At 42.6% G+C, this 72,089-nt stretch overlaps 1 protein-coding gene across 1 annotated transcript; it reads right to left on the bottom strand.

The window, feature by feature from the left end:
* Positions 1–24,950: 24,950 nt before the first annotated feature.
* KCNK18 (potassium two pore domain channel subfamily K member 18) lies at positions 24,951–39,979 on the bottom strand. Its single transcript, XM_056850465.1, has 3 exons — positions 39,925–39,979; positions 38,840–38,983; positions 24,951–25,750 (listed from the first exon to the last, which is right to left on the bottom strand). The coding sequence occupies exons 1-3, from the start codon at positions 39,962–39,964 to the stop codon at positions 24,951–24,953; spliced, it is 984 nt and encodes a 327-aa protein (XP_056706443.1). The 5' UTR covers positions 39,965–39,979.
* Between the last annotated feature and the right edge of the window lie 32,110 nt (positions 39,980–72,089).

Here is a 72,089-nt window from a genome sequence, read left to right as displayed (position 1 = left end):
TCTCCTTTCTTTAAATATGCCCAGTTATTTCACATTTTTGATATAATTGTGTGGACTTTACATTATTTCTTCACCAATTAAGATAGACAGAATGCACCTTGGGAGATCTTGGCCGAAAACGCATGGCCATTTAGTCATCCAATTCTCCTGCAAATGTAGCGAAAGGGTGAAGTTGAAACACACGCCCTTCTCCCACGCGCGTGATCAGCTCACCTCCTTTCGCTTCATTTCTGGACCATCCAAGTCCATGTTTGTTGCGACTTAAATGGAAAGTGTGCAACAGTTACTGGGCTTCGACGGTGCGTTTTCGGAGCCAGAGTTGACTCCCCAGGCCCCAAGAACAGCAGCTGTGGCTCCTTCCCCCCCCACACACACCTCTCTCCCCCATTCCCACGCCCTCCTCTCCCTCCCCCCAGCACCAGCCGGCTTTTCAACCCACCTCACAGCCTGCAGCCTGAAGCCTGACAGTCAGGGGTGAAGTGGTGAAGCTGCGAAGGCTCCTTCCGGTGCCAACACAGCGCACTTCCAGCTGCCGCTGCCTCTCTCCACCCAGCAAACCCCATATGCATTGGCTGGAAGCGCATAGCATAAGCGCTGTTTTACTACCAGCAGATGCATCTGGGGTTTGCTGGGTGGAGGGAGGCAGTGGCAGCTGGACGTGTGCGTTGTTGGTGTCGGAAGGAGCCTTCGCAGCTTCACCACTTCGCCTCTGACTGTCGGGCTCCAGGCTGCAGGCTGTGAGGTGGGCTGAAAAACTGGCTGGTGCTGGAGGGAGGCCGAGGAGGGTGTGGGATTGGGGAGAGGGAGGCGTGGGTCCCAGGGGGCTGCTGCTGCCCCTTTTTTTATTTGTTCCTGTCCCCTTTCCCCATGCGTTCAATTTTTTGAACGCGGGATTTAAAGGCATGAGATAGGACAGGGACAAACAAAAGTGAAATCAGCCACATGTTAATGGCCCTAGTTTCCTTAATAGCCAAGCTGCTATGAAGAATGTTACATATGTGTGGGTGAAGCACAAGGCCGGAGATGGCGTTCCAACACAACTTCTTTATTAACAACTAGAAGTGATGTCAACTGTAACTCTGGAACTCTAGTGGAACTCTCACAACACCCTGGCTTATATGCCGTTCCCAACCATCCGGAGCCACGCCCCCCAAGTCCACGATTGGCCGGTTGCAAGTCCATTGTCCAATGGGAACCCGAGCATAACCCAAGTCCTTGATTGGACGGCTATAGCCCATTGTCCAATCCGAAATACAGGCAAAGGAGCCTGGAGAGACTAGCAAACTCATCAGGAGCCTTGCTTCCACAGCATACATAACAAAGAATTATGTAGCTGCTATACTTTCTCCTGATCTCTCCCCTTCCCTTCATTTTGTCACTAGTTGGGGCCAAAGAAGACTATGTTTATGATTTACTTTTCAGTGTTCAGTGTGTTCCTCCTGTTCAATGGATTTAAAATTTTTTTTAAAAAAAAAACACCTGATTTTATTCTGTCCAGTTTACTTTGTCTATTCTTGATCTTTTGTTTTTTGATGCCTTCTTCCCATATGTAAGAAATTTGGTGAGATGTTTGATAAGAAAATTGGTAATTATTCGGTACTTTCTGATGAGCTACAGTCAATATACTGTGATTGTCAGGGGGGAAAATGAACATTGGTCATGAGTATCCCTTTCCCTCAAAACAGTAGGTGAGAAGCGTGCCCCAAAATGGTTAAGGAACATTCTGAACATGACTTCTAGAAAAGTCTGCAAGAGAAACATTTGTAAGCCTTTCCTGCCCCCCTCCCCAAGTGTACTTGTATGTTTTCCACCCTGGGAAAGAGCAATCTAAATTGGGAAAATGGTATGGGGCTTACCCTTCTCCCAGTGCCATGGCACCAAACAACTTGCCCCCGTGGGCTCCTTGTAACTTTAAAACATGTGGCAAGCCCCTCACAATTCTCCAAAGTATCATCTAGTTCAATATGCAATGTACCCTTTTACTTTGACCTGAATCCTAGTAGTCGAATCTTATATAGGGGGGAATAAGTAATGTTTGTAGGAATACCCAGCCATTCTTACCTCTTCTCATGCAATCTCTAATTCACACAGGAACAGATCAAAATCCGGCTCATTATTGTGACTGAAGTCTGATCTGTGACCCCTTTTCTCATGGATGTTTTCAATCTTTATTGAGCTACTGGAACCTTAAGTGGTTTCTTAATGGATTGAATGCTTCTTATTTCTATCATTCTGTAGGTACTGTGTAGGCACATTTATTCAATCCATTAACACAGGCACATCTAGGCACATCTATTTAACAGGATTGTACAGCATATTTCAGTTCTTATATGTAACACAGTCTTAGAAGCATTTTAACTTCTTCCAGGATGGATTCATTTTTACATTTATGATCCCATTCATGTAGCATCAAGAGTTTGTACAAGCAGTATAGTGTAGCTGAATGTATGATTTATGAATGTACAGATACTGAATATTGCCCAGTTAGCTGTAACACTTTGATGACTATTGTTAAAAACAGATGGAACTGATCATACTTTGAACTCAAAATCTTGTGGTCTTACATTTAAACATTGTGAAGGGAAGATAACAAAAGAGTGGAGACTGCCCATAAATATGTCAGTGTTAAGGCTCTTAAAAAAAAAAAATCTTTGTCACACTTTGCTCCAGTACCAAATTTCTCATGTGTCACATAGTTGCTGTGCCCCCCACTTGTATAATTAGTGATGTTAGTCAAGTTCTGCTGACCACCTTGCCTTGAGGTCCTTAAATTGCCCCTCTTTCTGGCAATGTATGACTCACCTATTACAATTTGATCCCGATGTCAAAACCTTTATTGGCATAAACAACATTCCCAGAGAATTGATCGTACAATTTCACTCAACAGAGTTCACCTGTTTCTGTTTACAATAACATTCACGAATCCTCATCGCTTGCTGAAAAAACTTGGCTACATAGTCAATACAGTTCTGAAAATGTAACGGTGTATGCTTATTTTAGATAAATTGTACTTATGCTGATCAGGAATCCCTCAATGTTAGGTATAGTTTGTTCGTATAATTCATCACTTAAGTGTGGAAGACGTAGGTACAATGGTAGAACAACTGTTGTAGTCTAGTAAAAGCTAGAATACACGAAGCATATATACCAGATTTGGTTTTCCTTGATAACAAAGGATTTTAACTTCTTCTTTTTTAAGAGTAAGAGTAAGCACATATTTGAAAACACTTTTAAAAATCCAGTTTTTATGCACATACCACAAAGTGTATTTTATGGGAAATTAGGTTCACTAGGGTCATTCATTCATTCCTTTTTACAGAAAAGAAACACACAACCCATAAAATGTAATCATATTTTCAGTTCTTGCATCTTTTAAATAACCCATCTGTACCTTCCTGTAGTAATCAAGATAGCTGGCTCATAATGGAAAGCGTCATATTGTGAAACCTTTGCATTCTTATCCTTGTTGCTTACCAGAATGCTCCAGTATGTTTGCACGAAGATCATGATGTGTATTTATCAATGGATGCACATCCAAATGAACGCTCCTATAACACCTTGGCCTTTGCATAAATCAGGTCAACTGGCTATGCTCCAAGATGCAATTTGAGACATCAAGGCAATACAGCTGAAATGCTTTCCATTTGGACAACTGCATGCAGTGCGTCCTGTATTTGCAGTGTTTTTCAGTAGTATCATTTGAGCCTGAAACTCTTTCATCCAAGAACTTAAAAAAAATCTTTAAAACATATTGCTAAGTTTATTGGGCACTACATGTTAACATACTACAAAAACATAATAAAATCATAGAATCATAGAGTTGGAAGGGACCACCAGGGTCATCTAGTCCAACCCCCTGCACAATGCAGGAAATTCACAACTACCTTCCCCCCACACCCCCAGTGACCAGAAGATCATAGAATCATGGAGTTGGAAGGGACCACCAGGGTCATCAAGTCCATCCCCCTGCACAATGCAGGAAATTCACAACTACCTCCCCCCCACACACACCCCATGATGGACAAGATGCCTTCCCTCTCACCATCGGCCTAAGGTCATAAAATCAGCATTGCTGACAGATGGCCATCTAACCTCTTCTTAAAAACCTCCATGGAAGGAGAGCTTACCACCTCCCAAGGAAAATATTATTTGATGTGAAAGACCTCTGCATGAGACCCTGGAGAGCTGCTGCCATTCAGAGTAGGCAACACTGACCTTGATTTGCAGCAGGTCTGACTCAGTATAAGGCAGCTTTGTGTGTTCAGCGCACAGCTTTGTGTGTCTGAAAAAAAATTGTAATTTAAAAATGTAAAATAGTTATATGTATATGATGACAGCACAACTAAGTTGTTCACACAGTTGTTTCCATCAAGCAAGTAATTCTGAACAATCTGTTACCACATATATACCCACATATGGTGAAAAGTGTACTACACAGATACAGCTAACAGGAATTTCCACAATTGTGCCAGTGTTGGTTCTTGCCTCCATGGCATTGATACCAAGTTGGTGGTATCTATCATATGGTCACCAAGTGTTTACTTGGGAATGGTCATGACTGTCTGTACAAAAGAAGAAATTACTGTATGGGGACCACACTTTCGTCTGGTATTTCCTCACTTAGGCTTGAATTCTTCCCACTAGGGCTGTCAAAAAAAAAAAATTCGGTACAGTTCGGATTTGGCCGAATTTGGCCCTTGTGGGTTCGGTACGTGCCAAAGTCCGAACTCCCCCACTTCGGATCCGTTCAATTCGGCGGGAATTCAAAGTTTGGAAAAAAAATTCGGCCGAATACAGCCATTAAAAACACAATCGCGCCTTTCCGCGGTTCTGGGGGGGGGCATTTTTGGGCTTAGAGGTCCCAAACTTTCAGCAGAGCTTCAAAGGACGTATATTGAAAGACTCCCCAAGTTTTGTAAAGATTGGGTCGGGGGGGCTGAGATATGGGCCCTGAAAGGGGTCCCCCCACCCTTAATGTGCATCTCTCAGCAGAGCTTGCCGCCCACGCACAAAGCTCCCAGCCCCGACAACAGTTTGCAAAGCAACTCAACTTGTAAAACAACACCTTTGCAACAGGGAAAAACCAGAAGACACACAACTGAAACCTCCCCCCTCAAACCAGGGAGCGAGAGACTCGAGGGGGAACACACACCCCAGGCAGAACCGACGAAAGCCCCCTTTGGCTTCCCCCTCACCCACAGAAACTGCTCCCTCCCCACACACACACAGACTCTGCTTTCCCCCCGCCCACACACACACATACACAGGAGAACAATTATAGATTAAAGCCCCCAAAGGGGTCTTACTGTGGCTGTCTTCTGTTCCATCAAGAGGGGCTGAAGAGGACTTGTAATCCAAGATGATTCCAATTAGGCACGGAACGTTTTGCTCTGGAAAAGATGCACAGGATCGGCTGATCCATTCATCCCAAAAGGGGAAAGGGGAAAGGGGAAAGCCCATATCTCTGGACCCCCTGACCCAATGTTCACAAAACCTGGGGGGTATCTTAACAACACTGGTCTGAAACTCCACTCAAAGTTTGGGATCTGAACCCCCAAAAATGCGCCCTCTGCAGCCATGGAAAGAGAAAAGGGGGGAGGCGATATTTCTGCCCCCACTGAACCCATCTTTACAAAACTTGGGTAGTATCTTAAGAATAATTGACTGAAGCTATGCTAAAAGTTTGGGGGCTATATCCCCAAAAAAGCGCCCCCTGCAGCCACATAAATGGAAAAAGGGGAGAGGGAAAAGGGGGAGAGCCCATATCTTGAGACCCCCTGACCCAATGTTTACAAAACTTGGGGGTATCTTAAAAACACTGGTCTGAAACTCCGCTCAAAGTTTGGGATCTGTACCCCCAAAAATGCACCCCCTGCAGCCATGGAAAGAAAAAGGGGGGAGCCCATATCTCGGGACCCCCTGACCCAATGTTTACAAAACTTGGGGGGTATCTTAAGAAGCTTCATCTGAAGCTCCAGTGAAAGTTTTGTGTCTGTACCCCAAAAATACGCCCCCTGCAGCCACAGAAAGGAGTGAATGTGCACAAGCACCCCCCCACACACACACGAGGATTTCGCTCTCTCTCTCTCTCTCCCTGGCTGAGCCGCACATCAGCTGATTCCTCCAGTACTCAATCCTGACTGATTGGCCAGAAGAAGACCCAGCTTGGCCACCGATTGGCCGGGGGAGGAGAATGCTGCTTACTGACGGTTATGCTGCTTACTGACGGCCGAATTTGCCGAATTTATTCGCGAACTTCCGAACTCGCTGAATTCGGCCCCCCCGGTTGCCCCCCAGTTTTGAGTTCGGTTCCTCCCGAACTAAAAACCACCGAATCAGGGGAAATTCGGCTGATTTTCAGTTCGGGCCGAACCGAATTGACAGCCCTACTTCCCACTCCCATATACATCAGCAAAGCCCAGAATTTATTTGTTTGTTTGTCATATTGCTATCTATATCCTATTTTTCAGATAATTGTCTCCCAAAGCAGCACTCATTACCCTCAGAAGCCACTGTCCTCAGGCCAAGATGCCCTCCCTCTCATCATCTGCCTAAGGTCACAGAATCAGCATTGCTGACAGATGGCCATCTAACCTCTTCTTAAAAACCTCCAGGGAAGGAGATCTTACCACCTCCATACATTAAAAACAAATAACTGGTAAAAGGCCAGGGAATAGGTTGTGGGGCCCTCAATATTAAAGTGGTTACATAAAAATAGCATGAAATACATTAATGGAAATTATATGAGCATCCAAGAACTTGACACAGGCATATTTAATAAGCCAAACTGCACAATATTTGCAAGATATTTGTTTCATATGATATATATTTTACAAATAATGTAGTAGCAGAACTATAAAAAGTATTAGGGATATGCTAAGTTTTGCACACACAAGCTGTTAAAGAAAGATTGCTCAGCACTGTGGGGAGGGGGGAAGAGGAAAAGGAATTTGGGTAGAGATGCTTGCCCACCTTTGCCCACTGTGATGATACCACCTAGATTGTGCTACTGTTTATTAAATGGGAATAAGGAGCATTTTATAGGAGCCACAAAAGCATAATGGTGAAAGGAGGGGAAAATGTATTTCAGATCTGAACAAAACTCCATAGTATGTTATGCACCCTTTGATATGAAGAATCTCTTCGATGCTTCTTATCCTATATTGCATCTTCAAATTTTACAACTGAAATTGGTGAGGTTAAGAACTATGTCTTAGTTCATTGTTTGTGAGATATGAAAAAGGAAATAATGTCTCTCTGTGTGTGTGTGTAACTTCCTCACAGAGTTCTATTATCTTATTAAACACACATTTCAATTCTGTAAAAATGGTTTGGCACAAGTGATACCTAAAAGCTCCAGCCCTGGAGATGGCACTCATAACAGAGACTCACTGAACTGTTTGAAACATTGCTGCCTGCACCTTAATAGCCTGCTGCTCTGGGCTAGCTCTCCCCAGCTTTGTACAAGCCAGACTTTCCAGGGACAAGAGGCCGGATCACCTCTGCAGAACCAGCAGAACAATTGCCATGATCCCTGATTGCCTCTTGATCCAAAAGCCTAAGCCAAAGAGAAGCCATTATTGCAAGGCGAGAGCATCACGTAGCCCTTCTCTGCATATTCCCCCCCCCCTCTTCCTGTATCTTGTGGGAAAACATCCTCAGCTATCTACATTAAAGGATTCCCCCTGCCGCCTCCCTGGAATGTGAAGTTTTACAACCTCCCATTTGGTCAAACGTGAAGGACCATCTCAGGATGTATAAATCAAGGATGCCAGCCTAGTAAACAAATTACCACCTCACCCTATCTCTGACCCTGAAGTCTTTTTAATCTCTTTTTGTTGTTGGAAGGAGCCATCTGGAGAATCTCACTCCCCCCCCACCCCCAGAAAAGGGTATATTTTGCCCTACCCAACAAGGCTCAGTGCAGATCTTCCCCCTTCACTCTCTGCCATGTCTCCCTCGTGTGTTAAGTTCCATACACCCCTCCCCCCCCCGCTGTATTCTGTCTACCTCTATGCCACGGATGTTGGAACATCTCCACTTCTAGAGATTGGTAAAGTATCCTAATTAATAACTCCCTCAATGTCTGTAGCTTACCTTTATCTTTATTCCTAGTTTCTCGTATGTGTGTTACTTGTAACATTGAATGAATGAATATATATATATAAACACCTTTTAATTTGGAATTCCTGAGTCTGTCTTTATTTGGGGAGTCACTGAGAAAAACCCTCGTAGACATAGGGCGATCCTGTATTAATAAATACATAGTTACCAATTGCTCGAGCTAATTCCCCATCCAAAGAGCAATTTTGGTAACAGTTTATTGGTGGAGAAAATGCGGGCAGCCCCTGCACTTGTGAATGCCTTGTGAAGTCGACGCACAAGCATTTCCATGGCAGACGTAAGGGGAAGTCTCGGTGACTCTCTGAATCTTGACTGAATGCATCACCTGAACAAAATTGTCATATTAAAATAACAGAGTGTGTGTGCAAACTGTGTGTTTGGCTCTAGAGAGCACTATCTTGTGGGTTGGCTTCCCTCCCCATCTGGGAAACTCTCTGTAGGGGAGCCCTTTTGAGATTCTTTGTGTAACTAGTCCCTCTCTTCTTGAGATTTCTCTATGGTGCGCTTACTTTCCAGCCACCACCAGAGCTAAGTAACTGAATTTTTTTTGTGAAACTGAATTTTTTTTTTGTGAAACTGAATTTTTTTTGTGAAACTGAATCTTTATTGTGAACCTGAATCTTTATTGTGAACCTGAATCTTTTTTGTGAACCTGAATTTTTTTTGAGTAACTGCATATTTGAATATTGAGTACCTGAAAACTTGCGATCTGGACGCAGATCATAGCCGGGGTGAGCTCAAGCCCCCCCCCCAAACAGGAGCGACGGCACTGGCTGTCTGCTACTGAGTGAAACTGAAAGATTGGCCGGGAGCGAGGTGCCCCCCCAATCCAAGAGCAACTGCAAAGTCTGAACCCCAGGAGCGACGGCACTGGCTGTCTGCTACTGAGTGAAACTGAAAGATTGGCCGGGAGCGAGGTGCCCCCCCAATCCAAGAGCAACTGCAAAGTCTGAACCCCAGGAGCGACGGCACTGGCTGTCTGCTACTGAGTAATTGATAGGATGGGCTCGAGAGCGAGGTGCGTCGAGGCCCCAATCCAAGAGCATTGGAAAGTCTGGAGTGGAATGCACAGAATTTCCAATAGAGAACCCTGGAGGGGAGTATCCCCTTGAAACAATATGGGTTGTGTAGTCTGGCTGCAGCAGACTGCACTAGCCTGCCTTAAGCAATGGACCCTGGGTTAAAACCACCCCCAGAGCAATAAAAGAGTGCTTGCAAAAATATCTAATTAGAAATTGTAGCAATTATAGCTCAACTTGAATCCCTGAACTTTTCTTCCACGCTGGGCTGCACCCCCACAGCCAGTGATTAATAATCCAAGGAGCCCGGATCGACTCAAACCCCTCCCTTGATGTGGACTATGGAACGTTTTCCCCCGCCACCCTGAAATACCCACAGGTGGCGTTTCAATCCCAAGAGTGCAGGTCCGGCTCAAACCCATTCCCTGGGTCTCCACTGGGAAACCTTTTTATTTTGCCTTACCAAAATCAACCCGAGCGACCCCACCTTCCACCTCTCTCCGCGCTGGGCTGCACCCCAACAGCCAGCGATTAAAAATCCAGAGAGCCCTGATCGACTCCAACCCCTCCCTTGCTGTGAAACATTTTTGTCCCCGCTGCCTTGAAATACCCGCAAGTGGCGCTTTTATCCCAAGAGTGCAGATCAGACTCAAACCCATTCCCCTGGTTCTCTACTGAGAAACGGATTTCTTTTGCCTCACCAGGATCAGCCAGAGCGATCCACCCTTTCCCCCAGAGCTATAGTTTTCATCATGGCAGGAAAATTGAACAGTGACCCCAGCCTAAGCAAACTAAAGAGATGGCTGCCAAAATTAAGTCATGGTGATCCTTCAAGGCACAATATTGGCAAACGCGACCCTGTTGGATCCCAGGCAACTAATACTGGACTAATGAAGGATAGGAGTGATTTGTCCCACGCTCTCCTTGAAACACAGAAGGAATTAAATCAAGGGAAAGGAGCAATGAAAGCTGCCTTGAGCAGGATCACCTCACTTCAGCAAGAACTAGACCATTCTAGGGCCACAATCCAGTATTTACAAGAGCAAATCATGGCCCAAGACAAGAGCAGAAACTCTGCTGCCCCTTCCCAAATGAGGGAACAGCAGAAGATCCCATGGGATTGTAGCAAGGCAAAACTGCCTCTGCTCATTCCCTCGAGTGACAAAAGGGAACTATTGGCTTCCTCCCCCGCGGAGGAAAGCTAGCTATAAACGCAGCGACCTGCCTACCCCCGCCTTGGGAGCGGCAAGACACGAAGGAAAATTGCAGTAACTTCATAATCAAAATCCAACATTGTGATTCGATTCAATACGAAGGAAAGATGCCGTTTCAAGCCTCTGTCTGAAAATTACCATGCAATGTGCATCTTCCCCCCCTTTTTTCCATCTCTTTTGATCCTATGGGCTTTTCCCATGCAATGTGCATCTCTTCTTGCCATGCAATCTGCCCCACCTCTTTCCCCCTTTTGAGTGAATGTGTGTGTGCGCGCATCCCCACCCCCTCTCTCTTTTCTAAACTTCATTCTGTACTATTCCTAGTCAACTGAACGAACATGCAAAAAGCCTCCTCAGTGCAGGAAGGGAAATGGTTGAAGAAGTGTGTGCCTAGTTTTAACTATGTAATGAAAGAACTAAAATCTCTGCAACTCAATGTTAAGATGTATAGCCTCTTCGGCAACGACAGAGTTAACAAGTCAAGCTGTATTGCCATGGGGGAGCGGATCTTGAGGGAAGATCCGTGCAAAGCTCTCTCACTGTTCTCTAAATTATAGCAGAGCCTCCCTGGCGCAGGGAAGTGTACCTGAACCATAAAGAGTACCAAATAACTTGTTTTCATTTGCAGGAAACAATGACATGTCTCTGTGTATCTCTCATCACCCTTGTGATGATTTTAAGTAAAGATTTTTACCGGGGCTTGTTTCTTGAGAAAGGTATGGCCAGCCTTTCTCAAGAATATCATCAACCCCCGTCCACCTCTCCAAAATAAAGGCGGTTTTCGCACAATTTGGCAAAGAGGAAAATGAAGTGAAATTACATGTGTATATGTGCCCCCCCCTTGCCTCCTTCATATTGAAATTTGTATGTGTGTGTGTGTGTGTGTGTGTCGACCCCACGGTACCAGGGGAAGGCACTGGAATGAGATATTTTGTGAGTGTATTGAATGCAGTGAATATGGAGTGTCTATTTCATTGCGCAATGAAAGCCTTTTTTTTTTTAATTTTCTTTTATGTGAATATATGTGTGGACCGTGGTAATGTATAAAATGTGATGTGTTCTCCAGCCAGTTAGGAATATGTGACCCAGTGAAGAGTCAGTGTGAGTGCATCAGAGCAAAGGTTTCCTTGTTTGTTTGTTTTTACCCTATGGAATGAATGAGGGAAGGGAGAGCTTAGTATGCTTTGTTCCCCCCCCCCTTTCAGCTCCACACTCGTTATTTTCTGGGTCTTGTAGTCATTTATTGTGGTGGAAAAAGGAATGGTAAAAGTATGTAGAAAGACAGGATTTTTATAGAAAGTGATGGTTGATGGCATGGCATCTACTGTGAGGCTGCTACTCATAACAGATGCCTGTTAAGGTGTGTTTTCGTAAATGGAAGGTTTTGAAGGTATGGAAATGAAAGGATTTGACAGAGGTGTCTATGTGTTTCAGAGGGGCTGCACTGAACTGATGCAGCAGTGGAAGGAAACTTTCCCCACAAAATAATGGTCACAGCCCAAGATTGTAATATTATATGTAAACAATGGTCTTGCCCATCCCAAGATTGTATTGTTATTTGTATGTATAAAACGCTTAAAAGCAGTCCTGTCCCATTTAAATCAATGTTCAGGACTTGCATTGTACTTTTCCAAGCAGCACTTTGCACATGCCCAAGTGCTGCCACAAAGCCCCATTTATACTTTCATCTGATTGCATCAGAAGAAAGGAAGTGGGGAGAGAAGGGCACCCGGTCCAGTCCGGTCCATTTTTGTTTTTTTATCTGAAAACTTTTAAAGGAAAGGGAGATATGACCCACTTTTTATTTCTTTTGGACTTTGAATTTGAAGGATTTTTTTTTTAAGTTCCTGAACAATACCTGATCATTTGCAATGGATCCATTTTAATCATTGTGCCTTCTAAGAATCCAGCCTAAGTTTGTGATTATGATTTTGGTCATCTTCCATTTCTGAATTTTATTTTTGAGGAGTTTTAAATGCTTCAACCTAGCTTTTTCATTCCCCTTGCGGCATGCCAACAAACATGGCTATCAGGAATATGAAAGGGGGGAACCCCCTCACTTGAAGGGTCTCTTCCCCCCCTCTTCTTCTTGAAATGCAGATTGCCTGGTATTCATTAACAATCTTGCCTTCTGTTTTCCCTCCCTCCTGAAAGCCATGCCAACCAGCCAGGAAACCGGGAAGAGAGGCAACGCACTACCAACTTTTGTTTTGTTTTGTGTGAAGTGTTTTAACTTTCTCTCCACCTTAATGAGTTTTTTTTCCGTTTCGCTTCAAGGAGCAGCGGTCCTTGGAGTGATCCTCCAACCACTAATGTGTATAAGTTCCATCCCTAACTATACAGGTCTCTGCTATCGGTCACTGGTGGAACTCCCTGCTGCGTGCTCCCCCCATAATCACCTCCCAGGCAGGAGACTCCTGACCTGAAGCAATGCTACTTCAGCCCACCTGCGGGGAGAAAGGAGGAGAGTCACAAGGAGCTTGCTGTAGGGGCATACTTAGGAAATGAATCCCTGTCTCAAAACAAACATTGCACCATTGACAATGCTATTGGGTATATATGAGTCATTCAGTCCCAGGTTACTATGATGTATGTATTAATGCAAGGATGTGATTGGTTCAGATGGGACCCTGCGCTGACATTTGAAACCCAGGGCTCCCCCCTTGTGCCAACCTCCCGTGTAAGGAACACCCCCCCAACCAAAACACTGGGTATCCAGACAACTGCCAACTACCGCTTCCACTAGCAACTGTCCTTTCTCACAAGGACTCATTAACAAATTGACTTAACCCTTTCCAGTACTTATAGCCCTATGATTTCTTGTTATTTTGTAGGCACAGATGCTTAGGTTTCCCTGCAAACAGCCATCCTGATAGCTTTAGTATACTAATCCAGATTGAATTGGTATCCTACATCCATTACTTGTCTGTACCTGCTTCACCTTCCAAGGTTTTATATTAGTTCAATGCCTAGACTTAATGGTTTAGTAATGTTTACAAACTTGCCAAGTTTTATGTATGTTAGCATTAGGATTTTTCTGAAACAGTTGATTGCCCAAGATGAAAAGATTAAGATAACAACCTATCTCAGCCACTGCATTGATGGAATAGATTTTAGATATTTATATGTGTAGTCCCTTTTATTGGGTATAAACATGAATGTTATGATTTGATCCCATTGGATATATATGTGTGTGCAAGCTGCCATTCTTCCTTTACCTATGCTTTCACACATCTATGAGTTTTGGGTAGATGGATGCAAAAATGGCCCAGCAAAATGATAGTCACCTACCAGGCTACACGGCTCTCCTAAAAGCAATATAGAGACCTGTGTAACCCCTAGGCTTGCTCTTAAGTTTTTATTATTTTCTATTTTTGACTTTCCAAGGTGGGGACAACATTTGGCATCCCCTAGACAAAAATTAAAGGGAGGGACTGAGGGACCCCCCTTCCCCTCTAAAAAGGTCCTGCCCTTGGACAGTCAATCTCTTTTTGCCCCTGAAAATGTGTTTTTGCTTCTTCATGTGTCAATTCCCTGACACCTGCTTTTGCCCTGAAAACCAGTAAGGCACCCATCATGCTCCAGCATTTGAAGATCTGCATGTGCCAGGCCCTCTGGGGCACGGGATTTTGCACCAATTTCTCTTTTGTATAAGGATATAAGTGTGTATGAGAAAGCTCACTTTTGTGTTAGCCTTGCAGCCCGCTCTATTTCCAGCTCACTGTGAACCAATTAACCCCTTCCACAGTCTTCCGGGTATACATCCAAGCAAGAAGCATGAACAGCCGTAAAAGAGCTGTAATTTATGGAATTGTTTCAGCAATGTTATTATTATTATTTTTTGTAACCAAAAAGTGAAAGTGATACCGAGCCTCTAAGCACCTGAAGCCCTGCAAGCGTCTCTGTCACCAGCCTGCAGCGACCTAATTAAGCTAATTAACCCTCTCCTTGATATAGATATGAGCTCACGAAGTGCTCTAAGGGGGGTGCTTTCCTATTTCCTACATTGTAACTTAATTGCGATGCCAGCGGAAACTTTCCTTTCCTACTAACTGTAACCTTGTAAAGAAGACTGACAGTTTTTTTCTCTGCAAACTGCAACATCCAGAGTTTTTTCCCCTGTACAGTTTTCTATGTATTGTAAATAGCAGATAGCCTATTTAGTTACTCTCTTTCCTTCTTGTTATCTTTAAACTAGCTAGAAAATCAACAAGTGTAAATAATTGTACATATATATCTATACCTCCTAGCACATCTCTATTCAATGTATCTACTTCTCACGAGTAGTAACAGCAAAACCAATATAGCACCCAGGTGTTTCCAATTCCCATGGCTGTCACCTTTTTTAATCTGGCCCGTTTTTAGCTTAGATTGCAAAATGGCTCCTACACTTCCCTTTGATTTATACATCTCCTGGGTCTCCAATCAACACTACAAGCAAGTTCCAGCGACTCCAAGTTCCTGTGTTCCAGTCCGTTCCTGTTTCTAACCCGCTGCCTCCTGTTTCCAGCATTCCTGCTTCAGAGCTCCTGTTATCCTGCCTCCAGCAGTTCCTAAGATCCAGTTTTTGTGGTGGCTCCGTCACGAAGTTCTGGAGCCACCAAAGGGGGGAATTGATACCTAAAAGCTCCAGCCCTGGAGATGGCACCCATAACAGAGACTCACTGAACTGTTTGAAACATTGCTGCCTGCACCTTAATAGCCTGCTGCTCTGGGCTAGCTCTCCCCAGCTTTGTACAAGCCAGACTTTCCAGGGACAAGAGGCCGGATCACCTCTGCAGAACCAGCAGAACAATTGCCATGATCCCTGATTGCCTCTTGATCCAAAAGCCTAAGCCAAAGAGAAGCCATTATTGCAAGGCGAGAGCATCACGTAGCCCTTCTCTGCATATTCCCCCCCCCCTCTTCCTGTATCTTGTGGGAAAACATCCTCAGCTATCTACATTAAAGGATTCCCCCTGCCGCCTCCCTGGAATGTGAAGTTTTACAACCTCCCATTTGGTCAAACGTGAAGGACCATCTCAGGATGTATAAATCAAGGATGCCAGCCTAGTAAACAAATTACCACCTCACCCTATCTCTGACCCTGAAGTCTTTTTAATCTCTTTTTGTTGTTGGAAGGAGCCATCTGGAGAATCTCACTCCCCCCCCACCCCCAGAAAAGGGTATATTTTGCCCTACCCAACAAGGCTCAGTGCAGATCTTCCCCCTTCACTCTCTGCCATGTCTCCCTCGTGTGTTAAGTTCCATACACCCCTCCCCCCCCCGCTGTATTCTGTCTACCTCTATGCCACGGATGTTGGAACATCTCCACTTCTAGAGATTGGTAAAGTATCCTAATTAATAACTCCCTCAATGTCTGTAGCTTACCTTTATCTTTATTCCTAGTTTCTCGTATGTGTGTTACTTGTAACATTGAATGAATGAATATATATATATAAACACCTTTTAATTTGGAATTCCTGAGTCTGTCTTTATTTGGGGAGTCACTGAGAAAAACCCTCGTAGACATAGGGCGATCCTGTATTAATAAATACATAGTTACCAATTGCTCGAGCTAATTCCCCATCCAAAGAGCAATTTTGGTAACACAAGCTTAGGTTCCTCCCCCCCCCCCCTTGTGCTGAGTTTTGAAAAGCAGCTTTGTTAGTCTTAAGTATTCATGCAATTGTGCTGTTTATTCAGGGACAGCTAGCTATGCATGAAAGCCAATCATGTGCTTCTTTTCAACTTGGTTAAAGTGCAATGAATACACTATTTAAAGAAAAGAAAAACAACTAAAATTTGGGCATGATAGAAGAAGAAGGAGGAGAGTTGGTTTTTATATGCTGACTTTCTCTACCCCTTAAGGGAGACTCAAACCGGCTTACAATCACCTCCCCTTCCCCTCCCCACAACAGACACCCTGTGAGGTGGGTGAGGCTGAGAGAGTGTGACTTACCCAAGGTCACCCAGCTGGCTTCATGTGGACAAGTGGGGAAACAAATCCAGTTCACCAGATTAGCCTCCACCGCTCATGTGGAAGAGTGGGGAATCAAACCTGGTTCTCCAGACCAGACTCCACCACTCCAAACCACCGCTCTTAACCATTACACCACCACCACTAATAAAATCCTGCACCACCATGTGGTTTTCCTGCTTATACTTATTATTTGACAGCACCTCGTCTTTCTAGAGCCTTCTGTTTAGCTAGACTGAATGCTAACCCCACTATGGTTATGCAGGGCAGGATTTTGAATATACCATACCCAGACAGGACCTGTCCTTGCTCTTCTGGCTCTATTGACTCATTAGCTCATGCCCTCTTGGAATGCTGCTTTTATGAGGAACTTCGATCATGTTACATCTCTCCCCTTTTAACATATAAATCTAATGCCTCTGTGTCTGACATAATGCCTTTTTTACTAAGTGACAGGGACCCCAAGGCTACATTGTCAGTGGCAAGATTTGTTTCAGTCCTTATATCCCTCAAACATTAGATATATGCTGCTCAATATCAATGGATCAAGGAGCTTCTAAGGGATAAAAGGAATAAAATCCTGTATGCCAGATTGGATGTGAGGAAAATGTGAGTAATTATCTACATTCTACCAGTAAGGACATTACAAAATCTGTTTTACAAAGATAGAAATATACACTTTTAAGTAGTAATCTGTAGGAACCAAATGAAATTTCAATTCCAGAAAACTGAATTTTGATGTAAGGTTTTTAATTTAAATTTTAAAATCATCAGGAAACTCAAATAAATCTGTACCTCCTCCCAACCTCCTGATTTGGGCCATAAAACAAATATTATTAAAGGGGTATGGCTACTGATACCAAGGTTGCAGTTTCTGGTTCTTATCCTGGAATCCAACTTATTTATGTAATGTACATCCTGCCTGTCTTCCATCGTGGAACTCAAGGTGACTTGCATAGGATTCCCAGGAAGTTTCTTATCCTCAGAGGAACTGATGGGATTAGACCCAGACCCCCATAGTTTGAGCACAGTTGCTGTATCCTTTGTTCTCCAAGCATTCCCTGGGATCAACAGAGGCTCATGAAGAGACTCACAGGAAAGATTTCATCTCCCACCAACAAGCGCCACTGAAGGGGCAAATGGATGTGGTATCTTTGTGGGGTGGGGGGGTTGTCAGAAGAAAGCAATAGAGGTGATGTCATTTCAACCTAGGGTTGCCAGGTCCCTCTTCACCACTGGCTGGAGGTTTTTGGGGCGTAGCCTGAGGGGAGGGGAGTTTGGGAAGGGGAGTGGCTTCAATGCCATAGAGTCTAATTGCCGAAGCAGCCATTTTCTGCAGGTGAACTGATCTCTATCAGCTGGAGATCAGTTGTAATAGCAGGAAATCTCCTGCTACTACCTGGCAGTTGGCAACCCTAGGGGCATTTCTTAGGCAAATTGAACATGCCAGCTAAAATCAGGAGAGCACTGATTTCAAATAATCAAGGATCTGGCTTATTATGTTTGTATTGCAGTTCTTCTTCTTTTTTTGCCTTGATGTTTACAAAAAAAATTTTTTTTTAAAAATCTCATTCTTATTTGCTGCTTAAGTAAATAGTTTACTTTTGGGGGTGGGGGAATCTTATGCTTTCTTAAAAGAGCCATAAAAGTCACTGTATATTAAGAGCAAACTGTACTGCACAAATCATTGTGCGCCGTGAGGGTGGGGAATGATTGCAGCACCTTCTCTATGGCCAAAAACGCATGGTCCCTTATTCCCCGTTTCAGCCAGGATCAAATTTACCCGGGCTGGGGGGGGGGACTGTACACATTACCTTGAAAAGCAGGGACAAAACTGTGCCAATCGATCCATGTAAACAGAAAGTGCGGGAGACATGAAGTTCCATGCCCCCGGTGATTGGTCATTTCAAATTGACCAATGAGGGCTTTCCCTGCCCCGGGAAACGACCAATCACCGGGGGGTGGAGATGTTGCAAGCTAAACAGGAACTGTGCACGCCTCCCACATTTTCTGTTTACATGGATGGATTTGCACACAGTTTCATCCCTGGTTTCAAGGTAATGCATACAGTTTTCCCCCAGCCTGGGTCAATTTGTTCCTGGCTGAAACGGGGAATAAAGTGGGTTAAGGGACCATGCGTTTTTGGCCCATGAGGAAAGACTCAAGAGTCTGGGACTTTCCAGTTTAGAAAATAGATTACTAAGGGGGAACATGATAGAAGTTTATGAAATTATGCATGTGGAGGAGAGAGTTGACATTCTTATTCTCTGCTAATGTAAATAGTTCAACTTCTAGTATCCATATCCCTAGTTGTAGGCTGAACATCTTTAAGTATTAACCATTCTGAAAGGAATTCATCACTGGTTCTATAGAATAGTGTGTGTGTGTGTGTGTGTGTGTGTGCTGTGTTGTTTGTACAATAAATAGTTCTTTCTGAAATAAGAATACCAACTGTAGTATGATACTAAAAACTAAATAGCCAGAGTGACATGATGCAGAAATATACTTTATTAGTATTATAAAGCTGTGTTGTTTGTACAATAAATAGTTCTTTCTGAAATAAGAATACCAACTGTAGTTTGATACTAAAAACTAAATAGCCAGAGTGACATGATGCAGAAATATACTTTATTAGTATTATTTAATACCATGCATAGTACATCTTCAATGTTTAATTCATTTGGTGTAGCTAATCATAAATGTTGGAATTACTGGGTGTCTATGTACAATATTCACAGAGTCACTGCTTCTTCCACTTGAATCTTTATTCTGTACATGAATTTATTGTCCCATCTGCCTTCACCCTAAATTGCATTCTTCTCTTATAGTGTGTAAGATAGCTACAAAATAATTAAAGGTGAGCAACGAATACTCTATCAGTGCAATCCAAAGCAGAGACACTTTTCTAAGTCTTCTAAGACTTCAATGGACTTAGAAGTGTATAACTCTGCTTAGGATGGCAGTGTATATACACTTGGCATATGTACCACAACAGAATAGAAGACCATTTATGACTGCTTTTCCTCAAAATAGTTCCTCAAAATATATCCAATGGTTTAACTGGACAAAAGTTGTTAATAGCAAATATAACAATAACTGATCATTGGTTTTACTTTCCCATCTCACACCGGGGGGAGATGAACTTACACCAATGCATCCTGTATAGGAGAAATTCAGAACAATTAATGTACCTTTAAAACTGCCCACTGCTAATGCTGAGGTTAGGATATATAAAAACAAACAAACAGCTAGTTGACTTAAGAATGGGTACTGACTCTGCCTGAAATACTTTAATGGCTCTGAGAGGTATTTGGGTTTTGCACACGAACAAAAATGCCCTTTTAATACAGGATTTGTATAAATAACCTAAATAAATTAATGTTTTTGAAAACCAAAGAAAAATGACAGAGGTCATTATTATTTGAAGGATATGATTGTATTGAATTTAATGATTTCATTTTCAAAGGTACAGAGAAGCATTGATTATTTAATCAATCACATCCTGGTGAGAGGTAGTATTTCCTATGAAAATGAGCAATAGAGGTGAGTGGCAAGAAGCCAGCCCATTCAGCTAAGACAAAAGGCAAAGATTTTCTAACACTCTGAAATCTGGTTCCATGCAAACACTGGCTGATAGGGTTGTGCAAAAAAAAAAAAAACCCAGTAAATATTGGGTTTGGGTTTATAGGGCCCAATTTTTTTTTTTTTTTTTTTTTTGTAAACAAGGCAACTACCCATACTGGTAAAGGAATATTTCAGCTTTATCTCTAGGTTTACCGAAAAAATTCAGGTCCATGAAAATGGGTGAAGACAGGGGGTCCAATTTTATGGGGTCTGGAAGGGGTCACACCCCTCCTCCATAGAAATGCATGGTAAGGATTACAATGTTTTTCTTTGGGGAATGGGGGCTACCCCTTCGGGACCCAATAAAATCAGACCCACTGTCCCAAATTTACCAAACTTTGGGGTTCATGCAAGGAGGGTTGCTTGCAGTTGCACTACAAATTTGGTGACTCTAAATCAGAAAATGCCCCCTCGGAGAATGTTAAAAGTACTTACCTGTCATAGTCTGTAATGGCCACCTGCTTCCTCACCCAAGAATGTGGGAAAACTCAGTTTCCCATGAATGCTTGCAATGGACCCACACAAAGCTACTGCTACCCATACCAAACTTTGGGGTTCATGCAAGGAGAGTCCCTTGAAGCTATCCTGAAAATTTGGGAACTCTACCTCCAAAAATAGCTCCCCCAGAGCTCATTAAAAAAATTCCCATAGGGAAAAGCCTGGGGAAAGCTGAAGCCAAAAATAGCCAAATACATATTCAGCTTTTTGGGGAATTGCCTATTCGGCTTTGGGCAGATTCCCAGGTTTTTGTATCCAGTCTACCCGAAACCTGAATATTGCCGAAACGACAAGTTTTGGGTTTATTTTTGGTTCAGGTATATCGATATGCACAACCCTACTGGTTGAGTGTGGGTGAAACACAACAATTAGGCTTTATTATATAACTTATAGATAGAATATATCACTGAGAAACTTTCTAATGAGATCTGCACATCATCTAATGGTATGGCAGATAGCAGAAGAATTGTATCCATTGTCCTTAGTAAAGAAACTTGAAACATTTCTAATAGAATAGAATAATAGAAAGAACAATTATTTTGGGCTCTTGGTCCTGTTTCATTTCTTCACTTCTGGGGCAAAAAAGAACTTCATTTTCTGTTACATACAATGTACTAGTAACACAAAAAATACTCAACACGTCTCTTTTCAGCAGCGTAGCATAATGTGCAGGGAAGCCAAGCCCACTATACCAGATGATAGACAAGACCAGAGAGCTAGAAGCTCTCCTCTAAGTATCCTCTATCCAAGTTTTCAATTCACAAAAAATAACCCCATCATCCCATTGGTTTGGGATCACTTCTTATCAGACTCATACATATTGCCTGGATGTGGTACAAGAACTGACATCCTCCTGCATACACAGACTAAGATAATTACATAATAGAATAGCAGAGTTCAGAAAGTTCCAGAACAATGTTGTTGAGGTTGCTTTTACTTCAAACTGCTGGCATTCTGAATAATTTGTGATTAGTTTATAAAGATGTTTTTCCTCTTTTTTGCTCGTCTTAGTAATTTTTACTTCTTATATATTTTTATATTATTTTTATAGTAAATACTTTATAGGTAGTAAGGTTCTCTGTATGATACTTTGTAACTTTTCTGTAGATGGGAATTGGGCATTGTGTATCGGGTATATTATTTTCAAGTGTTATGTTCAATCTGATATGGAATGTTAAGGGTCTGAGGTTCTAAAATATGCTTATTAGAACCTATAATAAAAAGGTTATTTCCAAGTTGAAAGATCTTAAATCTGCTGTGGTGGTTTTACAAGAAACTCATATAATGGCAAAGGATAAGAATTATTTTTGTAAGGATTGGGTTGATGAGGTATATGTTACTAATACATCTAATCAACCTAAAAGTGTCGCTGTATTGATACACAAGCATGTTTCTTTTCAGGTCATGCAAGTGATTACAAATCCAAATGGTTGCTTTCTTACTTTGGTAGTGAAAAGCTCCGATTCAATTATTGTTATGATTAATGTGTATGGTCCAAATGTAGATTCTCCACACACATTTTATCAATGTTTTAGCCACTCAGTAAATTTTACATATGAATGTTGGTGGGGGGAGATTTTAATTATGAGATATAGGTTTGGATCAAAGCACACCTCCATGCAAATAATATTCTTTGGTGAGATCTATACTTAAGGCCTGTATGGCTGAGCTAGCTTTGACTGAACCCTGGCATATATTGCACCAGTCGACAGAGACTATATTTGTATTTCTTCTGTGCATTGGAATTGTTTAAAGTTAGACTACTTTCTTGTTTCAGCTTTTCTGATGCCCCAGATCATTGCCTGTGATATAGATGTTATTGTTATTTCTGATTACACCCCCATATAATTAGTCCTTTGGTTTCCAGACTGGGTTAGAGCGCCTGGTTTATGGCGTCTTAATGCTTCTCTTCTTAATGATGAGACTTTTAAAAATCAGATGATGATTGAGTTATCAGAATATTTTAATATAAATCAAGGAACAGCTAGTACTCATTCTATTGAATGGGAAGCTTGTAAAGCTTTTATTAGAGGGGAAATCATTGCATGTGCTTCTCATAAGAAGAAGCCTAGAGAAATGGAAGAAATAACATTGGAAGACAGATTGAAATATCTTTTAAGCCAGTTTGCTATGTCTCCCACACCAGATCTTTATCAGGAACTGCAAAAAGTTAAATATGAACTAAATAATATATTATCAGTGAAAAGAGAATAGAAATAGAAAAAATTATATCCCATAGATATATAGATACATATCCCATTTCATCCCCACCCCTGTGACCAATGCATCAAAACAAGGGAAGTGGGCTGGAATTTGGTGGCATCGAAATGGGTGTACATGTGGAGCTAGTGCCACCATGGACCCAGTCACTGTGGTCATGCATCAGCACCCAAAGGCGTGGCCAATGGCTCTAAGTGGATTACTGCAAGGCCTTGTTCCTGATACATTGCAAGCAGGGCTGCCCAGGCTCATTGCAGGTTTGTTGGTGAAGTTGGGGTAACAGGTGGTCCCATGAAACATTTTCCTTATGGAGAGAGATCATTGCCACTAGGGGACCATCTATTGCCTGTGGCTAAGTTTCAGAGTTGGTGAGGGGAGTATGTCAAGGTGTTTCACTGCTGTTTTGAAAACCGAGGTAAAGGAGGGGGAAAAGGTTAAGAAAAAACAGGAAAAGTAAGCTGATGGGACAAATGGCAATTGGTTACTGTGGTACAACATTTATATGTCCATAATGATGTGGGTGCAGTCGAATATGCTGGCTAGAACTGTACACCATTTTTCCCCTGGTATTTTTTGTGATTGGGTTTATGAAACCCATAAATTTTCAAAAATCTGAAAAAGCCAAATATAAAGGATCCAGCTTTTTTGAATAATTGAAAATTTTCAGATTTAATAAACTTGAACCTGAAAAATATGAGGCTCAAAGCTGAACTTGGGCTGGGCAGAGCTCAGCGTTCAGTTCTGTACCACCTGCAATTTAGATTGAGGTTCCCTGCTGCCTCCAAGATTGAACAATTACTTGACTTAATTAATTGACTTAATTGTTCAAGGTGGCAGCCGAGAAATTTCTATAGATCACCTCTTGAAGCTGTATGCGGAACGCATGGGGATCTAGAAGGGATAAATAAACTCTCTACCTTGCACCTTGTTCTTCTTGTCCTTCTTTGGACTCTGGTTACCATGGGACAGGAAAAAAAAATCAGCAGTTGTGGTCCCAGTGCTTAGGCCCTGCCTGCCCCTTGATCAGATGATATTTCGATGATGTCTACATGATTGTGAGGGCTATTGAAGCCAACCCTACACGTACATTCTTGGCAGTTGGTTGAGCTCTGGTTCCTGGGTGGAATTTCTATAATGTTGGAGGCTGCGGTAGGAGGGTGTGCCATTTTGTAATAGAGGTGTAGCAGATGTGGAGAAAAGCAGGCTGGTTTCACCTGCTTTAGAGCCATGGGTGGTCAAGAGACAGGCAGACACAGCTTAAGCCTTGGCTTGCATGGTTAGGTACGGATCTGAACAGGGTAGATACTGAGTGTGAGGCTGTTTTCTGGCATTAAGAGTTTCTTCATCAGGTTGTTCCCAAGAATGCTCAGGGGAAATATAGGATTATGCATCACCTATCATTACAAAGGGGAATAGGTTGATAAGGGCATCAGTGAGGAGCTGTGCTTGGTCTGGGGTGTATCATTCAACTCAGTGGTAGATATGGTGACATTGTGCAGGCAGGCAGGCATGTTAGCAAAAAAAATGCAATCTAAAATGTGCTTTCTGCCTGCTTACAACCCATCAAAGGGATTTTGAGTTGTTGGGTTTCAGTTCGAAGGCCAGTATTATTTTGGCAAAGTGCTGCCTGTGTGGGGTGCTGTATTCAGTGCAGCCTTTGAACATTTTAGCACAATGCTCAAATGGGCCTTCTCACAGAACTTCAGGTGTTGCACCTGGCCAAGGAATACTTGGTGCACACCCAAGGAGTCACACCTCAATGTGGGGGCTTGCTGGTAGTCCAGGGTCCCAGGGTAGCATGATTTTCTTCTACCGAAGGAGAGCCTTCATGATTGAGGCACCCTCCCTCTGGAACGCACTGTCAGAAGACATTTGTGCACAACAGGAGGTATTGACATTTCAGAGACTGTGGCAAAATTATTCCTGCATGCTTTTTGTTCATAATTGCTCCATATTGTGAAGTATAGTTGGCTTGTGGGTAACTTTTGATGTTACTGGCAGGGGTTCCCATGGTCTTGGGGGGGGGTTAGATTGGTTTTATGTATTTGTATTATTTTATAGGATTCTATATTATTGGATATTTATTATATTACTTGTGTCTTTATTTTAACTAATTGATTTACCTGTTTTAATTGATGTAATTGTTCACTGGTGGAAACTGCTTCAAGCTCTTAGCCAAAGAGATAGTATAAAAATGAAATAAGTAAATACATAATAAAACTCGATGCAGATGACCATGACCATGATTTTGAAACTGATGTGACCTCCATCCTTTGGTAGGATGGATTTTCTTTACACAGCTTTGTATGCAACTTTTTTCGGTCCAAAACAGAAGATCATCTTCTTGTACAGACTAAGGAGCCTGTCCTGTCCCAGCTTGAAAGCAATGATGACTATTTCAATGCCAATCACAATATAAAGCGAGAGAAACAAGAAGAAGTTGGGATGCTGCAGTGCGATGTCACCAAAGCCGATGGTTGTTAAAGTGATGAAGCAGAAGTAGAAAGCTTCCTGAAAATCCAAGTGACTTTCCCAGTGTGGAAGAATAGCAGCGGCACAGGAAATATACGCAAAGACAATGATAGTCATCAATGGAAAGGGCACATCCAGCTTTTCGACTTCTTTCCCAATGTTGTCAATATTGTCAATCATCTCATCCATCATTTTTCCTGTATCTAGTTGAGGACATGAACTCCATCGTTCCATAGGTTTAGGTGGGGCAAGGAACTGGTTTTCCCTGGCAATGAGTTTTTCAAATATTTCAGCATTCCGATGTTGCCCAGGCTTACTTTTCAGGGAAGACTGGCTTCTTAACACTAGTGCAATATGTAAAGGTTCGCGAAGGACTATTTTGCTTTGCCTAAGTGCTGCTGGTTTTGATTCTTTGTTTTTCTTACAAAAGGACACAGGACACCATTTGGTTACTATGTTTGACTGTAGTTGTCTAACTTTGTTGTAAGATGCAGAAAGTATAGCTGCCAGAATGTCACCCAAGTCAGTAAGAACCAAGAACATCAGAGGTATGCCAAATAAAGCATACAGCATACACAAGTATTTCCCAAGCCTTGTCCGGGGGTATGTGTGACCATAACCTGAAATCAAACAAAACCAGAGAAATACAAGTTAAGTTTCACATGACCTATTTGTCTCCCATGGCACTCCACTGAAAGCAAAGCGGGGAAAATATATGCAAAATTCCTTGCCTTAAGCCTATCTTATTGCTTTTTTTATACTGTAAAGTTTAGGCCAGGGATAGGTAAACTTTGAGTCCCAAGTCTCCCCCCCCCCAAAAAAAAAGAAACTCAGCCTGGGAAGATATTGGCACTCCAGCAAACAAAACGAAAGAAACAACGCATACAAATCTATTTTTTTCTTTCATTGCTTGAGTAACACGTACAATAAGACTGCTTTAGGAGTATCAATATAAAACGATCAGTGGTTTTGCTTTAAACGTGTAGGAATGTGATTGCAGTGGTGGAAAACAACACCTGCCAGAATACCTGTTTGGTCCTAAAATATGCTTTTTGAACAGAGGCCAAGTGGGGCATGAGGTCTCCAGTGGAAGAGTTTCCACTCAAACTTTCATTCTCAGAACTGCTCATTCTCAGAACTCCCAATTAGGGCTGTGCATATCGATAAACCAAAAATAAACCCAGAAAGGCCTTTTCGGCTTCTTTCAGGTTTAATTTAACCCGAATATTAAAACTGGGAATGAAGCCGAAGCCGGATAGCCAATCGCTGAATCAGCCGAATAGGTATGTGGTTTTTTCAGATTCGGCTTTTCCCTGTGTGAATTTTTTTAATGAGCTCTGGGGGAGGCATTTATGGAGGTAGAATTCCCAAATTTTCATGGTAGCTTCAAGGAACTCTCCTTGAATGAACCCTGAAGTTTGGTGATCTCTATAGACTAAAATGGGCCTGAATTTTTCAGTAAACCCAGAAATAAAGCCGAATACCCCTTTACCGGTATGGGTATTTGGCTTTTTACAGGTTTACCAAAAAACTGGGCCCAATAAACCCAAACCTGAAATTTACCTTTTTTTCCCCTCACAACCCTACTCCCAATTCTAATTGTAAATAATTGCTGCTGTACAGGAGGGGAGCCTTCCTTGGGATCCTGCTGACTTCCAGCTGGACCTTCCCTTCCTCCTCCCAGCCATGACCTGAGCCTGTCACAGCTCAACTCCACCCTTGCTTTTTGTTACAGAAAGAGAGATGTGGTGCTAAGCAAAACAGTCTTGATGAGTTGCCAAAGGGCATGTGTCCTGAAGGTTGCCTACCCCTGACCTAAACAGATATCTCTACATCCATGTACTTCAGGTAAGTCAGTCAGATTTTATATGGCATTCAACCTCCTTATCAAATACAACACCATGTCGTTGTTCCCCTTCATGCAAAAATGCTTCCTCCTTTTGAAAATGTTAGCTGTTTTTTGACATTTATCCTCAGTCCTTCTAATATGCAAATATGGCATTCTTACTATAGCCAAAAACAAAAGCAATGCAATACTGTTACTAGGACCAACCAAAATGACACCAAACAGTGTGCAAGCTTGCAAATTTTCCAGTTCTCAATCAGGCTGGATGTTAAAAAGAAGGGGGGGAGATATCTTGATACCTTGTCTTATCAGCCAGTATCCTCTGTAAAATGCTGAGCAGACAGGCAGATTTAAAATGGTGCTAATGCCAACTTGTATCCTTGGTCTTCTAGGAAAAAGTAATTGTGGAGCTTAAGCACTGTTTTGCACCATTTTAATTGGTCTTGACAAAAAAGGTACGTGGCTTTTTGTTTTGTTTTGGGATTTTACTTTGGACCAACATAGAATCAGAGTTGGAAGGGGCCATACAGGCCATCTAATCTAACCCCCTGCTTAATGTAGGATCAGCCTAGAGCATCCCTGACAAGTGCTTGTCCAGCCTCTGCTTAAAGACTGCCAGTGAGGGGGTATTGTCTACAACATGATTGTCTACAACTTTCTTATTCTTACAGCCTTGGAATCATTTGCTCCGCTATCAACTAACCATTATTAATTCCCTAGTTGATTTGATTTTTAAGTATCAGTGGGTGATTTTAGATTTAGTTAGAGGCAAGCATACTTTCTCTCTTGGGATAGTTGAACAAATGACACATCCCTAGCCTACCTGACAGCCATTCTGCTATACACATTGTCTACCTATTACACAATGCTCTGTTTCTTCTTCCCTCAAATGCAGATGGTTGCATTAGTTAGATGAAACAGTCTGACTCTACAGTATGTACAAAGTATGATGTGGGGACAAGGGTTTGAAGTGAGATTTGCCATGAGGCATGTCAGTCAATTGAACAAGCAGAGTGGGTGTTTAGCCATTGCACATTCTTTCCTCCAGCTTATAGGATATGTGCATTCTTGGTATGAAAACTGTGTGCATTCTTGCTATGAAAACTTTCTACAGTCTTTAGATTCCATCCTCAACTTTGCCTCCAACTTGGTGTGTGGCTCTTAAGCTCCTAATTCCTTCCCCTGCTCTTCTTTTCACACCTGAAAGAAGAGCCCAATAATGCAGGTTTTGGAGAGAAAGAAAAGGGTAAAGTTAATTGCTATAATTGAAACGTATGGAATGATTTTTGTTTTCTTGTTCTCTCTTAATCATAGGCATCCAAAGGGCTTATCCCAGAGTCTGTGTCCTTGTGAAAGACCTTAGCAATGAAGTCCACCCAAACACTAACAATTCTGCCTGAGGTTACAGGCAACAACAAAATAGGATACGCCTCTTTCAAACACTTTGGCTTCTCCTAAGAACCCTGAACAATCAGAACTATTTTGCTTTGCCCTACACTGTGGGATTCCACTGGCTTGCCTTGACTGCTTGGGACATCTGGAGATATTTGCCTCATGAGCACCTTTTAGGTTGTGGGCTGCTGTGGTTTGGACTGCATAGGTGCATTAGAAGATGGAGAGAAAATTGATAACTGGTTCCTTCCAACTTATTCAAAGCAAAGCAAGGCACAGGAATTGGTAGGGTTTCATTCCCCTTGCCCACATACCTCATTTTAGTTTAAAAACAGACTTCCACTCCCATTTAGACAAAGGTACACTATTGTAGAGTATTTATTATAAACACGACCCGTTTTCTGGGGTTATCAAACACTTCCCTGTGCCTGTCCAGCAAGCATTTTAATTACCTATAAAATCTGTCTGCAATTTTGCAGGAAGGATCCCTTCAAGGGGGGGAGGGGGTCACAGCCCCAGAAAATATCATTCCAGATAGATGTCAAACAAAAGTTTCAGCCAAAAATTCTACTGAAATCAATGGAAATGAATAACAAATAGAATAAAGAAAATGAACAAAAATGTTTAACAAAATCACAAATCAAATAAAACACAAGTTGGAGATGCATACCCCTAAAAAATCCTCTTAAACAGAAAGATTTACAAGACAATGCAAAAGATCCTGAAAACATAGTATGCAGAAAAGGGGGAGACAGTGCAATACTAAGCAAAATTATACCCTTTTAAGCCCACTGATTACAATGGACTTAGAGGGTTGTAACTCTGGTCAGGATTGTACTGTAGTTAGACTGTTCTGAGTGCTGAACTCGAGGCAGCAAAGAAATGTTATTTCTCTGCTACTATAGCATCAGCTAGTTCACAACCATCCCAGTTGTTCAAGGTAGCTCAGCACCAGCTGACACCAAAATCTGAAAGATTTTTATTGTCCCAGGAAGAGACAATTAGCTGTGATACTTTTGCTGAATATAAAGAATATGCCTTGATCTGGATGCCAGTTGTAACATAGGCAAACCAGAAGAAAGGCCTAATACACCACCTGGTTTATTTATGGCCATTTGACCAAGTTTCTATGACAAATGTTGACAAGATCCTAGTGAAGACCACTACTTGTACTTTGGATCCTTGGCCATCCTAGCTGCTGAAATCATATAAGGACCACATCAACAAACCCTTAATATCTATCAAAAATTGGTCATTCAGTCGGGGCACCTTCCCTTGGCCACTCAAACAAGTGGTTAAAAAAAAACCCTACAGAAAAATTCTGTGGCCAATCTCCTCTTTCTGGGCAAAGTGATTGAGAGAGCAGTAGCAAACCAATTCCAAGTTTTCTTGGATAACTCATCTGCTTTAGACACTTTTCAGTCTGGCTTCAGGGCAGGCTTTAGGGCAGAGATGGCTCTGCTAGCGTTAGTCAATGACCTCTGTCTGAGTGTAGACAAAGGCCTTGCCTCTTTGCTACTCTTATTGGATTTTCCTGCAGCCTTCAATATAGTAGATCAAGCCATCTTGTTGAGATACTTGGAGGAAGAAGTAGGTATCAGGAATGTGCATTGAACTAGTTCAAACCATTCCTCATGGACTGGACTCAAAGAGTTGCTACTGGAAACCAGATATCAGTGTGGGACCTATCTATCCTGTGGACAGGGTACAATTCTATCCCCCTTGCTTTTCAATCTCTATGTAAAATCCTTAGGACAAATCATTTGTAGTTTTTGGTGTTGATTGTTATCAATATGCAGATGATACCCGGTTCTATATATTCTTATCCAAATCTCCTGTTGATGCAGTAAAGGTCCTGAATAACAGCCTGGCTGCTGTGGTTAAGTTGCTAAAAGTGAACCAATTGAAATTAAACCCTGAAAAGACACCGGTAATGTTGGTTGGGAAGTCAGATATCTTGAAAGACATTCTGCTCCCCATTTCTGATGGAGTTCAGCTGACCCAGTTAAGAACTTTGGAGTTATACTGGACCCAACATTATTATTGGAGAAGCAAGTTAATGAAGCTGCAAAAAAGTCTTTTTTCAACTCAGCCTAGTCTGTAAAATGGCCCCTTACCATGATACAGCAGATCTCACCACCTGGATCCACACCACAGTAACATCGAGACTAGACTACAGTAGTGCACTGTACATTGGTCTCCCCTCTAAATCAACTCAGAAACTCCAGTTGGTGCAGAATGCCATGGCTATTACCAGGAACTAGATGTCACATGCATGTTACTCCCATTCTACAATCACTCCACTGCCTGCCTATCAGTTACCAGCCTCAATTTATTGGCTATCACATACAAACCCTTCATGTCCTTGGACCCTTGTGATGAACAAAGAGTTAATCTTTGAGAGAAGCTCAGAGAAAGGGAGTGGGCGGAGCTAAGGAATTCACTCTCTCATCTCTGAGGAAAGGAATTTATTCTGCTATTGGTAACCTTTCCTTTCCTTTTATCCCTTAGAAGCTCCTTGATCAATTGATCTTGAGCAGCATATAGCTAGTGTTGGAGTGATATAAGGACTGAAACAAATCTTGCCACTGACAATGTAGCCTTGGGGTCCCTATCACTAAGTAAAAAAGACATTATGCCAGTCACAGAGGCATTGGATTTGTATATTAAAAGGGGGGAAATATAGTGCGATCGAAGTTCCTCGTAAAAGCGGCATTCCAAAAGGGCATGAGCTAATGAGTCAATAAGCAAGAAGAGCAAGGGCAGATCCTGTCTGAGTATGGTACATTCAGAATTCTGCCCTGCATTACCATAGAAGGGTTAGCATTCAGTCTAGCCAAGCAAAAAGCTCTACAAAGACGTGGAGTTTTCAGATAATATGTATAGGCAGGCAGACCACGTGGAGGGGGTATTCCGAAGAACTGGGATGAAAAGATGCGACAAGCACAAAAAGTAGTGCTGTTATAATCAAGCTCTTTAATGCGCTTTTTAATTTTGGTAAAAGCTTCAGTTTTCCCAAGATCTAATAACATATCCTGCGAGAAGCCCAACAACGACAGTTTCTCATCTAAGATTTTTTGCCATGAGGATTTAAAAGGGTCATGCTTCAGAGAAGCTAGGAACCCCTCAGTGCTAAAGCACAGTTTAAGGTGTAGTTTAAAGGCGGCCAACCACGCCCTAGCTTCAAGTGACATTTGGCCAAACTCGGAATGAAGAGTAACGCCAGCAACACATCGAGGGGCATTTGGGAGTTTTCGTAAGAACTGAAGCAGTGGACGATCTATAGATTCATTGATGACTGTTATCCAGATAGCAACACCAAAGAGGATAATTGGGATAATTTTCAGATTAAAAACCTGAATAGCCCCTGGAATATATTTGCCACTTTTGGTGTGAAAAAAGTTGACAATAGCACCAACCCCAGGTTTAATTTTGTTGGACACTGCTTTTTGATGGGCATTCCAATTTAGGTTATGGGAAAACAGAATGACAAGGTAAACAAACTCCTTGACTTATTCAACCTCAAAGCCATCTAATACCCAGCGAAAAAGAGGCATTTTTCTCCTCTTAGTGAAGATCATAATCTTAGATTGATGATGGTTTATTTTAAGACCTTCCCTAGAGCAGTACTCACAAAAAAAGTTTGCAAAGACCTTTTCAAACCAATTCTTGTGCAGGACAGGAGAACTGCATCGTCAGCATAGAGTAGAATTGGGGTGGGATGACTTGCAAGCTTTGGGGGGTGGCAAAACTCTGAGAAATTGGTTGCCATATCATTCAGGTATAGATTAAACAAGAGAGGAGCAAGGAGACAACCTTGTCTAACTCCCTTGACCAGTTCAAAGGGCTCGGTTAGTTCTCCTTGGTTGCCACAGCGAACCTGAGCTGTGAGGTCAGTATGAAATTGCTGAATAAGCCATAGTAACCTTCTATCCATAGTAGAATTTGATAGTTTCAACCATAGCCTCTCCCTCGGGATGGTATCAAAAGCTCCCTTTCCATAAAACCCTCGTAAAGGGAGCCATTTCAGGGGGAGGAATATTTCTCGGCTAGATGGGAGAGCACTAAACAGTAGTCCGTGACAGACAACCCCTTCTAAAGCCAATCTGTTCCCAGCCAAGGATGTCATTACTCTCAACCCAGTCCAACAGCCTCTTTAATAAGTAGGAGGAATACAATTTGCCTAAGCAAGACAAAAGGCTGATTGGACGATAACAGCTTGGGTCAGAGCGCTGACCTTTTTTAAAGATTGGGACGATAATAGTATGTCTCCAAGATTTTGGAATGGCTCCTGATGCATTAATTTGTGTAAATACAGGAGCAAGAATGTTGGCCCACCATTTACTGTTGACTTTAAAAAGTTCGTAGGGAATTAGATCAGGACCTGGGGCTTTGTCTGAGCGTAAGCGATCAATGAGCGGTTTAATTTCATTAGGAGACGCATCTGGCCAGGAATTTAACAAAATAGAAGGTGCTACAGGTATAAGTCCCTGGTTTTCCACAGAGTAGGAGAAGAGGCTCTTGAAGTAAGCTACCCAGACCGATGATGGGATACATGAGGGGACTCTGGCATAGCCATTACTTAAAGAATTCACAGTCCGCCAGAAGGTTGAATTATCATTGTTGTTTATAGCTGTTATTAAGCTCCTCCAATTTTTATATAGGGCCTCTTTTTTCCTCCAGTTTACCAAGTCCTTGTAGTTCTTTTTAATAGTTAACAATTCCTTCAATACTGAAATAGTATTGTTCCTTCTGAATTCTCTGTTTCCTGGTTATTGCTCGTTTGAGTAGTCTACACTCATGGTTAAACCAAGAATTTTGTTTGTATAAAGCGTGCAAGCTTGAGGTGATTTCTTTAGTAAATAAAGGTTTAAATAAATCAATTAACCTGAAAAAAACATTTAAGACTGTAGCTGCAGACTCTTGCTCAAGGAGGGCAGCTTTCAACGAAGTCACTTCCAAAAGCTGCATTTTGCCATGCACCAAGGAATCAAGCTCAGGTCTCCAGTAAACACGAACTAGGGCTTTTTGGGATTGGTGCAAAATTTGATGGTAGGACGGTATTAAGTGTTGAACACATAATTGGTTGATCGAAAGAGAGATAGGGAGATGGTCACTGCCCATGTAATCGCAGACTTCCATATTACTGATTAGAGGTAAGAGATCTAACGAAACAAGAAAATAATCGATAACACCCTTTTGGCTAAAAAAAGTAAAATCTCCATTAGGGTCGATCCGCGATCACCCATTTACTATTATTAGGTTCCTCTGAATAGTGAATTGGGCCAGACTTAAGCCAGAAGAATTAATTACCAAGTCCCTGGAAGTTCTAGTATACCATAGGGAACTCAAGAAAGATTCATCAAAATTCCCTATAAGATTTTGTAAGAGAGTATTATCATCCGGCCCTATTCGTGCGTTAAAATCACCAGCCATAAGAACTGGAGTAGTTGGATGGTTGTTTTTGATGTCATCAAATAGTTCTCCCAGACAGGCCCAGTTTCATGCAGTATTACTTGATCTAGCAGGAGGAATATAAACAGAAAATAAAATAAGTGGAAAAAAAGTCAGGTTTACTCTAACTGCTAGCACCAACTCTTCAGCCAAAAGAGGGTCAATTGAGCTTATGCTTAAAGAAGTGGAGATAAAGCATGCTAGTCCTGCACGAGGGCGGCCCACAGAGCCTTTGATTGCTTTTTGGGTAAAAGAGGTAAAGCCTGGGAGAAAGATCTCATTTGTAGCCCAAGTTTCCTGAACAAAGATGATATCAAAGGTCTAAAGAAATAACTGTATATCAGAATCAGTAAGTTTAGCTGACCATCCAGCAACATTCCAGCTAAGAAATTTGCAGCAAGATGAGAGTCAGTCCTTATCAGGGAGATCTGTAGGAGACATCTCCCTAAGCAGGTTAGGATTTGCTGAAGGAGGACACACTGTTATGGTTGGTTCCAGAGGTAGGTCAGACTGTTATGGTTGGTTCCTTGAAGTAGGTCAGACTTTTGGGCTGGCTGGTTTACTAAGTCAGGAGTCATATCAACCTTGTGTTTAGAATTTGGTTGGTGCTCAGTTCTAGTAGAAAGGGAAGGTACCCTTGGTTTAGATGGGGGTAAATGGGCCTGTGCTGACTTAATCTGGGTAAGGTTATCTTTAAGGTTCCCTAGCCTCATTATTATATTGTTTTGTTCCTTTGTCGGGAGAATGACTATTGGTAACCTGCATGTTCGGTAGCTGTGTTTGACTCTGGGAACCTGAGAATTCAGATTTGTCTAAGCTGGTGTAAAACAAATCCTGTAGAGTTACAAGCAGAGACTGGGAGGAAAGGACCCTTTCTCAGGTCACTGGAAGGGAATATGCTCTGGGAAGTCGATATTCCAAATACAGGGTGTTGTTTAGGGATTACTGCCACAAAAGTGAGGTATATCTTTAGTGAGAACTGAAAGAGAGATTTGAGGAGAAATCGCCATACTTCTGTTTCTCTGGGAAAGAGAGATTGTATGGTCTCCAACTTCCCTGATAGCTAGGCAGCAGAGTCTGAATAGAAACATCCATAAGAAGTTCGGGGAACTGAACTGAAGTTGTGAACTGAATTTAAGAACTGTAATTGTGTACCAACTAAGCCATCTAAGATCTATGATTTTCCTAATCTATTGTTTACCCTCCAAATCCCTCCCTTGTACAGTGTTTAATACATCTGTTATTTGTGTGTTAACTTTAAAAAAAAAACCCTCTGATGTTTCATTTCTTCTGAGGTAAAATAAGTAAAGGGGACTAAGAAGGAGAAAATTAAAACTCCAAATGAACATTCAGGCAAACAGACAAGCAAGCTCTCTCTCCCTCAGTACCCAGGTAAGAAGGATCGTGATAACCCTCATATCTGCGAGACCATCTCTCCCCCTGTGCTCTATCACAACAGCTTCACTTATTTGAGCAGGGGCTGTAGATTGTTTATACATGTTCTATTGTCCAAAGTTTTTTTTTTAAGAATCATAATCAAGATCAATAGAATGACTAACAATAATTTACCGTTAACTCCAAATGCTCTATTACAGATTTTTGAACAACTTTGTATTAAACCTGCATTACCCTTTAATGCCAGATTTATTGACTACTGCAGAAATGATATTTGCAAAAAAGTGGCATGATTCCCAAATACAGTGATGAAGGATGGATTGGCAAGGTGTGGGAAATAAAAAAGCTACTACGTTCAGGGTAACTGTGAAATTCAAGATGGTAGACAAAATGCAGGGGGAAACCTATGAACAGTTGACAAGGACAGCTGTTGACATGACCCAGCCTATCCAGAGTCCAGTAAGAAAGGCCGCTTCTAGTAAACCAAGCTACTTTTGTTTCCCAGAGAAATATCCTGGAGTCCTCCTTCTTGTTGAATTTCAGGCAGGAAGGCAGGGAGCTGGGCCATTTCACTCATCTGCCAATTGCAAGAGGACAGCTGCCAGCTTGCAATAAGCATAAATGGGGATTTCCTTTCCTTTTGGAGGTATGTCCCATGCAATCTAGGGAAAGGCTTCTCTTACCAAATTATACAAGTTAACAAATTATACAAGTGCATCTATACAAATTCAGGTAAGCATTCTGTTTCACTCTAAAATACCTTTAAATGACTAAATCAGCTAGAAAGCCAGCAGAGGAGCAGGAGCTATCCAGTGTTTGGAGGGAGAGCCACATATATAATTGCCTACCCACTGGGCAGAAATCATGGGTGTGTGTTCAATGCATGGAGCAAGTTTGTTCCATTGAGGGTAGAGTTGCCAACGTAGAGAAGGTGAGGCAAAGAGACAGATTTGGGGACAAGACCTTCAGGGACTTACCAAAACAGTCCCACTCCTGTGCTGACAGCTCTTCTGCTGTTGTGGAGAGTGAGAGTCTTGAGAGCAGAGAGCACCCATCTTAGGAAAAGGGATGCAATGCCTTAGAAGGGACCCCTTCCTTGGGTGACAGACCAATATCCTCTCATACCGAGGATACCTCTTTGGGGTTGGAGGGAGGTGGGCTTTTGGTAGTGGGTGATTCAGTTATTTTTTAATGAATGAAAGCCTTTATTGGAGTAAAACATACAAAACAATTACAGTAAAACCATATTATACAGGTACTTCTAACCCCCATGGGTTTTGCAATAAAATCAATTTAAAGGGCTAAGTGGATTACTTGATTTTGCGGTCCTAAACTGGCCTTATTTAATACATAGGCGTTCACATTCTTTGATTGCATACTGTAAGAACCTTGCCACCAATTCAGTTTTTATTGGGCCTTGTATGGGACTCCTTGATTTTGGTGGATTACCATTCCCTGTCCGCAAAAATCGGGTCTGTTAATTGGGATCGACCCCTAGCATACAGCTAACAGTTAAGTAGGACGTGGAGGACTAATTCTATTACGTCCTCCCCGCAGGGACAAACCCTGTCCAAATATGGGACGTTATTAAATGTTCGGTGGAGCAGGGCCGATGTACGGACATTACATTTCTATATTCCTAATAATCTAATCTTAATCTGTAACAAGCGTTTTGACCGCATGGTGACATGCCTGCTTGGTGTGAGAACAGTGACCACAGTGATATTAAGTTCAGCATTCTGGTCACTGGAAAGTTACCCCTACCATCCAGAACTGTACCATTTGGTTTCAAAAGAGGGAACGTCACAAAAATGAGAGGAGTAGTTAAAAGGAAGCTGAAAGGGAAACACAAGAGAGTCAAATCCCTGGAGGAGGCTTGGAAGCTACTTAAAACCACATGAATTGGAGCCCAGATAAAATGCATTCACCCGGTTAGGGAAGGCACTGTCAAATCTAGAATGCCCGCATGGTTAACAATGCAAGTCAACAAAGTCATAAAAAGTAAAATGGCTTCTTTTTTAAAAAAGTGGATGGTCTGCCTCAATGAACTGAACAGAAGGGACCACAAACTATGGCAAAATAAATGTAAGTCCTAATTAGGCATGCAAAAAGAGAATTTGAGAAGCAGGTTGCTAAAAGCATCAAGACAAATAAACATTTCCTTAAATATATCCAGAGCAGGAAACTGCCCAGAGAAGCAGTTGGGCCTTTGGATGACCAAAGAATAAAGGGATAGCTAAAGGTAGAAGTTCAATGAATTTTTTGCTTCTGTGGACACTGTGTAAAGTGGGAAGCACATACTCATGCCACAGCCACCATTTTCAGGAAGGGAGTCTGAAGAATTGAGTCAAATTGAGGTGATGAGAGATGACATTCTAGACTCAATGAGAAAATTAAAAACCAGTAAGTTTCTGGGTCCTGACTGCACACACTCAAGAATTCTTATGGAAAATGTGAGTTTGTTGATCTATGAACCCATATAACTGATCACTAAATTCAGCCACTGTACCAGAAGACTGCAGAGTAGCAAATGTTACACTTATTTTAAAAAACGGGTCCAGAGGGGAGCCAAGAAATTACAGGCCACTTAGCCTAACATCTGTTTCAGGCAAATTAGTAGAAATTGTAACACAATATAGAATTATTAGGCACAAAGCCTGCTATAGGCAAATCGGCATGGCATATGCAAAGGGAAGTCCGGCCTCACCAACCTTTTGGAGTTCTTTAAGAAAGCAAACAAGCACGTAGATAATGGTGACCCAGAAGGCATTATATACTTGGACTTTCAAAAGACTTTTGACAAGGAATGTCACCAAAGACTCCGGAATAAATTTAGCAGTTATGGGACAAGAGGAGGGGTTCTCTTATGGATTAAAAATTTGTTAAATGACAGGAAGCAAAGAGTAGGAATAAATGGACAGTTCCCACAATGGAGGGAAGTAAGCAGTGGGGTCTCACAAGGATCGGTATTGGGGCAAGTACTATTCAATTTGTTCATAAATGATCTGGAACCAGGGGTGAGTAGTGTAGTGGCCAAGTTTGTAGATGACACAAAATTATTCAGGATGGTGAAAACCAAGGATGACTGTGAAGAGCTCTAGGGGGATCTCCACAAATTGGGTGAGTGGGTAACAATGTGGCAGATGAAATCAATGTCAGTTGTAAAAGGGAGGAAGGGAGAGACAATGGTAAAGATCAGTGAATTGTGGCATCATCATGAATAATCCTGATTGTTTTTTCCCTTTTGGTGGGGCATGATAGTTAATGTAACTTTCACATCCATTAATAATTTTCTCGGAGAAGTCCTTGATGCAACTTGCAGCATGATTCATGTTTATTCAGAAGTAAATCTCACTGAGTTCGATGTGGTTTTGTCTCTAGTAAGTGTACATAGAAATACAACATTCCAGCCAGATTCTATGTATATTTACACTGAAGTAAAGATCATTAAGTTCAGCCTGAGATTCCTCAATTCATATTAATATGTGAATAACTTGGAGGTATTTGTGATATATGCTAGTCTTTAAAGTTCCAAAGATCCTCTGTTGTTGTTTTCATATCCTAATGATATCGAGCCCCTAAGCAAATCTAGCACAACATACTTTGCAAAAATCATACTTACCAACAGTTGTGAATACAGTGCAGCAGAAAAACAGAGACCCCAAAAAAGACCATTTCTCTTTAGGGTCAATAAACCATTCCAATTTAATTTCACGTATCAGCTCTCGTGCGTTTTTCTCAAACATCTCATATGAGGTCTCATTTTCTGTTCATAAAAAATAAGAAGTGGTAATAATTTAAACATTTGCCATAGTGTAATTTCACATACCCTTGCTGCAGATTTCAGTGGAACTCTCCCAGGTTGAGGCATCTGAAAATCTGCACTTTATTATACTTTTTTTTTTAATTACACTTGCAAATACCTTTCAGTGCTTCATTTCTGGGTGGAACAATGATGCTGGAAAGTCTGACTGTAACATTATCTGTGATTAGGCATCCCTTCACCCTAGCCCCTGTTAATGTGGGTACTAACTGAGAAAAATGCATTCTATTCTGGTTTAGGGACCCCTTCAACTGTTCAATCAATCTAAAGTTCAGTGGGCTGGAGAATAAAAATAAGCCTCTTTAAGTAATACTCTAAATATACAAAACCATAGAAATAGCAGCCCAAAAGGCTAGCTGACACCATATATCTGTAAGGTTAGCAGTAAATTCCTCAGGTCTCAGCTCTATGCTTTATGCTCATTAGTTGCTGCCAAATATGGGGAGTAAAAGGGAGGCAGCCGAGATGCCAACTATTCATAAATTGTCAGGTTAGTCCCAAGCACTGAAGATATATACTGGGGCTGAGCACTGAAACATATTAAGCTCAACATCCTTTCCAAAACTCCACATGAAAACATGTTGGTAGAACAAACACAATAAAACAAGGTAAATTAGATGAGAAAATAATTTTAAAATATGAGAAGTAAATCAGTTTGTTTAACAACAGGTTTCTGAAGATGGCATATCTCCATTTAAGAAATCATAATTACATTATTATCCCAAAGGCAGTTAATTCTAAAATGTCACACCTTGGAATAATCCCATTTCCTCAGCAGGAGGACTGTAAATTGATACTTATCTGCTTTTAGCTTTGCAGTGTTATGCTAAGCACTTTGAAGCATTTGATTCACCCTCAGGAAGCCTCAAAACCATGGACTAAACCTGAAACATGGAGAATCCCTCCACGCATCAGCATTTTCATTCATGACAATGTTCCATACTACCTTGACAACAATCAAAAGGTGTGAAGGACCACTGCTCACCTTTCTCTTTCTGAACCAAACATAGACCTGTTCAGGAATCTAGGAGCAGAGATTCCTCAGAGTAAAAGAAATGGCATTGTGGTAAAGGAAAGCTAATGCAGAAGGATGCTACTAGCCTCCTGAGGCAGTCATTGAAAAAAAATGGCAGGAGAATTGGCAACCCTCCTATGAAACTAACATGACACTACACATACCTGAGAAGTTCTTCGCGAGAATCGAAAGATTCCATATAAAAGTCCTGTATTCTTCACTTTCGTTACTCTTGTTGTTGCCTTCCACATGAGAAAACAGAAGAGCTCCCAGCAAAGCATAGATCACTAAGCTGCAGCTGAAGCAAGCGTGAGGAAAGATGGCCCAAAAGACCTGGGCACAACTCCTTTTCTGTTGCCGGGGAGGAGCTGATTTGGGCGGCATTGTCTCATCAGCAATGCCAGAAAAAGCTTTCAAGAGTGAAAAGATTTCAATACGGAAAAGAAAAAAAAAACACCCTTGAGGCCGAGAAATACTCTCTTTCAAGCTGAAATAGCTCTTGATTTTATAATTTAAGTCTTTCTTACAGGCCCCAATGAAGTCTGGATACAGCTTGCAACTAATTGTGGCTTAAAATATATGCCTATCTGATGGTAATACATTGTGCTGAGCATTGATTGGTTCAATGCTGTAATGCTTTCAGAGGACCAGCTGCTGTATGCATCTCGGGTAGTCACTTGATAATTTAAAGGAAGGGGCTGTTTTAGCACGGTGTTATAGCTTTCTATGCCCTGCCCTTTGGCAACAGTAGAAACAAAATTTCCTGTAAGAAAATTTTCCAGTAAGTATAGTTAATGGGATTTTTTTTTTTTTACGATAATGGATTTGTATGTAATAAGGGACATTCCCCAAGGAGTGAAGTAGTAACTTCTAAGTTCTCCAAGCAGGTTACCATGCCTCTGCCACTGTGTGGACTAATGGCTGTTCCTCAGGGATTTCAAAACACTTCTCTCTCTCTCTCTCTCTCTCTCTCTCTCTCTCTCTCTCTCTCTCTCTCTCTCTCTCTCTCTCTCTCTCTCTCTCTCTCCATCTGGACTTCATTTGGACATTTATATTATGAACCTCCTGTGAGAATTTATGTTGAGCCCAACGTAAAAAAAAAATAGCCCCATTTCACCCATGGGTATTGTTGTAAATTGGTACCTCAACATTTTGATTGGGTGTAGCCAAGGGAACTGAAGCTGGGGCCTTCGATCCTGAGGATTTTCCTCAATGGCAGATAATTGTTAGGAAATAGTTCTTCACAGCCTTCTTCAAGTTACTCATCAGAGTACTTCTCAGGGGAAAGTAACCCTTCTAGCTGAAGGGAGAGTGCAGGTGGGGTGTTTGTGTCTGTGTTGGTCTGTGTAAAAATGTGCTTTGTGTTAGAAAAACAGATTGCTGAGTGTTAGCTGAAGTACCTCAGGGCTACAGGATTTATCTCTCTCTGTGGGGAACTGATGTGGGATAGTGGATCTGCTGCCCTGAAGGAGTGCTTCTTTGCCTTCATACATACTCTGTTTATCTATTTATATATGAAACAAATACTACAAAAATGTAATTAGTCCGCAGTGCTCTCTCTTCCAAAAGAACCAAACAAAGTAAGAGGGGGACCCTATGAATGAATGGCCTCCAAAAGGTCCTATTGTCAACAGCCCTGCTCTGGTCTTGCAAACTAAGGACTATGGCTTCCTTTACAGCATCAATTCACCTCTTGTTGGGTCTTCCTCTTTTCCTGCTGCCAGCTTTTCCTAGCACTACTGTCTTTTCGAGTGGGTCTCGTTTTCTCATAATGTACTCAAATTATGATAGCCTCAGTGTAGTCGTTTTAGCTTCTAGGGATTCAGCTTGATTTGATCTAGAACCCACTGATTTGTCTTTTTGGCAATCCATGGTATCCATAAAACTCTCCACCAACACCACATTTCAAATTGATCAACTTTCTTCCTGACAGCTTTCTTCACTGACCAACTTTCACACCCATACATAGTAATGGGGAATTCTATAATAAAGTGTTTATATTGTTCAATAATGTAGATAAAATGGCAAAAATATTGTGGATGAAGTCAATTCAATTAATTCTGCAAACAGGTGCAAACTAGAATGTGTGCACTTCTAATTTTGTTTATTTATTATAATTATATCCTCCCCCTCCCAACAAGGCAAGGCTTAGGGTAGTGTACAACATGAGAATAAAAACAGCTATATGACAATTTACAGTATGAATAATAGTAAAAATATACTTATATAAAAACATGCCGTAGATCTAAAATAATGGTGCCTAAATCAACCACGAGAGCCAACGTGGTGTATTGGTTAAGGTTTCGGAGTAGGACCTGGGAAACCCAAACTCAAATCCCCATTCATGCCATGGAAGCTTGCTGGGTGACCTTGGGCCAGTCACAAACTTACAGCCCTGACCCTGGTTAGTATTTGGATGGGAGACCTCCAAGGAATACCAGGGTCACGATGCAGAGGAAGGCAATGGCAAACGACCTCCGAACATCTCTTGCCTTGAAAACCCAATGGTGTCCCCATAAGCCAGCTGTGACTTGAAGGCAAAAACAACAACATCCATGACTCCCCAATACTAAAACAGCAACTAAATAAATATTCTAAACAGTGTGGGGTGATAAAAACAAAGACCTCACAAGATCAAATTATAAAGCACTTTCTTTGAACACTGAAATGTTTTTATGTAATCAATAGTAACTCTCCTTGAATTATTTTATCAGTGGCCTGCTGTTTGGGGGCTCTTACGCCAATATCCATTATATTCAGCTGCTGTACTTTCAAGCACCAACTGCTCAGATTTCAAAGTCCATTTAGTTCCATGCATAGCCATTTATTGTCTTCTCTCTTCCCAGTCAGTAATATACAACACTGAGAAGGAGCAGCCTTGAAAAAACATATATAACAGAGGGCAGTGCTGGCTCTGGATGCTGCAACCTTCACAGCAAACTGGTTCAGCGGGTAAACTGACTGCGCCACCGCCACGATTGCTCATGAGCTGAGCTTCAGATCTTTTTGCCTCAACATCGTCTGCCTGGAGCAGCTGCGAGAACACCTTTGCAGCTGCACAACAGCTTCAAAATATTTGTTAAATGCCTTCCTCCCTTGCAGAACTCAAGGCAGCTTACAATATAAATAAACATTATAAAAAACACACAATAAAACAGCAATTATAAAACCTATAAAGTCACAGTTTAAAAACACTAATTAGGATCGGCAATAATAAAAGCTAAATCAATCAAAATGCTGTCCTAAATAAAATATGCCAATAAAGGTCATTTGATTTGATCTGTCCTAAATAAGACTGTCTTCAACTTCCTCCTGAAGATCGACAATAAGGGTGCCAGGCACATCTCCCTGGGGAGGTTGTTCCATAATTGTGGGGCTGCCATGGAAAAGGCCCTCTCTCATGCACCCACCAAACAAGTGGCTTTAATTGGTAGAAAGTGAGGAGGGCCTCCCTATGATCTTAATTCCCAGGCAGGAATGTATGGGAGAAGACAATCCTTCAGATACCCTGGTCCCAACCCATGTAGGGCTTTAAAGTACAAAACCGGCACCTCAGGAACATAAGAAAAAGCCATGCTGGATCAGACCAAGGCTCATCAAGTCCAGCAGCATCAAGCTCATCAAGCTCACACAGTGGCCAACCAGGTCCCTCTATGAAGCCCACAAACAAGACAACTGCAGCAGCATTATCCTGCCTGTGTTCCACAGAACCTAATATATTCGGCATGCTCCTTTGATCATGGAGAGAATAGGTATGCATCATGAGTAGTATCCATTTTAACTAGTACCCCGGATAGCCCTCTCCTCCATGAACATGTCCATTCCCCTCTTAAAGCCTTCCAAGTTGGCAGCCATCACCATATCCTGGGGCAGGGAGTTCCACAATTTAACTTTAAACTAGGCTCAAGAGCAGATTGGTAGCCAGTATAATTGCTGCCATACTGCGGGAACATATGATCTCAATAGCTGGCCCTGACAAGCAGTCTAGCCGCAGCGTCCTGTACTAGGTGCCTCTGCTCTGCCTTGTGACATCAATTTTACCCAAGGCTCATGGATGCTTCAGTCAGGTCATAAAAAACAATCAGGTGTGTTTTTTAAAGTTAAATTTATCAATAAATGGTTACCAAAGGGTCATAAAACAAAATGACATGTAACAGAAAACTACAGAAAATTTAACAAACACATGAGACTGGCAGAAAACAGATTACAGCATTTATAATCACTAGCTGAAATCTGCAGGATGGGGAAAGTAGGACTCCCATCAGAGAACATGCATGTGTGAAATACTGCCAAACGCACTACAGTCAAGCATATTTCAGAAGAAGGAAAGAGAGTCGGGATATAATGAAAATGACAGGAATCCTTTCCAAGCACTGGCAAAAATGGATTGATTATTGATTTGATTATTAATTATTTGCGCTTTCTTCGGCAGGAAGAGAATTTTCCTACTGGGCACAGTAAGCTTGCATTTTAAAACTTTGACTGAATTTGCTCATTCAAGTAAATCTGAAAGTAAATCAAAATTAATTCATCATTGGCCAAAAACCCTTAGAAATAATGGAAGAATTGATCTTTTTTACATTGCCATTCAAATGCTTGTGACAGGCATATCTATGTACGAACACATGGTGTTTTTGCGCTTCCACTACAGTCTTTGCCACAGGGTATTGTAATGGCCAGTTCTTATAAATTCATGGAGGATATTGATGTCAGAAGCTAGAGCTATTAAAGAAAGAAGATTCTGTAAGAAGGTCCCTGAACTTCATCTTGCCAGGGGTCCAGACATACAGTATAAGTTTTCCCTTCCCTCAATTACCAATTATTCCTTAAGCAACAGAGTGAAAAGAAAGGGGGATTCTTACTGCATGCCGTATTGATTATATTTTATTTAATATTATTTTATTTATTTTATTAATCTTATATCCCGCCCTCCCCAGCAAGGCTGGGCTCAGGGCAACTCACAATGTCATTAATTTCAACAAAACAACCAAATTAGCAAAAAATACAATAAAATAATATTAAAACAACACTAATAAATAAAACCGGTTCCATAAACATAATCAATAAAGCATCCACAATAGATATATAAGATGGCGCACCACAACCAAAAGAGTTGGTTTTGATATGCCGACTTTCTCTAACACTCACGGCAGAATCAAACCAGCTTACAGTCACCTTCCCTTCCCCTCTCACAACAGACACCCTGTGAGGTAGGTGGGGCTGAGAGAGCTCTTAATAGAACTGTGACTAGCCCAAGGTCACCCAGCTGGCTTCATGTGTAGGAGTGGGGAAACCAACCTGGCTCACCAGATTTGCATCTGCCGCTCATGTGGAGGAGTGGGGAATCAAATCCGATTCTCCAGATCAGAGTCCACTGCTCCAAACCACTGCTCTTAACCTCTACACCAGGCTGGCTCAATGAAACACTGCATTTGGGTGGAGCTGCTTCAGGAGTTCCTCTTCCTTTAACATTCACTTCAGTACTGTTCCAGACTGTGAAAGAAAGAGAAGATTTCTGACAGTAACCTTTACCTCTACCGTACACTCTAAATTTAATATTTTATTGGGAGCGAATATTTTTAACTGTTGAGTTTGTGAGGAAGCTGCATTGGAAACCTTTGTTGAGATGCAGATTATAAAATCAAATGAAGCTGGAATTCATCTCATTATCTCCATGTTTCCAGACGCCATGGTACAGCAGCCAGACTGTTATCATTGTAAATTGTGTAAGGGTTTCAACCCGGCATTCATGAACACCGACCCACATTTGACAATGTAATATAATAATTATTAACTTGATTATTGTTATTCTTACCAGTGCACATGGTTTTGACTGTGATTTTATGGCTGGATGTGACAGGAATAGCTAATACAATAGCATTTCAGATATATGGATATTGATTTCCATGTCATAATCTTGTCTTCTTTGCTTACTCTGCTCTTGAAATATTAATAGGTGGACTATCGTATCTTCCATTACTCATTTCTAGACCAAGATAATAACTCTTTAAGGTATTCCAGGGACCATAATCCATCACAGAGTTATGCATGCTTAAATCCCATTGAAATCAGCAGAGTTCAAGTGGATATAACTCTGTGCTGGATTATGGCCACAAAGTTTATTCTTCCATGCCTCTACTTTGATCCTTTTTTGTCTTTTTGGTGAAGTCTGTTCAAAAAAAAAAATTTTTTTTTTTTGTAGTGCAGATTGACACAAGACTTAACTCAGCAATCTGGTCTCTTTGAAATCTCTCACAGCAAATTTAAAATTACAGTCCATGCTACCCCTGAGTTCCTCCCTTTTTTTTCAAATAAGACATTATGTTTTATATGAGGAAGATACATTAGCTAGACTTCTCATGGAGGCTGAAAAAATATATTATGAAAGTGGTGGCAAAAGGTTTCTTTCCATTTATTTTTATATGGAAGTCTTGAATGCTATTAAGCTAACAATGGACATGCATGTGTTTGTGTTTCCACAAAGGAGGTGTATTTAAATATTAGGAGGGAAATGGTGGTTCCATTTCCCTTTAGTTGCAGAAATCAATGGGAATTTTTGGCTGCAATCCTGAGCATGCTTACTTTAGAGTAAGCCCTCTTGAACACTAGGATTTCCTAGGCTGCAAAATGTGTTTAGGGTTGAAATATACATATCTGGAGCTTGATCACATTTTCATCTCACTTTTCATCCAAGGAGCAAAAGGCACCTTCTGTTGACTTGAGGCTACAGCTATAAGATAAGCTATATCTGTTGAATTTATGTCTGTAAAGCACACATTAAAGCCTCAAGACCTCTGCCAGGGGGAAATGAATAACAGATATGTAAAATTTTCCTCTGTTTCTGGTACATAACATTAGAGTCCTTGTGTAGACCATGTTGCTCTATGTGGAATATTATAGTTAGTATGTGGATGGGCACAGAACAGAAACCAAGAAAGCAACTGCCTGATGATTACTTCAAGATGCCAATAAAGGAATACCTGTATTGTATTGTATTGTATTGTATTGTATTGTATTGTATTGTATTGTATTGTATTGTATTGTATTGTAAACTGCCTGCTGCATCTCCATATTGTGAAGCATGACGAGAAGGTAATTTTGATCACACTATTGTAGAGTGAAAAGTTGCTTTGATCCAAATTGGGCTGCTTTCACACATCCTGAATATTGCACTTTCAATCCACTTTCAATGCACTTTGCAGCTGGATATTACTGTGTGAAATGGTAAAATCCACTTGCAAACCATCATAGAATCACAGAGTTAGAAGGGACCACCAGGGTCATCTAGTCAAACCCCCTGAACAATGTGGGAAATCCACAACCACCTCCCCTCACACCCCCAGTGACCCCTACTACATGCCCAGAAGATGAACAAGATGCCTTACCTCTCATCATCTGCCTAAGGTTATAGAATCATTAAAGTGCATTGGAAGTGGATTGAAAGTGCATTATTCAGGATGTGTGAATGTGCCCTTGGTGTAGTGGTTAGAATGTTGGACTAGGATCTGGGAGACCCAGGTTCAAATCCGCACTCTGGCATGGAAGCTTGTTGGGTGACCTTGGGCCAGTCACACTCTCTCAGCCTAACCCACCTCAGAAGGTCGCTGCGAGGATAAAGTGGAGAAGGGGAGAATGTTGTAAGCCAATCTCCCCGTTGGGGAGAAAAGTGTGATATAAATGAAGTAAATAAACAGGTCTGCCCAGACCCCAAGGGCACCTTCCCGTGCCATAACCACAGCTTGGCTCAAAGCCTTGAAATTGAGTGGCCAGTCCACAAATGCTTAAGGCTGTGCCGATGGGCTGCGGCTGGCTTCCAGAGCAAATCTTTCTTGCATCAGGAAGAATGCCTCTACTTTTCGACCTGGCTCGAGAGAGATCTTTGAATTCCCTGTAGTACCTTTGATTAATTTAATACCTCCACAAAGATTATTCTTAGGTAAATTATTAATCGCATCGTATTGACGGATGCCATTAAAACGCTCCTATTGGAAACCATAAAGCTGGAACGCCGTATGCTGGGTTTTGTAAAGGGCTGGGAGGAACTGGGGGTTGGAAGCCATTACTACACTTTAACAGGGGGCTGCTCTGACATCCCCATCCACAACTACTTAGAGAAAAGGCTTCTGCATACATCTAGAAGCACTAGAGCAGCATCCCCAACTTGAAATGGGAGCTCAGCAGTAGCACAAAAAACATCCAAAATGTGCCTCTTGTTAACATACAGACTTCAACCAAATAGCTCGGAAAACCCAATCCATATGATCCTTATCTGCTGATATCTAAAAGGATGACTGACTGCATATTATTATATTCCTATGACCAAAGCCACCATTGCAAAACAAAACAAAACACAGAGAGAAACAAATGGCGGTGTTACGTGTACAAGCATTGCTCAAGGTGGTAAGCTCTCCTTCCCTGGAGGTTTTTAAGAAGGGGTTAGATGACCATCTGTCAGCAATGCTGATTCTATGACCATAAGCAGATGATGAGAGGGAGGGCATCTTGGCCATCCTCTGGGCACGGAGTAGGGGGTCATTGGGGGGGGAGGGAGTTGTGAAGTTCCTGCATCGTGCAGGGGGTTGGACTAGATGACCCTGGTGGTCCCTTCCAACTCTATGATTCTATGATTCTAAGGCCCCAGAAGAAGGAAAGAAAGCATCTGATACAACTAAGCTGGTATGGTCTGGCTGCTGGTATTTAGATAGGAGACCTCTTGAAACCCTGTGTATGCTTCCTTGACTGCAATGAATGGGGAGACTATGACAGATATGAAAACCAACCCTGCATTTATGAGCCATTTTCCTGCAGTTTCTGAGCTGTTTTCTGTACTTCAGTTAGGCCTTTTTATTGACCAAAGTGCAGCCATTTTAAGAAGCACCCAGGCCTCTCTGTGTTTCAGAGAAACAAGAGACTGCCTGTCTCTCTTAGAAGGTTGCTACACGTTGTTTCCCTTGTGGAAACGTGATAGACTTACTGTAAGATGCTGTATATTTAGCTTGCACTGCAATATCTGAATCCTTTGGGACCGTTGATTATTGCAAAGAATTATTGTGTGGCAATAACTTGTATCCTGATGAGGAACTTTTCAATTCCCCTTGTGGGTTAGGACAATGAGTCATGATTGAAACGAGTGCATACACTCTTGGTGATATAATTGGGACTGAAGAAGACTCCGAAACAATCGTATCCCATCTTTCCATCTTATTCCTTAGCATGATGATTACCAGCTTGGACATCATTTGACATATATTATGGACTATTACCTATTGTTGCATATATTGTCTTTGTTGGAAATATCTGTCGTGGTGATATTTCCAGTATTTAGTGCATTAAGCTTAGTTAACAGCAGAAGTTTGCTCATGCGTGCGTGTGTGAAAATAAAAGGAGCATCAGTCTTTTGCTCTAATCAAACTAAAGAACATTTACTGTAGAAATACACTTTGGATAGGAAAGGACAAACAAGGGTCCCCCATCCTAATCTACCTTGCTAATTCTCTAGGTATAAAAAGGTATCTGCCTTCCACTCCATCTTGGGGTGGGAAGGCCTGGACGCGCGGAGCGCCCGGCTTTAGGTCTTGTTTGGATGAAGGGCAAAGGGGAAGAGAGAGAGAGGGGAAGTTTCCCTGACAATATATCTCTAAACATCAAAGGGGACAGGAAATGAGGTTGAGGTGCAACTAGAGATGACCTCCCGTGTCCTGTCTATCTATCTGTCTCTCTGGTCAGTCCCCCCTCTAAATGTGCAGTCAAGTTACACCATCTAGAAGAGCACATTTTTCCATCAGTCTTTGACTACTCCCCTATTGTATATAGCACCTCATTATCTTTTGTCCTGCAGCATTCAATACAAATTGTTTTGCATTGTTGATATCAGTATTTTCCTGTACTAATTTCTAAACCTATGGTAAGAGTACAGAGGTGTTTTTTTTTGGTTTCTCTTAGAAGTATCTTATTCTGTCAGCAACAGATAGCCAGGAGACCGGCGTATTGCCCTCGACAGCCACTTATTTGTTACAGAGGAACAAGACCACCAGAGGCCGGCCCTATGAACACATACAGTGACCAAGGTCCAGATAGGACCTGAGAATAGTCTGCCCTGTTCTCTCCACTAAAAACACCTGCAACATGGACAGAACATGCAGGACATATAGTCACAAACATGGTTACGTATGTTCAGGGAGATGTAATGCAGGCGCAAAGAACCATTAGTTTGAATACTCCATAAAACAACAGAATGGGGTCTTTACAACCGAATGGGGTTGACCCTCCTCTGGATAAGAGGAGCCTGATGGCGCAGTGACAGGTCAGGTGTACCTTATCTCTGTGTGAGTGGGAGTCTGTAGTAGATGCACTCCTACCTCAGCAGGTGGAAGGGAGCCAGCCTTTGGGAAGGTGTCTGTCTCCTGCCTCAAGAGGAGGTGGCGGAGGGCTTGCTGACAGTACTGTGTCTGTCTTTCTATCTCTGAATAAACTGTGCTTAACTGTCATCTTACTTCTGTCATTCAATGGAATTTCCTAGCAGTGCATGATCTGGCGGTTCTCCAAGAAGGGCCTGATCATCCCTTCTTGGACAAAGGCAGCTGTGTAACCTGACCTCTCAGGAGAATTCCCCTTGGGTAGCATGTTAGGTTCACCCACTGCATGCCCTCCCTGCAAGGTAGGACAGTTCCAGGGAACTCTCAGACCCAAAATTATACCTAACAACCATGCAGAATGATAATACGATTTCAAAATTGTTGTAGTCTACATTTTTTTTAATGTGGGGAATGAGCCATCCACAGATCTTCCCCAGTGTCATGTTTGCTTTGGAATCTGCAGGAGGAGGCAGCAGAAGGAAGTGAGGGAATGCAATGAAATTAATGGGAACTAGGTACAGAACATAGAGACAAGGAAATAATACTTTACTCAACAAATAATTAAATGGTGAAATTCACTGCCAGTGGAGGTAGTGATGACTATGAGCACAGATGGCTTTAAAAGGGGGTTAGACAGATTCATGGAGGAGAGGTCTATCAGGGGCTACTAGCCATGGTTAATAAAGGGAACCTCCATATTTAAAGGAAGTAAATCTCTGAAACCTGGTGCTAGGAGACATCATCAAGGGAATGCATTGGCCTCTGTGCCCTGTTTATTAACCTTCCTGGGAAACAGGTTGGCCACAGTATGGTACTGAATGCTGGACTAGATCGATCCCTGGTCTGATTCAGCAGGACTCTTTGGTATTTATGACGGATGACAGAGACAAGGGTGGCTGAAGAGGGACATGCACCAACAGGCTAAACCAAAAGTGGTAGAGGGAGATCTGTGAAGGGATTTCCTGTGTTTAATGTTAATGGCATAAGTGCCTTTGCATAAGACTGACTTTGAGTAAGACTGCAGTATAGAGGGTTAGCCCATCCCTCCCACCATGCTGTTCTCCTGATGTAAATTCCTTCCTCTCTCCAGAATACTATTTGCATTATGGGGAGGGGGAACTTACCGGCACAATATCATATAGTTTCAGAAACCTAATTGCTGTGACCATTTACTTACTTAAAAAGGTAAAGGTAGTTCCCTGTGCAAGCACCACATCATTACTGACCCATGGGGTGACATCACATCACACTATTTACTAGGAAGACTATGTTTACGGGGTGGTTTCCCATTGCCTTCCCTAGTCATCTGCACTTTACCCCAGCAAGCTGGGAACTCATTTTACCGATCTCGGAAGGATGGAAGGCTGAGTCAACCTTGAGCCCTGAAACCAACTTCTGCATGGATCGAACTCAGGTTGTGAGCAAAGCTTTGATTGCAGTACTGCAGCTTACTACTCTGCGCCACGGGGCTCCTATTTACTTACTTACTTACTGGCTTACTTAATTTATACTCCGCTTTTCTCCGCAAAGGGGACCCAAAGTAGCTTACAACATTTCCCCTTTGCTGTTTTATCTTATGGTTGGACTAAGAATAATGTGCAAAGAAATCACAACTAGTAATATGCTGTGAATAACATGGCGTTTGCCAGCCCAATAAAAGGATCTAAGATTTGCTTCGGTGCTTCCTTCCTTCCCTACTCATTTTGAAGGTTTCATTGGAGCCTTCCGTATAAGCTGGGCCTCATTGAAATCACATGGAATGCCTCTTTCAACGCTGCTGTAAGTAAAATGAATGGACTGCCTTTTGTGCAGACTGCATTTCTGTTTTCACTGAGGAGTCACACCAGGCTCTTGGAGTGACGGGTGAAACTCCCAAACAGGCTTAAGCCCCAGTACTGCTCTGTGTAGAAAGGAACCATGAAGGTGGGGTTCCTCTCATCGCTGTTCATGCTGCTGTCCTATGGACATGGGCAACACCTCATTTTATAAAAGAGCATCAGATCTCTGTGAATGGTGTCTTAGGGAAAGTCTCAGGAAGTTGTGGAATCTCCTACCCATCAGCTTTAATTATGACCGATACGAGATTCTGCAGTATTTTCTTCCTGGGAGGAAAATCAGCCTTGTTTGCAGTTTCGTCCAAAGCTTTTCTTTGCTGCACTAAAATACATTTTTCAGTGCCATTAGATGTTTAAATGAATGAAAGTGATTAGCTCAGCAAGCCATTCCATTAGAGAGCTATTTCATCCACCTGATTGCTTCATCATCCTTTGAGACCAGAAGAACTTCTTAGTTCTTCTTCCCAATAAGAGGGACCCAGGAACCATTTAAAGTCAAGTGTTCCTACTGAACATCTTCTTCTGGAAAATTATGTCAAAACTTCTGATCTTGTTTGTACTCCAGCAACCTCTGCCCTAAGAAAAATCAGGATAACGTATAAGGAATATTGACTAACAGTTATCGATCGATGTATGATTCAGCATTTTTTCACTAATTGACAGTTTTTTTCTAATCTGTTATGCACAGAAATAATGTCAAATAATATAAGGATTTTATCAGGGCTAAATTATTGATTCTGTTAAGCACTCTGAAGAACAAGGAAGCATTCCTCTTGAGATCCCTGATGTAGTATAATTACCTTGAGTTGTATAATATGAAAAACAACATCACTTCTACTTCCTAGACAGGAATTCCTTAAAACCCCTCATTCTTGGAATCATAATAGCCAGCTACCCTTATAAAACAGAGGAATGATTTCCTTCTTTGATCATAATTTGCCAAAAAGAGTGTTCCTCCCTTATCTTTTGACACTGTCCTGCCAAGTTACTCTGTCAGTATGGGGGGGGCAGGGGGGGATTACATTATAAAGCAGCTCTCGTTTACAAAAGCTAATTATAAATGGTCACAAGAGGGCGCTCAAGGAACATGATTTATTAAGCAGGGCACAGCAGCGCTCAGAGGTTCCGCTACACAAAAGTCCTTGGGTTGTGTCAGGAATCGGACTGTCCACCCGCACCATCCCTGTTGGACAGGCCCATGTGGCAAGCCACAAGCCTGTCTCTCCTCTGCCCTGATTGTTGTAACATAGAGCTGATTGGGTGAACCTGCCATATATTGTATCAGACAGCTTGTCCCTGACCTCAGGATTTTCTGCTTTTGACTAATAGAAGCTTTTGGGCCTTTCCTGATGTGCTGCTACCTGAGATCCTTTAGCTAGAGATGCCCAGGGACCAAACTTCCAACCTACATGTGTTCTAGCACTGATACTTTCTTTGGTCAGCAAAAGCCTCCTCTGCTTTGGTTTTTATACTCTTTCTATGTGTCCTCTGTTGCTTGTGCCATAGATAATTGTGCAGTAATGTGCTCATTTCTGTCCCATTGCAGAGACAATGTATTTTATTTTCTTCCAGTTGATTCTCTCACTGAGATCCCTTCTATAGTACTGTTACATGGCAGTGCCTAGTATCTGTGGTCCCTTTAGTTTCTAACAAAAAGGTGACGTAGATTATCATTTTGCAAAAAGGCGTGGAAAGCCAGTAAAAGTCAGAGGAGCTGATTTGATTAGTGCTAACCTCCTAGCTGGGAAGGAAAGCCAGCATGGTATAGCCCGATCTTGTCAGATCTCGGAAGCTAAGCAGAGTCAGCTCTGGTTAGTATTTGGATGGGAGACCTCAGACCACCAGGGAAGTCTAGGGTTGCTATCAGAGGAGGAAGAGTTGGTTTTTATACGCTGACTTTCTCTACCACTTAAGAAAGAATCAAACTGGCTTACAATGACCTACCCTTCCCCTCCCCTGTGAAGTAGGTGAGGCTGAGAGAGCTCTAAGAGAGCTGTGACTAGCCCAAGGTCACCCAGCTGGTTTTATGAGTAGGAGTGGGGAAACCAACCCAGTTCACCAGATTAGAGTCTGCTGCTCATGTGGAGGACTGAGGAATCAAACCCTGTTCTCCAGAGTCCACCGCTCATGTGGAGGAATGGGGAAGGCACTGGCAAACCACCTCTGTTAGTCTCTTGTCTTGAAAACCCCATAAGTGGTCTCCACAAGTCAGCTGCAACTTGATGGCACTTCACACACACACACACACACACACAAAACCTACTAGCTGGGGGCAGCGGGCCACTGGGCAGAGCTGAGCTGTTTCTGACCGGAAGTTCTTTCTTACATGTCTGGGTTGTGAGGAGAATGGTGCTGTGTTGTGGAGGAAAGGAACAAAGAAGAAGAGTTGGTTTTTATATGCTACACCATGCTGGCTCTCATATAGCCCTCATGGCATTCATACTGTGTGTGTGTGTGTGTGTGTGTCTTTGGATCCAAACCCTCACCCCTTACTTGTGTGTAAAGTCCCTCGCTTTGCTTTCCGGAGATGCTGGTTCATTTCCTCTTCTCTACTGTGCTGCTTTCACTCAGATGTCGCCCTTCGTGATGGGTAATTTTCACCCTAACCCTAACTCTAGAGTCCCACCCCTCCACCCTTTTACTTCTGAGTTCTTTTATGAATTTTGTGTGTGAGTTATTTCATGTGGTTGAAATAATTTTGTACTAAACTCCATTTAATTTGAAACAAACTGCTTCTTTACGGGGAGTTCTCCACAAGGGCTTATCCCTGTATATGCTGGCTATGAAGATCCTGGTTACCCAGCTTCTTGCAAAGCTCTGTTTCCGCACTAATTCCTCCAACCAAAGCGGAGATACTCTAATTCTAGTAACAGCCCCACAGAGACCACATTACTATAGTCACATTGGGAGGCTGCCAAAGCATGGATGGCAGTAGTCAGGACTGAGCAAGGGGACACAAGGGGAGGCAACCTGCTTATCAGCAGAAGGTGATGAAACACACTCCTGGCCCCTGCTGCCACTTGAGAATCTAACCACAAAGCAAGGCTCAGAAGACACACACCGGCGGTTCTGCAATTGTTTTGCTCACAATTCCTCTTTCAGATGAGGAAATCCATTTGTGTGCTGGGAGGTTGCCCAAAAGCATTCATGTCTATGGCTGGAGATAATGGTTGGTACCATAAATCAACCAGGCTAGAGACAATAGCCAGCCAAGTCAGTTTACAAATGTTCTCCATTAGGCTGGGTAATTTGTTAAAACCAGACTCCCCCCCCCCAATAAAGATACTGTAATCTGCCCCTTGACCAGATAATCAGATTTTTTTATGGGACCAATGACAAGAGATATATATTCAAAACCTGTAGTTGTAATCCATAGTGGTGTAGGGTGCAAGGATGGTGGACTTGGCAATGACAGGGACTCACCAACTCTGTCCCTCCCCAACCAGGTAACACTGAGTATCCTTCCAAAACCAGTTGGATAAATATGTCTTTCCCCAGCTCATTCAGAAAACAATCCAAGTCAGCAGGCTTTTTGTTACTGATGACCGGAATGTTTAACCATACTCAATGAATTGGCTTGATACCTTGCTCCTGCTATTACAACTGATCTCCAGCTGAAAGAGATCAGTTCACCTGGAGAAAATGGCCACTTCGACAATTGGACTCTAAGGCATTGAAGTCCCTCCCCTCCCCAAACCATGCCCACTCAGGCTCCGCCCCAAAACCCTCCCACCAGTGGCAAAGAGGGACCTGGCAACCCTATTCCTACATCACTCTTCCAATACTCTATCCATTCTTAATAAGTTGAAAAAATAACAATCTGTGTTGTACTATAGTTACATGTTGTATTCCAGCATGATTAGTAAGAAAGCATCCATAGGAGAGTATTATAACTAACAAATTATTGATCAAATTATTAACACTAACAAATTATTGATAATTCTTAGAAGTTTTTTGCAGTGATTAATAAATTAATGTATATTAAAATAGGTGCATGGGTCAATTATTAATTCAGAGGGCCTTAATTACAGTAAGTAGGAGCAGGTCTTCCCAATTGTACCATTTCTTCACTTCCATTTGTCGCTTTCAAAACATCATTGCCATGCTTTGCTTAAGGGGCAATTGTAAATCAATTGCCAGGCAGAACCTAGCATGTATTGTCTTGGACAAGGGCTATAGCATATTTACTAGGAAATAAGATCTTTCCAAAAAATCTGGGAAACCGGATTTATTTTTCTTGCCTCCAATTGAGCAGATTCCGTTGGGCCTAGAGTTGCCGCCAATTAGTCCCTTTGTTTATGGTATTACAGCTAGATGATTGCTGATCTCATTGTTCTTATTTGTATCACGTTTGTCTCAGTTGGACAGTCATTGTGTGAAACAAGTTGGAGTCCAATCTAGGAAGCGGAATGTTCAGAACTGCTTAAAAAAGGCTCCAGTTTTTCAAGCAGCATGCAGATCACTCCTCCACTCATATTATTAAATTCTAATTATAGCCTGTTGATCCCTGACAAGGGGGTTGTTGGTAAATCTATATATATAAATTTACCAACCTTGCGTGTTTTATTTCTTTACCTGTTGATGCTTAGTTTTTTTGGGGGGAAAGCATTATGTTTATGTGTGAAGGCAGGTTCAGGTTAGATAGTTTGAGATTTAGTAATATATAGTTTGAGATTTAGTAATCAGTGGGAGCCTCATTTCTTTGGAGATTCTGGTGCTAGAATATACAGGGCATCACAGGCTTGCACAACAGATGCTCCATTAGCCAGAGGGTCTAGAAATGCCTCTTCCATGGCCTTCCTCTTGAACATAAGAACATAAGAAAGGCCATGCTGGATCAGACCAAGGTCCATCAAGTCCAGCAGTCTGTTCACACAGTGGCCAACCAGGTGCCTCTAGGAAGCCCACAAACAAGATGACTGCAGCATCATTGTCCTGCCTGTGTTCCAAAGCACCTAATATAATAGGCATGCTCCTCTGATCCTGGAGAAAATAGGTATGCATCATGACTAGTATACATTTTTCCTAGTAGCCGTGAATAGCCCTCTCCTCCATGAACATGTCCGCTCCCCTCTTAAAGCCTTCCAAATTACCAGCCATCACCACATCCTGTGGCAGGGAGTTCCACAATTTAACTATGTGTTGTGTGAAGTACTTCCTTTTATCAGTTTTGAATCTCTCACCCTCCAGCTTCAACAGATGACCCCGCATTCTAGTGTTATGAGAGAGGGAGAAAAGCTTCTCCCTCTCCACTCTCCCCATACCATGCATATTTTTTAGACCTCTATCATGTCTGCCCTTAACTGCTTTCTTTCCAAGTTAAACAACCCTAAGCATTTTAACCGCTCCTCGTAGGGCAGTTGCTCTATTCCCCTGATCATTTTGGTTGCTCTTTTCTGCACCTTCTTGGATGCTCTTGGGTGCTTACTTAGAGCAGGGCCTGATGCAAAGGTGGCAAAAGAAGCAAGGAAACGGTGGGAAAAGAGGCCAAGACTTTTCTGCCTTGACTTCCTCCTCTCTCTCCTTTGAGCCTGGTGGGGCACAGGTAATAGCTGGAGCCCAATAAACCACATTGTGGGCTTAATACCCAAGGTGCCAATTGGCCATCTTTGATTTGGTGAGGAGTCTGTTGTGTGAGGCTCTGAGTAGCATTATCCTACAAATGCAACTTCACATCTGAAGGGAGTCTTGAGTCTTGAACAAATCCTTCGCTATAAAATTCAGTGGTTAAGGTATTATATTTTAATGAATCTGGATTGTTGTGATGAAATTTAAAGCACTTTGTGGCCAGTGAAGAATGTCAAACAGGAATAATTTGTGATATGTGCCAGTTTTGACACAAGAGGGCGCCTGATCTCTTTCAGGATGATGGGGAAAAATCTGGATCCTTTCTTCAACCTATTTGTACCCTCATCTACATTTCTACCTGAGAATAGCGGAAAATTCTGGTACTCAGGGGCCCTCTGAATGCAGGGTGGGTATATAAAGATCTTCACAGTGGTTACATCCATTTTCACTATAATCACAGTATGGTGGATCAGTTTTGGCAGGGCAGAGGTGTCTAATGCCAGATATAGTGTGAAGTAGGAGGGGAAACTCAAGGGGGTCCCCTTCCATTTCCTATGAAAAAGGTTTTTAAAACTTAAGTACACCAATTGATCTACAGAAATTAATGGATAGGGCTAGGGCTGTTGATTCGGTTCAGCCCGAACTGAAAATCAGCCGAATTTCCCTTGATTCGGTGGTTTTTAGTTCGGGACAAACCGAACTCAAAATGGTGGGCAACCGGGGGGGGGGGCGAATTCAGCGAGTTCGGGAGTTCACGAATAAATCCGGCCAATTCGGGGCCGTCAGTAAGCAGCATTCTCCTCCCCCGGCCAATTGGTGGCCAAGCTGGGTCTTCTTCTAGCCAATCAGTCAGGATTGAGTACTGGAGGAATCAGCTGATGTGCGGCCCCGCCGGGGAAAGAGAGAGAGAGGGAAATCCTCGTGTGTGTGTGCGGGGGTGCTTGTGCACATTCGCTCCTTTCTGTGGCTTCAGGGGGTGCATTTTTTGGGGTACAGACCCCAAACTTTCAGGGGATATTCAGACAAGCCTTCTTAAGAGACCACCCAAGTTTTGTAAACATTGGGTCAGGGGGTCCCGAGATATGGGCTCCCCCCTTTTTCTTTCCATGGCTGCAGGGGGCGCATTTTTGGGTGTGCCGACCCCAAACTTTCAGCGGAGCATCAGACAAGGCTTCTTAAGAGACCCCCCAGGTTTTGTAAACATTGGGTCAGGGGGTCCCGAGATATGGGCTCCACCCCTTTTTCCTCTCCCCCCTTTTCCATTTCCGTGGCTGCAGGGGGCGCTTTTTTGGGGGTGCAGCCCCAAAACTTTTATCATAGCTTCAGACAATACTTCTTAAGAGACCACCCAAGTTTTGTAGACGGGTTCAGTGGGGGCAGAAATATCGGCTCCCCCCCTTTTCTCTTTCCGTGGCGGCAGGGGGCGCATTTTTGGGTGTGCCGACCCCAAACTTTCAGCGGAGCTTCAGAAAAGGCTTCTTAAGAGACCACCCAAGTTTTGTAAACATTGGGTCAGGGCCCCCCGAGATGTGGGCTTTCCCCTTTCCCCTATTGGGATGAATGGATCACCCTCGAGAGATGCATACATATGGATCTCATATTGGATACAAATGGAATCATATTGGATTACCCTGCCTCCCAGCCCATCCTGATGGAACAGAAGACTGTTGCAAAGGTGTTGCATTGTGTGCTTGTGTTGCTTTGCAGTTGTATTGTTTTGCAAAATTCTTCACACCTGCCCCGCCCTTTGCATGTTTGCAAAGGTGTTGCTTTGCAGTTGTGTTGCTTTGCAAAGTTCTTAGCAGCTGCCCCGCCCTTGCTCTCATCAGCTGTTTGTCGGGGCTGGGAGCTTTGTGCGTGGGCGGCAAGCTCTGCTCAGAGATGCACATTAAGGGTGGGGGGACCCCTTTCGGGGCCCATATCCCAGCCCCCCCTGACCCAATCTTTACAAAACTTGGGGGGGTCTGGCAAGAAGGGTCCTTTGAAGCTCCTCTGAAAGTTTGGGACCTCTACCCCCAAAAATGCCCCCCCAGAGCCGCGGAAAGGCGCGGTTGTGTTTTTAATGGCTTTATTCGGCCGAATTTTTTTTCCCGAACTTTGAATTCCCGCCGAATTACACAGACCCGAAGTGGGGGAGTTCGGACTTCGGCATATCCTGAATCTAAACGGGCCGAATTCAGCTGAATCCGAACTATACCGAATTTTTTTTAATTCAACAGCCCTAGATAGGGCTTAACTTTCCCTGCTCCACACTTCCCCCCTAAAAAGCTGTAAAACCAGTGCTTTAAAAGCGAATGTGCCAGATTCATGGAACAGTTAAAAGACAGCATTTCACACCTTTACCATTTATGTACTATGAAGTACATACGCCCCACGATGCAGAAGGAACTGCAGAGTGAATCACAAAGTAGATCATACAGTCGAGTGAATTCGAGAGTAAAAATCAGGTTTGTTACAAAAGAATATAAGAAAGGCCCTGCTGGATCAGACCAAGGTCCATCGAGGCCAGCAGTCTGTTCACACAGTGGCCAACCAGGTGCCTCTAGGAAGCCCCCAAACAAGACAACTGCAGCAGCATTATCCTGCCTGGGTTCCACAGCACCTAATATATTCGGCATGCTCCTCTGATCCTGGAGAGAATGGGTATGCATTTTAGTATCCATTTAAACTAGTAGCCACGGATAGCCCTCTCTTCCATTAACATGTCCACTCCCCTCTTAAAGCCTTCCAAGTTGGCAGCTATCACCACATCCTGGGGCAGGGAGTTCCACAATTTAACATTGTTACCATCAATGAAAAAGATGGTCTGCTCAGGGCAGGGGAATCTGCTACCCCTGCCGGATAATGATTCCTCCTTCCTATGCCTAACTTAATGACATTTCTGTTCTACATATATGAAGCTGCCTTACATCAAGTCAAACTATTTGTCCATCTGGCTCAGTCTGACTCTGCTGGGCCTGTGGCTCTCTGGCAGAGAAAGGTTATTCCCAGCATCGGCTCTTGAGCTCCTGTAATAGAAGGTGCCGGGGACTGAACCTGGGGTATTTTGCATGCGCAGAATGAGCTCTGCCACTGAGCTATGACCCCTACCCAAAGAACACATTAGTTGACATAGTGCATATAAAATCATTTAGCTCATTGTGCTAAATGTATTTAGCGGATCAAGGGCAATGTGCTTTAGAGTGTGCTTGACTTCCACTAACCTGTGTTTGTGTTCTTCCCCGTTCATAGCCAGATGAACTGCAGGTGACCATGAAATCAAGAAGAAGCCATCCTGAGGTCTTACAGCATTCATGGCCTGTTTTCCTGAACTTGCGCTGGGTTGGGGAAAAATGCAAGCACAGCCTAAGAGATGACTTGGGTGGCCTTGGGGGTAAAGTCTTTTCATCTCAGGCCTTCCTCACCTGCAATATAAGGACACTCAAACTGGCTTAACTTAGAGAACAGCTGGAAAGGCGTGAAGCCTTTTGGACGTGTGAAATGTGTGGTTGACATTGTTGTTTACAGAGATTGCTACTGTTAGGTGTTTTCAAAGGCAGGTTGAAAATCCTAAATGTACTTCTTTGGAAGTGATCTCCATCAAAAAAAAGAGCTTTGGACTGTAGAGCCACAATTCACCACAGGGTGATGAGCTTGATTTCAATGGAGGTAAGTGCATTTGGATGATGCCTTGGTATTTTTTTATCAGGGAGAACAGAGGGAAATAATATTGTGTAGGACAAAACAGCAAGGCTGTAGGCCCTTTTTTTGCATGTAGGTGGGTGTGTTTTGCCACTTTATGGCCAAGAAAGTGTGAGAACTGTGAAGTTTCAAAAGGGGCATTGCTCAATGCAGGTATGATATATCCAGGCTCTTAGGTTACTCCCATGTACAGAATGCCTTTTGCTTGGACACGTTATGCATCACTGAAGAGAGAAAGGGAGCAATCAGACTCTGTGGTAAGGGTTCATCCATGTAAACATCACATTTATGCAGGGACTGTACTCCATGTGTGAGTGCGTGCAAGCTTCCTGGCTTCACAGGGTTCTACAGAAAGGACATTGAGGAACAACATCAACATCAGGTGCTTACATCATCATACCTCATTTTTTTAACAGTCACTTGCCTCATATCTTACAAATATATCTATCCTGGGTTTTTAAAAAATCAGAATAATACATTTAATATCTGCACTTCCACACTTCTTTAATGGGCAAAGCCAGCCTACGGCCCCACAATACTGACTTCTGACATCAGCACAGTGGTGTGCTACACCTCATATCTCTGGGATCTGCTGGGGCAAGGGAACTTAGATGACACAGCCTATACCCCTCCATCCATCAGAGGTGGGGTATGGGATAACTCTGTAAGTAACTTCAGGATAAGGGTGTCTCTGATGGTGGCCAAAGTTTGCTTCCCATAGCTAGTTTAGCACAACAGGATGTTGATGACAAAGAATTATTTTGCTACACAATGCATGTGTTAGAGTCCTCAAGATTTCGACTTGTGGTATACCTATAAACGCCCTCTGGAATTTCAGTTTGCAGTAGGAAAGGACTGGCTCTTTAGCTTACCAGAAACCCTCTCAGGGCCGCCAACAGCCAGGAGCCAGCTGGAACAGATGGCCCTGCAGCACAGGAAGCTGTTCTCGAGGATGATGACAGCAGAGGTAGGCCAATCCATAAGCTTACCTTGTCATTGTTGCCAAAGACTGAGCTGAGTGGGCCTGATCATGCTGTTGCCCATATGCTGTAAGGCCTACTTGTCTCAGAGTGCTCCAGGTCATCATTCGAGTCCACCCCAGGAAATGGTTGAACCAGAATTGTACCCAGGACCCTTGAATTTACTAAGCCTTGACCAGAAATGCTTAGTGATGAAGCACTAGATCAACAGGCTTTAAATGTTTTGATTGACTATGCATCTACCAGATTGAGATGCATGGTTTTTTAAAAAATTATTTGGCTATTTTAGTTAAATCGATTCCAAAATGATATGGGATGGTTTCAGCTCTTGAGCCACTGCTCACAGGGGAGGAGCTGTGACTTAGTTTGTAGAGCACCTGCTTGGCATGCAGAAGGTCCCAGGTTCTATCCCCGGCATCTCCCGTTAAAGGGACGAGGCAAGTAGGTGATGGGAAAGACCTCCTTCTGAGACCCTGGAGAGCTGCTGCCGGTCTGAGTGGACAATACTGACTTTGATAGACCAAGAGTCTGATTCAGTATAAGGCAGTTTCATGTGTTCATGTGAATACCAACCATTCTGGGTAACATTTAATTCCCCTCCCCACCATCCTTCCCAGACTGTGAGTGAGAGCTGGTGCCAAAGCACCAGCAAAGGTATGCCTGGCAAGCAGACAGCATAGGACTCCCCATTGCCTGTCTCTCCCTAGCACCATATGGACACCTGTCACATGGTTAAGGCAGAGGCAGGCTGATGGAGGTGTCAGGTTGGGGGCGCTGGTGGCTGGCTGCTGATCAGAAGCTCTCCCTCAGACCGTTCTTGTCTGAGTCACGGCTCAGAGAGCTTGGCTGCATTCGGGAGGGCAAAGACAGAAGTGAAAGAGGCAGAGAGAAAATGAGTCTTTGGGGAACACATTCATTGATTTGGGTGGGAAATTAATTCGAGTGGTACTTGAATATTTTGGGGACAATGTACTGAAGACGAAGTGGTTTGATGTTTGTGGTGCAGATCTCACCTCTACGTCTGGCACAGAAAGTGTCCTCTGTTAAACTGCTAAAGAGCAGGCCCTTGTTAAAGACACAGGAATCTTCTTGGGAGGTGGGGGGAGAGCCAGCACAGTATGGTGGTTAAGAGCGAGGGACTCTAATCTGGAGAACTGGGTGTGTTCCCTCACTCCTCCCCATGAGGCCTGCTGGGTGACCTTGGGCAAGTCACAGTTCTCTCCAAACTCTCTCAGCCCCACCTACCTCACAAGATGTTTGTTGTGGGGAGGGGGAGGGAAGGAGATTGTAAGCTGTTTTGAGACTCCTTAAAGGCAGAGAACATAGGAAAGGGGAATTAGGTTGAGGGTTCAGAAGTAGGGGGGGAGAAATACTTGAGAAGGTGGGCGGTTAGGGATCTTTTAGTACCATCAACTGTGAAACAATGGAAGTAAGGAGTAAGTCACAGGAAATGATATGGTCTACGGTAAAAGGGGGTATGTATCCCTGTTCCCGGTACAGCAGGCTTGTTTAAGGATTTTCAAAGACATTATTGAAGAACAAGTTACAAGTGCGGGTTTTTTCCATCTATAAGTACACATTATCTCAGTTGCTATCAGTTCATGGTCTGTCAAAAATGTATATCTACAAAAACAAAATGTTGATTGAAGACCAAGCAGGAGCTTGTACTTTCTGGGATTATCCCATCATCAATATTATTAAATTTAACTCTGTGGCTCTTAAACAATCTCCCTTCAGTCAACTACAGTTGGACTTCTGACTACTTGCATTTGGCTTGAGTTTGTCTTCCCTCTGTGCCTACATGTGTCATTGCATTTTGCTACTCATTCTTGTCCAGGTCACCAGGGAATCGCTCTCCACTCTGTCATTTGGAGTGGTTTTCAGAAGCGTTTCCTCGAAGAAGTGCCCCCCAGATGTCCCAGAAAAGGACCAACCAATGTCTCTTGAAACGGAGGCAGCTTTTAATATCGAAATCTTTCCGTGAAGGCTCCATTTGCCCAAAAGGCTTGGCGCTCCTTTTCCAGAAGTCTTTTCGAGAAGTCCCAGGAAGGGAGGGGGGGGGCTTATTGCAACGGCTTGCCCTGCGGCTGCGAGTTTCAATGGGACTGTTATGGGGTGAGTTCTTTGCAGTCTCCTCCAGATCACCCTCTTCGGATGGGGGGGGATTCTACTGAGGGGCTGGGGGGCGTTCCTCGGGGCTTTTGCCGCTCTGGCCATTTGGCCCCCAGCGGCAGCCCACAGCAGCCTCGGAGGGAGGATCACGAAGCCCCCCCCCCCCGCAACTTCGGACTTTCTGGAGTCCTTCCAGCTGGGAGGGCTTTTGCGTTGTGTGGCCTAGGCTGTCAAAGGAGGAAAACATGTCTTCACCAGCATCAGTACAGTAACAGACTTGGCTGCGGTCCATGCGAGTGACTCAACGCTTTTAAAGAAAAGGTCTTTGTGCACAGGCAGGACTGCTCGTTCACACGTGCATGCATGCCCGCGACTTGTTAGTTCCTGATCACTCTGCGGCCGACAGCTGGACATTAAAAGGGTGAATGGACAGTCTCTGTCTCTCTGGTGATTAATCTCTGGTGACTCACTTATATATGGAATAGAAGCGAGCTGTGACTCACGAAAGCTCATACCCTACCCTGCCATAAATTTTGTCTGTCTTTAAGGTGCTACTGGACTCTTGCTCTTTTCTACTGCTAGTGACAGACTAACACAGCTACCCAACCTCATCTGTATATGTAAGTCACCCATTGGTTTTGCAGTCATCGAGGTACACATGAACACATGAAGCGGCCTTACACTGAATCAGACCCTTGGTCCATCAAAGTGTTGGATTTGATCCAGGCCCAATGGATCGTGATTGTGGTTAGAGAGAATCAGGTCAAACACACAATGAAACAGAGTCAAAGACTTTTCTATTAATCAAACAAAAATCCTTTACTTTCCTAAAATAGGGAGGGTTACATGGAGTAAAAACAAATAACAATCTTTCTATCTAGTTCCCTATAAATCGTGCTAGGAATGCTGGCAGGTACTAAGGCTTAAAACCCTTTGTCTGTGTCCCAGCTCAGGAGAGCTAAGAACAGGCATCTTGCTTCTGTGAGATTCAAAAGTAACTAACACATCCTGCCCCAAAGTTTCACACCTTTAACAAAGGAACAGGGTAATAAACGATTCTGACTCGGTGCCTTTCTGCACGTTTGCAATGGTGATTCCCTAGCCAATAGAATACTTACATCTTGTCATTTCATCATCACCTTGAGACTATCTAAACTGTTGATACAAACAAGTTAACTCTTTAACTGCCCTGACAGAAATGGAACTCACATTGAATCCCTAATACAAAGTCAATATTGTCTACTGAGACCGGCAGCGGCTCTACAGGGTCTCAGGCTGAGGTCTTTCACATCACCTACTCGCCTAGTCCCTTTCACTGGAGATGCCGGGGATTGAACTTGGGACCTTCTGCATGCCAAGCCGAGGCTCCACCACTGAGCCACGGCCCCTCCCCTTAATAAGAGTACATATGAGAAGAATCAGCCCTCAGCTTGCTCAAGGTTTTTTACTCAGTGAATTCGGTGACCTCGAACAGCCAGCCTAGACCATGCCCCCGGGCCTGGGTGCTCTTAGCCGGGCAAATGCAAGGAGCGCTGGCAGGTCTGTGTTTGGCAAGAAAGAGGCTGGGCTCAGGGCATCTTGCGGGAGGAAGGCAGCTCTCTTGGTGGATCCCAAGAGCTCAGCCTGCGAGCCACAGCCCCTTGTTGGAAATTGGGCTCTCCCTAGTGGTGTCACTTGCCTCCACACTCAAAGGGGGGAAACTGACCAGATAGATAGATGGGAGGTTGTTAGCAGTTGCACCTCTCCCCTCATTTCCTGCCCTTTGATGTTTAGAGCTATATTGTCAGGGACAATATCCTCTTCTCTCTCTCTTCCCTGTCACCCTCATCGAAGCAAGACCTAGGAGCTGGGCTCCTCATGAGCTCAGGCCTTACCACTCCAGAGATGGAGTGGAAGGCAGGTAACTTCTTTTATATCTAAGGAATTAGTTAGATAGATTAGGATAGGGGACCCTGTATGTCCTTTCCTATCCAAAGTGTATTTTCACAATAAAATGTATTTAGTTTGATTAGAACAAACGACTGCTCCTTTTATTTTTACACACGCACACACATGTAGCGTCTGTTGCTGCTAAGCTTAAGGCACTCTGCTAAATATTAGGGATATGCAACTACGTACATTCCAACAGGTTATGGGCCCAGCCCAGAGTAGTAGTGCAACAGATTATTGAAAGCCCAGAATTCTAGAAGAGAGCTGGGTGACCGATCCTGAACAGCCACCTTTCCGAAAGAGATTTGCTGCTGAGAGATTTTCCTGACCTCGAAGGGTTACAGATTCGTGTTCCGGACGTTGTCACGGCTTGTGGCGTTAAGGGGTCTACACTCCTAGAATGTACCATTTACTGAGAAATGGAGCTATCTATTCAGCGAGACCTCACAGCCAGAAGTCAATGATAATTCCTACAAGGACTGTAGGCTTTCTATTGAGAAGTGCCAGAAAATTTATGAACAAGGGACTTCCTTTAAATAACATTTATTTCACATAAAATATATATGCATGTGAATACATATTCTCAAAACATGTCATAAAGTACAAACATTATGATTCTTTAACATGTTCAGTTATGTTAACATATGCAAGCAGTTTCATACAATCTTTATAAGTAATTTCTCTATGTAAGGTTTCCTAACCTTAAACCTTTAATACATTTCTCTTTATGAGATTCTAACTAGTATCTCTAGATTCTTTCAGAATACTACAGTTACAGAATCTTGTAAAAACCTGATTAGTTTCACAGAGAGAAGATATGGTTAAATATAATGGGAAAAAGATTTGTTATAGCAAAAAGCTTCTTTATCCAAAGTACCTGAAATATAAACTATAAGTTATAGTAAATTAAGTACAACCTTATATTATTTCTAAAACCTCTCCAGCTCATATGCATAGCTGATATTTAAGATATTGCAAACCTTTTCTGTAAGGACATAGACTTTTCCCATGCTTCTATGTCTTTACCATATCTTTGATTCTCTGGTTCTTAGTTTATTTAAGAATTATAGTCCAAAGCTCATTGAGTATTTCATGCCAGTTCAGGTTCATTGAAATACTGTTCTGAAGTCTATTTATCAGGGAAAGCTGAAATTAGAGCTATTTGAGCTATAGTCAATTATTACAGCTAAGTGTAGTATCTTTACCCATTGCAGTGTGCAGAGGATAAGATACTATGATCTTTATATTTAAACCATTCTATGTTTATAGATGTCTGATCACTTTCAAGATCAGGAATGCTTCATACATGCTGATGGTATGTGTATCTCTTAACAGTCAGCAATGCAGAGCTTATATATTATTTATTATGTGCAAGCTTAAGGCTGTATTAGTGTTTATATGGAAGACTCAGCTATTCTCTAGCTTTGTCAATTTCAGTGAATATGTTTCCTGAACTAAGAGTCTCCATGAATAGGCTTAATAGATTTTGTATATGTTTTATGTAAGCATTTCATATGTGCCTTAAGCTTCATTACAGAGAAAAGAGATTCTCCTTTTTCCCCCAGGAACATCTCTTGCCTCTTATTCTGAGTACAGAAGCCTCCCCTATTATGTTGGGGGAGCCTCTGACTCCTTTCTTCCCTGTTTCTGGTTCTAAGAACTGTATGGACCAGTTCTGTAGTTTGGGTTTCACAACTTCCATGTTGTGAAATGGTATAGTTTCATATCACGCAAGACATGAAATGATAGAATATAATGGAAATGAGTTATGGCCAGACAGACTTGCTGCCCTCTCTGTAACTCACTTCATGTGTCTCACGCAAGAGACAAGTATAGGGAGTGAGGTCGGTCAGCGTCAGCCAACTTCCATCAACTCTCTGCTTTCCTAGTTTAACATCTTAGGAGGATGTCCAGGAGATCTAGCAGCCAGACAGCATTCAGCTGTCCTCTACCAGTCCTCCCCCCTTTTGGCCGTTTGAGGCTTCCTTATATCCTCTCAGATCAGTGGTTATCTGAGCTGAGTCAGGAATCTTCAGGCCTCTGTCATGGATCCAAATCAGGATCCATGGCAGTATCATTTTCACTCATCTATGGGGAAAATATTAAGTCACCAGGTTTACAAGTGCAAAATCCCCAGTACAAGGTTTATTGTACTGCTGCACTGTCTTATCGGACAGCGGCATAATTCCGTCCGACAGTGGCATAATTCCGTCCTTTACACTGTATCTCAGAACAGAGACGAAAAAACCCCAAAACAGAGATGACCTTCCATTCTATGCCTGGAAAAGCACCTCAGATAAGCAAATGCCGACTTTTCAGACTTAACTATCAAGCAGGCAGCATGAAGTGCCTTTAACCTTGTAGCCGTGTAGTTATTTCAAAACAGCTATAAGTGGCATAACGTTTACCCCACATTACTGCATTAGGTCCCAAGGAATGCTTTTTATTATTTAGATCCAGAGGAAAACCATATGCTCAAGCCAATTATTGCCACGGGCTGCTACAACGTCTCAACGAAAGACCGATGGAATCGATCGTTCCCTTACAAGCGGAGGAGGAAGAACGACTCTTTGAAGAACAAAGGTGAGCTCAAAAAGCCCCGAGGGCATGCTCAAACTGCTTTTGTGTGTGCATGTGTAATGCACCCTGCTACGATGGCTGGCCAGAAAGATGACCGCCACAGAATTGAGCTTTTGAATAATGATAATTATAATGCTTGGAAAAAGAGAATAGAAGTGGTGATGAAGTCAGAAGGTTTAACAAAATACCTCCGTGAGAATCCACTGTCCGAAACCCCTAGCAATGATTGGCTGAGGTGGGATGGAAAGGCACAGGACCTTATCCTGACTAATGTAACTGACTCTGTTCTTTGTGAATTGCGTGATGCACAGACAGCTAAAGAAATGATGAAAATCATTGATGGGATGTTTACCAAGAGGGGTTGGCCCTACTTCTTAGCCTTGAGAAGAAAATTGGACTCTTTAAAGTACAGAGATGGACAGAATATTAGAGAGCATGTTTACCAAGTTAAAGAGTTGCTAGCCCAAATTGATATGGTGGGAATGCCAGTCACTGAAACAGAAAAACTATGCACCCTGTTTATAAGCTTGCCAGAATGGTGCATTCCACTTGTTGGGCAACTAGAACGTAAACCTGATTTAACTTTCAAAGAAGCATGTCATGAAGTTACTATGGAAATTGTGAGAAAGGGGATGTGGAATGACCAGCCTTTGTCAAAAGAAGTTGCTTACAAACTAACAATGAGGGAATGCCATATTGCACAAAGGGCCCCATCTCCCAAGTTTCGAAACAAAGGGATGATCCATGAGGGGAGAAGGGAGGGGCTGAACAGGGAAGCAAACGGCCAATTCAAAGGGAACGGTTTTGGTGCTCGAGCAAGGAGCCCCTCTCCCCAGATGGGATCAAGAAATTCAACAGTTGTTTGTTTTGGCTGTTCCAAAAAAGGCCACAAGGTGTCAGAATGTCCTAACAAGCATGATTCAGGGCCAGATGCCCACCACAAAGATAAGGATTTTTATGAACGAAAATATGATGGGATGCCCAGATATTTCAATTACTCAATTGGGGGAGAACCCTCTGAATTCCAGTTCTTCTGAACACATCTCCAAACAAAGAGATTTCTTTACCACATTAGAATATATTTCCCCATGAGAGGTCATTATGGGAAATGGAACAGGTGTCATTGAAAGGCAAAGAGGGGATGGTTTTTTGATTTGTCGGCTGCAAGATGGTGAGATGTGTGAATTTCCATTGAAAAATGTCTTATATATACCTGATTTTACACGTAATGTAGTTTCTTGGAGTAAGCTTGCTGAAGAAGGTTATGAATCTCATGCAAAGGGAACTAGATGTACAGTTTCATTGAATGGGAAACTTTGTATGATTGCTGAACGACGCAATGGGTTACTGATTGTTCAAGAGGAACAAGATGCATTTTCAGACAAAAGCCAAAAGGATGAATTGCATGAAGTGTGTACTGATATTCCCCAAGATGAAGTTAATATGGCAAGATGCTGTGGGAAGACAGAGTGTTCAACATTGTGGCATCGGCACCTCGACCATGCCAATCTTCAAACGATCAAGGAGATGGCAAAGGGAAATCTAACCCAAGATTTTGTTTTTACAGACTGTGATTCTGAAATTAACTGTGTATGTTGCATTAGGTCCAAAGCTGTAAACAGTCCTTTTCCAAAGAATAGTGAGAAGAAGACCACAGCTCCGCTTCAGCTCATTCATAGTGACTTATGTGGCGCCTTGCCACCAACACTGGGTAATTTCAAATATTTTCTTACCCTGATTGATGACTATTCACAATATGTTGTTGTGTATTTGCTTTCTGAGAAATCTCAGGTCTTTGAAAAGCTGAGAGAGTATGCAGCCATTGTGCAGAACAAGTTTGGATGGAAGATACAGGTCCTTCGCTAGGATTCAGGTGGGGAGTACATCTCTAAGACAATGCAACAGTTCCTGAAGGATGAAGGCATTCAGCATCAAATGACAGTGCCATATAATCCATCTCAGAATGGTGTTGCAGAGAGATGCAACCGGACACTAGTTGAAATGTTAAGGTGCATGCTTAAAGACGCACATCTTCCACACAGCTACTGGGGAGAGGCTGTCATGGCAGCTACATACACCAGAAATAGATTGCCCACAAAGGCAACAGGGAGAACTCCTTACGAATTATGGCACAGCCACAAGCCTTCCATAAAGCATCTACGCGTTTTTGGGAGCAAGGCCTATGCCTATATTCCAAGAGAGAAACGCAGTAAACTAGATGACACTGCACATGAAGGAATTTTTGTTGGGTATTCAGCTAAAACAAGGGTTACAGAATTATAGACCCAACTACTAAAAGAATCTGTATTAGTTGAGCAATTTACTTTGATGAGAGCCAAACGCCGCCAGCTTCAGAGGGGGCAAAGGCTGAAGTAAACACCGAGCTCAAATACCCTGATAGCTTCAGCCCTAAAGAGGAGGACACTGAGGAGCCTGAGGGACCTTTGGTGAACCCACAAGAGGCAGAAGCCACAGATGTCAAGCCAGAGGGGGCTGCTGAACCAGAGAAGCCTGACGAAGCGGAACAGGCCACGCAGCATACAGTGAGGAGGTCAGAACGCACCAACCAAGGTGTACCCTCACCTCTTCATCCGCACCTTCAAGGGCTTTGGACGGGTCCCGACTCAAGTCCCGCCATCCAAGAAGCCCTGCTTGGCTGGGCTCTATTTTCCTGACTGCGCCCGTTGTCTCTGGCTGCCCCTTCCCATGCCCTCGGCTGCAATTTGCTGGGCTGGCCGGGGGCGCTTCACTTGGCCAGTCTGAGCTGCTGGAAATTTTGGAAGGAAGGAAGGAAGGAAGGAAGGAAGGAAGGAAGGAAGGAAGGAAGGAAGGAAGGAAGGAAGGAAGGAAGGAAGGAAGGAAGGGCGAGAGAGAGAGAGAGAAGAAGAAAGAAAGAAAGAAAGAAAGAAAGAAAGAAAGAAAGAAAGAAAGAAAGAAAGAAAGAAAGAAAGAAAGAAAGAAAGAAAGAAAGAAAGAAAGAAAGAAAGAAAGAAA

Source organism: Euleptes europaea, chromosome 5 (genome assembly GCF_029931775.1).
Source record: "Euleptes europaea isolate rEulEur1 chromosome 5, rEulEur1.hap1, whole genome shotgun sequence".
Classification (NCBI taxonomy): Eukaryota; Metazoa; Chordata; class Lepidosauria; order Squamata; family Sphaerodactylidae; genus Euleptes; species Euleptes europaea.
Note: the sequence above shows the minus strand (reverse complement) of the source record. Positions and strands in the feature narration are given on the sequence as shown.

Coding starts and splice junctions, on each gene's coding strand:
- KCNK18 (XM_056850465.1), bottom strand. CDS start 39,964: ATGAAAATGCTGATGCGTGGAGGGATTCTCCATGTTTCAG. Junction 38,984..39,924: donor AGGGATTCTCCATGTTTCAG/GTTTAGTCCATG, acceptor TTTTATGAACAG/AAAATGAGACCTCATATGAG. Junction 25,751..38,839: donor CACTGTATTCACAACTGTTG/GTAAGTATGATT, acceptor GTTTGATTTCAG/GTTATGGTCACACATACCCC.